This window comes from Bos taurus, chromosome 7 (assembly GCF_002263795.3).
Source record: "Bos taurus isolate L1 Dominette 01449 registration number 42190680 breed Hereford chromosome 7, ARS-UCD2.0, whole genome shotgun sequence".
NCBI lineage: Eukaryota > Metazoa > Chordata > Mammalia > Artiodactyla > Bovidae > Bos > Bos taurus.
The window spans coordinates 3,504,201-3,563,127 of record NC_037334.1 but is presented as its reverse complement, the minus strand read 5'-3'; the positions used below and the strand labels follow the sequence as shown (position 1 = coordinate 3,563,127).

The following is a 58,927-nucleotide window of genomic DNA, read 5'->3' as shown; positions in this document are numbered from 1 at the left end:
CATAAAATGTTAACAGGCTTCTTGGCCAGAAGATGATGTAATTCACCTAAACTTTTGCATATGATAAGTTTGCAGAAAGAAAGCCTGGCTTACTGCTGACTCTACCCCTTCCCCCCATTATCCCCTATGCACAACTTAAGGTATAAAAACTACTTTGGAAAATAAAGTGCGGGCCTTGTTCACCGAAACTTGGTCTCCCCATGTCGTTCTTTCTCTCACCTTCTGGCTGAATTCCCATCTGGAGCATGGAGGCTCGTCAAGCCTACTAATTTTGCCTGGGCTTCTAAGATCTGACCTGGGAGGCCTTAGTGTCTCCTCTCCTTCAGGAGAACGGGAGGACACCTGCGGCCTATGTAGGTGATGTAAATTCCTTGCCTTGGAATTTTATTAGCTTTCCACATAAACCAAGTTATTCAGCCTCTTTTCTCCACTGAATTTTCTCACTGAGCTATCCTTATTTGATCACTCTTTATATCTTTAATTCTATCGTATCCTGATCGCCAAAGCCGTCTCCCCTTCGAATTCCCTGGATCCACCGGGGCTGGACCCTGGTAGTTCTTGTCGGGTCTTATAAGAATAATGTAGCACTTTGTACAAAGATGCAGCCAAGGAGCCCAGCAATGGAGGCCAACATGGAGAAGATCTCCACAGCCACCATGACCTTGCCCTTGGTGCTGTGAAGGTCTCAGGCAGGTTCTTGGCCAGAAAAGCCAAGGAGAAGCTCCACAGGCTAAGGAGCCCAGGTATCCCAGGATATAGTACAAAGCAGTGACCAAGCCCTTGTACACAATGATGAGATCCTTGGGCTCAGAATGAATGTCCATCTCAAGGAAAGGGGGAAAGATTCCCAGACAGACTCCACAGATCAGGAAATACACAAGAATGACATAGTTAGAAGCTCCTGCTACAAGAACCATCTCATGGTTCTTCTCGGTTTCCTGACCTTGAATGCCAAAATCACAGTCGGGGTATTGACCAAAACAGTGGCAACAGCCATGGTGAACACAACTCCAAATGTGATCTGTTGGAGGGCACAGGTAGCTGTGTTGGGATGACCAATGAAGAGCAAGGAGCAGAGAGAGCAGAGCAAGCAGAGGAGGAGGAAGAGGAGCAGGACATAGCTGAGAACCCAATTATTGGCCTTGACTATGGGGGTGCCTTGGTGCTTTAAAAAGACCCACAAAACCAGAGCTGCGATGACAAAAACCTCAGAGCCATGCAGGTCAGTGACATTCCCAGGGAATCCTCAGAGGCCAGAAGGTGACAAGTTCGGGGAGGCAGCAGTTTCTCTCCCTGTTTGGGCCCTTGGTCTGGGCACTGATAACACTCTCTGCATCTGAGGAGAAAGTGGATTCAGCATTTCTTCATTTGTACAACATTTCAATATGTGGTAAACAGAAACATTTCCTGTCACTGTTCATATGCATATTGTGCATATTGGTCCCTTCTGATATAATATTCAGACACACCTGATTAGAAAGTGTTTGTGAGCATGTAAAATTTGGAACCTTTCTATGTTCTTGCTGGGAATGAAAAATGGTGCAGCTACTGTGGAAATAAGTCTGACAGTTTCTCTAAGAATTAGTATAGTATAATTTATTATATAAAAACTATACTATAGCATAGTTTATTCTCTAACAATAAACATAGTATTAGCATCAGTGAGCAATTCCCATCTAGGAGTACTCTCCCCAATTTCAAGGCAGAGGCTTGAAAAGATAATCTCTTACCTGCATTACTTACAGTAACCAAAAAATGAAACGAGCCCAAATGTCCACTGATAGATAAATGGATAATAAAAATGATGTACATATTCAACACAATGGTATTCTGCCTTAAAATGAAATGAATTGATCTGACACATGCTATAACGTACAAGAATCTTGAAAGCCTTATCCTTTTGAAAGAAAGCACACTCCAAAGGACAAAGATGGTTTTATTTATAAATGTACTTAGAATAGTCAAATTCGTAGACACAGAAAGTGGAATGATCTTTACAAGGGAGTAGAAAGTAAGAGTAGAAGGCAATGGCACCCCACTCCAGTACTTTTGCCTGGAAAATCCCATGGACGGAGGAGCCTGGTGGGCTGCAGTCCATGGGGTCGCTAAGAGTCGGACACGACTGAGCGACTTCACTTTCACTTTTCACTTTCATGCATTGGAGAAGGAAATGGCAACCCACTCCAGTGTTCTTGCCTGGGAATCCCAGGGATGGGGGAACCTGGTGGGCTGCCGTCTATGGGGTCGCACAGAGTCGGACATGACTGAAGTGACTTAGCAGCAGCAGCAGCAGAAAGTAAAAGGGGACTACCCTGGTAGTTCAGCTGGTAAAGAATCCTGGAATTCAGGAGACCCTGGTTTAATTCTTGGGTCAGGAAGATCCCTTGGAGAAGGGATAGGCTACCCACTCTAGTATTCTTGAACTTCTCCGGTGGCTTAGATGGTAAAGAATCCACCTGCGATGCAGAAGACCTGGGTTCTATCCCTGGGTTGGGAAGATCCCCTGGAGGAGGGCATGGCAACCCATTCCAGTATTCTTGCCTGGAGAATCCCCATGGACAGAGGAGCCTGGCGGTCTACAGTCCATGAGGTTGCAAAGAGTCGGACACAACTGAACAACTAAGCACAGCACAGAAAGTAATAGGAAGTAACTGTTTCATGGCAAGACAGATGAAGTTAAGGTGACACATTCTCTGCAGGGACAGTGGAGAAAGTTGTATGGCAATGGGAATTTATTACTGCCCTTGAATTGCACTCGAGAATAATTAAAATGTCAAATTTTATATGAGGTATATTTTACCATAAAAAAATGGATAGGTAAAAAACATGAATAAGTACATGTTTTGAGAAAATGATGCCCAAAGACATCACTCTTCTTTCCCAAAACCTTCAGTTTCCTTTTCATTGTGAAATATATAAGAGGTGGTGTTACCGTAAATGATTATAAATCTGTATTCCTGTGTTGTTCGAAATGTGCTTCTCTGGGCAAAAAGTACACGTAAAACAGCAAATAGGCCTTCCTTCCTGTGGAATTTTTCTGAACCCTGAACTATAACTCTGGCCACACATAGATTTCAGACTGAAAAATAGACATAGGCATTGGTCAAATTTGGCAGATGATTAGCTGTGGTCAGAGGACATCTCTATGTCTGCCAGAAGAAAGGACATTCACCTTCTGTTACATCACTGGGTCTCATTCCTACTCCTAGCCTTGTCATATTCCCTAGGAATCTAAGTATGAGGAACTAAGTTATGCTTCCAAATTCCTTTTTCTGAAATATTTACAGAGACGACCAAAAATTTAGCAAAGTATTCCATGGCTTTTATTTCATATATTCCTGGTGACATAACTTGTCCTTTTGTTTAACAACCTAACCCAAAAATCCTGTCAGTGCAAGCATGCATGTGGTCATGATACTGAAGTTTGATGTGTAGAAAAATATTTTACTATGCTCTCATTTTGGCTGCATAGAGGATGGAGTTTTTGGTAAAGAACCTAACAGTGTGAAAAACAGACACACTGCTAAAAGTAATTTCACAAAAAAATTAATGCAGGCCATGGAGAGACAGACTATGGGAGTGTGTTCTGAAATACAGATTGTGATTAACACATTACATCCTGATCCAAGTATGGTACAGTTTTGTACAAAAATGAGAAACATTTTTATGTGTTACATGCAAAAGCAGTAAACAAATAATCACCTTACAATTACACTGGACTTTTCACATGTGGGAAATCTGTTAAAATTCATGGTCAATGCTTTGAAGTATTAGAGTGAAGTTTTATGACCGAATAATATGCAAAGAATGAAGGGAATGTATAAATGGAAAGTACAAAGAGATAGTTGATATCCATAGTCTACTTGTGTTTATCTAAACAGAAGGACTTTACCAAATATAAATAAGGTCAGGGTATTTCATTCTACACAACCTACTCATCCTAGAAATTGACTCAGAAAGTATGTAAGAGTACTTACTGTGAATCACAACATTACATTCAAAGAGTGACTTTAATGCTCAGAGGCATGCACACTTCATTTCATACGAAGATTTGCTCTAATATTTTGACAAGGGATACATCTAATCTTAAAAAATGTGATACCTCATTGATCCTATAGACCATTCTATCATCTCTTTACTGATCACCAAACCTTGGTCATATAGGCTCTTGGAGCCAAATTCTCCCACTTTAACCAGGAGTTCTAGATCACATAGAAAACTCACAGCATTCAGGATAACATGCTGCATCACATGACTTCTTTTGTCATCTAAGAATATGTGCTCCCAAGCATTGTTTCTAAATTAGATTTTATCCAGGGATGGGTGAAGCTAGAAAAGAAGCAAGACTGAAAAATGAAAAGTGCATTCAAATTAGAACTGGAAGGCCCGTTGTTACATAGCAGGCTTTCTTTCCCACCTCCCCAGCCTCAATCAGTTTCTTGTTGGTAGTTTTGTGCGGGTGTTTACCATTTCTAGGACTCTAGAGACGTGGACATTTCATCTCGTTCTAAAAACAAAGACAGAAGGAATTGAATACAATCATGACACAATCAAAGGATGTCTCCATCATGGGTGTTGGTGAGTCCCAGACCAATAAATATTGAAAGCAACAAGGGGGGAAAAATAACATACAAGGGAAATCCCATAAGATTATCAGCTGAATCCTCAATAGAACTCTACAAGCCAGAAGAGAATGGCATGATATATTCTAGTGGTGGAAAGGAAGTATCTACAAATAAGAATAATCTACCCAGAAGTCTCTCAATCAGATTTAATGTTGAAATCAAAAGTTTTGTTGTTGTTCTAATGAGTCAGCTCTTTGCATCAAGTGGCCAAAGTATTGGCATTTCAGCTTCAACATCAGTCCTTCCAATGAAAATTAAGAGTTGATTTTCCTTTAGGACTGACTGGTTTGATCTCTCTGCAGTTCAAGGGACTCAAGAACCTCCCACTACACCATAGTTCAAAAGCATCAATTCTTTGGCACTCAGACTTCCTTATGGTCCAACTTTCACATTCATATATGACTACTGGAAAAACCTTTGACTAGATGGACTTTTGTTAGCAAAGTAATGTCTCTGCTTTTTAATATGCTGTCTAGGTTTGTCATAGCTTTTCTTCCAAGGAGCAAGAGTCATTTAATTTCATGGCTGCAGTCACCATCTGCAGTGATTTTGGAGCCCAAGAAGATAAAGTCTGTCACTGTTTCCACTGTTTTCCCATCTGTTTGCCATGAAGTGATGGATCGGATGCCATGATCTTAGATTTTTGAATGTTGAGTTTTAAGCCAGCTTATTCGCACTCCTATTTCATGTTCATCAAGAGGCTCTTCAGTTCTTTCCTTTCCACCATAAGGGCGGTATTCACTTATGTGAGGTTCTTGGTATTTTGCCTGGCAATCTTGATTCCAGCTTGTGCTTCATCGAGCCCAGCATTTCATATGATGTACCCTGCAGATAACTTAAATAAGTAGGGTGACAATATACAGCCTTGAAGTACTCTTTTCCCAATATGGAACAAGTCTCTTGTTCCATGTCTGGTTCTAACTGTTGCTTCTTGACCTGGATACACGCTTCTCAGAAGGCAGATAGGATGGTCTGGTATTCCCATTTCTTGAAGAATTTTCTAGTTTGTTGTGATCCACACAGTCAAAGGCATTAGCATAGTCAGTGAAGCAGAAGTGTATGTTTTTCTGGAATTCTTTTGTTTTTTTTCTATGATCAAACAGATGTAGGCAATTTGATCTCTGGTTTCTCTGCCTTTTCTAAATCCAGCTTGAACATCTGGAAATTCTCATTTCATGTACTATTGAAGCCTGGCTTGGAGAATTTTGAGCATTACTTTGCTAGTATGTGAAATGAATGCAATTGTGCAGTAGTTTGAACATTCTTTGGCATTGCCTTTCTTTGGGATTGGAATGAAAATTGACCTTTTCCAGTCCTGTGGCCACTGCTAGGTTTTCCAAATTTGTTGGCATATTGAGTGTTGCACTTTCACAGGATCATCTTTTAGGTTTTAAAGTAGCTCAACTGGAATTCTATCACTGCCACTAACTTTGTTCATAGTGATGCTTCTTAAGGCCCACTTGCCTTCAGATTCCAGGATGTCTGGCTCTCAGTGAGTGATCACACCATCATGTTTATCCGGGTCATCGAGACCTTTTTATTGTACAGTTCTTCTGTGTATTCTTACCACCCCTTCTTAATATCTCCTACTTTGGTAGGTCCTACCATTTGTGTCTTATATTGTGCTCATCTTTACAAGAAATGATCCTTTGGTATCTCTAATTTTCTTGAAGTTATCTCTAGTCTTTCCCATTCTATCATTTTCCTCTATTTCTTTGCATTCATCACTTAGGAAGATTTCTCTCTCCTTGCAATTCTTCAAAACTCTGCATTCAGATGGGTATATCTTTCCTTTTCTCATTTGCCTTTTGTTTCTCTTCTTTTCTCAGTTATTTGTACGGCCTCGTCAGACAACCATTTTGCCTTTTTGCATTTCTTTTTCTTTGGGATGGTTTTGACCACCGCCTCCTGTACAATGTCACAAACCTCCATCCATAGTTCTTCAGGTACTCTGTCTATCAGATCTAGGCCCTTGAATCTATTTGTTACTTCCATTGTATAATCGTAAGGAATTTGATTTAGGTCATATCTGAATGGCCTAGTGGTTTTCCTTCCTTTCTTCAATTTAAGTCTGAATTTGGCAATAAGGAGTTCACGATCTGTGCCACAGTCAGCTCCCAGTCTTGTTTTTGCTGACTGTATAGTGTTTCTCCATCTTCAGCTGCAAAGAATATAATCAGTCTGATTTCAGTTGACCATCTGGTGATGACCATGTGTAGAGTCGTCTCTTGCTTTGTTCAAAGAGGGTGTTTGCTATGACCAGTGAGTTTTCTTGGCAAAACTCTGTCAGCCTTTGCCCTGCTTCATTTTGTACTCCAAGGCCAAACTTGCCTGTTACTCCAGGTATTTCTTGACTTCCTACTTTTGCATTCTGGTTCCCTATGATGAAAATAACATTTTTGGTTCTTTTCAACTTCAGCTTCTTCAACCATTCAACTTCAGCTTCTTCGGCATTAGTGCTTGGGGCACAGAATTGGACTACTGCAATATTGAGTGGTTTGCCTAGGAAATGAACAGATACCATTTTGTCATTTTAGAGATTGCACCCAATTACTGCATTTTGGACTCTTTTGCTGACTATGAGGGCTATTCCATTTCTTGTAAGGGATTCTTACCCCCAGTAGTAGATATAATGGTCATATGAATTAAATTCACCCATTCAGGTCCATTTTAGTTCACTGATTCTGAAAATGTCAATGTGCACTCCTGCCATTCCTGTTGGACCACTTCCAATTTACCTTGATTCACGGACCAAATATTCCAAATTCCTATGCAATATTGTTTACAGCATCAGACTTTACTTCCACCACTAGATACATCCAAGCCTGAGCACTGTTTCCACTTTGGCTCAGCCTCTATTCTTTCTGGAGCTATTTCCTCACTCTTCTCCAGTAGCATATTGGGCACCTGGGGAGTTCATATTTCAGTGTCATGTCTTTTCATCTTTTCATGCTACTCATGAGGTTCAATGCTGAATTGGTTTGGCATTCCATTTTCCAGTGGACCACCTTTTGTCAGAATTCTCCACCATGACCCTTCTATCTTGGGTGGTCTTATACAGCATGGCTCAGTTTCATTGAGTTAGACAAGGCTGTGATCTATGTAATAAATTTGGTTAGTTTTCTATGATTGTGGTTTTCATTCCTTCTGCCCTCTGATGGACAAGGAAAAGAGGCTTGTGGAAGCTTCCTGATGGAAAGTACTGATCAAAAGCTTTAGACACAAGTAAGACTTACGAAAATTCAGCACCACTAAACTAATTTTGCAACAAATACTACAGGAACTTTCCTAGGCAGGAAGCACAAGAGAAAGAAGTTCAGTTCAATCACTCAGTCATGTCCGACTCTTTGCGACCCCATGGTTTGCAGCACACCAGGCCTCCCTGTCCATCATTAACTCCCAGAGTTTACGCAAACTCATGTCTATTGAGTTGGTGATGCCATCCAATATCTCATCCTCTGTCATCCCCTTCTCCTCCCACCTTCAATCTTTCCCAGCAGCAGGGTCTTTTCAAATGACTCAGTTCTTTGCATCAGGCGGCCAAAGTATTGGAGTTTCAGCTTCAGCATCAGTCCTTCCAATGAATATTCAGGACTGATTACCTTTAGGATGGACTGGTTGGATCTCCTTGCTATCCAAGGGACTCTCAAGAGTCTTCTCCAACACCATGGTTCAAAAGCACCAATTCTTCAGCTCTCAGCTTTCTTTATAGTCCAACTCTCACATCCATACATGACTACTGGAAAAACCATAGCTGTGATTAGATGGAGCTTTGTTGGCAAAGTAATGTCTTTGCTTTTTAACATGCTGTCTAGGTTGGTTATAACTTTTCTTCCAAGGAGCAAGCGTCTTCTAATTTCATGGCTGCAGTCATCATTTGCAGTGATTTGGGAGCCCCCAAAATAGTCTGCCACTGTTTCCATTGTTTCCCCATCTATTTGCCACGAAGTGATGGGACCAGATGCCATGATCTAAGTTTTCTGAATGTTGAGTTTTAAGCCAACTTTTTCACTCTCCTCTTTCACTTTCATCAAGAGGCTCTTTAGTTCTTCTTTCCTTTCCACCATAAGGGTAGTGTCATCTGAGTATCTGAGGTTATTGATATTTTTCCCAGCAATCTATAACAGCTTGTGCTTCATCCATCCCAGCATTTCCCATGATGTACTCTGCATATAAGTTAAATAAGCAGGGTGACAATATACAGGCTGGACGTACTCCTTTCCCAATTTTGAACTACTCTGTTGTTCCATGTCTTGTTCTAACTGTTGCTTCTTGACCTGCAAACAGATTTCTCAGGAGGCAGGTCAGGAGGTCTGGTATTCCCATCTCTTGAAGAATTTTTAGCAATTTGTTGTGATCCACACAGTCAAAGGCATTACCATAGTCAATAAAGCAAAAGTAGATGTTTTTCTGGAACTCTCTTGCTTTTTCGATCATCCAACAGATGTGGCAATTTGATCTCTGGTTCCTCTGCCTTTTCTGAATCCAGCTTGAACATCTGGAAGTTCATGGTTCACATACTGTTGAAGCCTGGCTTGGAGAATTTTGAGCATTACTTTGCTATCATGTGAGATGAGTGCAATTGTGCAGTAGTCTGAACATTCTTTGGCATTGCCTTTCTTTGGGATTGGAATAAAAACTGACCTTTTCCAGTCCTGTGGCCACTGCTGAGTTTTCCAAATTTGCTGGCATATTGAGTGCAGCACTTTCACAGTATCATCTTTTAGGATTTGAAAGAGCTCAACTGGAATTCCATCACCTCCACTAGCTTTGTTCATAGTGATGGTTCTTAAGGCCCCCTTGACTTCACATTTCAGGATGTCTGGTTCTAGGTGAGTGATCACACCATCATGGTTATCTGGGTCGTGAAGATCTTTTTTGTACAGTTCTTCTGTGTATTCTTGCCACCTCTTCTTAATATCTTCTGCTTCTGTTAGGTCCATACCATTTCTGTCCTTTATTGTTCCCATCTTTGCATTAAATGTCCCCTTGGTATTCTAATTTTCTTGAAGAGATCTCTAGTCTTTCCCATTTTATTGTTTTCCTCTATTTCTTTGCATTGATCATCGAGGAAGGCCTTCTTATCTCTCCTTGCTACTCTTTGGAACTCTGCATTCAAATGGGTATATCTTTCCTTACCTCATGTTAAAATATCTTCAGTTTTAAAACTTAAATGACTCTCAATTGAAATATTAAAAATTTTAAGCCTGTAAAGAAAGAAAAAGAATGTTAGGGACAAGAGAAGCTTCTGGGCACAATGTCCTATTAGCCACTTTTCTTTTTCTCTAAACTTTCTGCCCCAGTCTCAGAACCTTCACCAGCCTTAAATCCCCACCCCTCCCCCCTGCCCCAGGCTCACAGGGGCATCTCTGAGACCGACAGGGCCTGTGACCTCCTGTACCTGGGACAGGGTCGTTGTTCACAGAATCCGGGTGAGCAGCAGATGTTCAAGGCCCTTTCTAAGGACAGATTACATTCCTGAAATGAACGATGAGACCATCCAGGCCTTAAAATTCTTAGTCAAAGTCCTTGTGTTCTGTGAGTTTTCAGATTTCATTATTCATTACTGAACTTGAACAATACCCAGGCACACAGAAGCTTCCCAACAAGACCATGAGTACAGGGACTGGACATTACTTCTCCCAGTGATGCTGGGTCCCAACCTTCTCATTAATATTTTATCCTTTCCCACCGACAGACACAAAGGCAGGTGTGGGTCTTGCCGGTGTAGAGGGAGGGTCTCTGAAAACCAGTGAAATATACAGTGAGTCATGCCAAAGTGCACCCACATTTCTCTGTCCCTTCCTGGCCAGTACTTGCTACAAAATGGGGAATCCTTTTTCATCTTGAGTCAAGGACGAATCATGCACAGCAAAGACAACCCCAAGACTATCAAGCCCAGGACCATAAAGAAGAACTGGAAACAATGTCCTCAGGTTAGTTTGTAAGATTTGAATACTCGTGAGGCCAACAAGTGAACACTGGCGCATCATTATGAAGAAAACCTAAAGAAGAACTTGGGCCAGACTGGAAAGAACATGTCCCCTCTGGTATGTCTCTTCTCCATTCCATTTTCATGATATTTAAGTAACTGACATGGGCTGACCCAGACAATCACACTCTGCCCTAAGCCAAGTAGAGAATTATGAGACCAGGCTTTGCCCATGGTCCTGTTTTCACAAGACTGGAAAGGATTTCACACTCTGAACCTGCCATACATCTCTCTCCTAGTTGCTCCTTTACAACTATGGCTCAAAGCAATGATGCTGAGGGAATCAGAGAATCATCTGTGGATATTGCTTACAGTGTTCACAGCTCCTGAGGAAGACAGGTTCAGAGGAAGAGAGACAGGAAGTAGATCTGCGTCACCTAATCCAGCCCTGAAGGTATTTGTTCCAGTCAGCTCTTCCCTGTGGACATGGCCACCTCCCACTTCTCAGGACCAGCTCCAGGCTTGGTTCCTGAGGGTCAGAGCTCTGGATACCCACCTCAAAAGTGAACTATATTGAGACACTTGAGTACTGTAATAGGTTCTGTGAAACTTGGGTCTTGTCTGGCTATCTCAACACCCATTTCCTTGTCTTCTGTTGAAGACCTCAAGCCTAGTAACAGTGGTGGACTTTATCAGCTTCTCATCTTGAAGACAGGACTTAAAGTCACTCAAACCTGTGTTATGTAGCAACTTCCCACTAGCTATCTATTTTACATATGGTAATGCATATATTATACATGACCAACCTAGACAGCATATTAAAGAGCAGAGACATTACTTTGCCAAAAAAGGTCCATCTAGTCAAAGCTGTGGTTTTTCCAGTAGTCATGTATGAATGTGAGAATTGGACTATAAAGAAAGTTGAGCACCAAAGAATTGATGCTTTTGAACTGGTGTTAGATAAGATTCTTGAGAGTCCCTTGGACAGCAAGGAGATACAACTAGTCCATCCTAAAGGAAATCAGTCCTGAATATTCATTGGAAGGACTGATGCTGAAGCTGAAACTCCAATACTTTGGCCACCTGATGTGAAGAACTGACTCATTTGAAAAGACCCTGCTGCTGGGAAAGATTGAAGGCGGGAGGAGAAGGGGACAACAGAGGATGAGATGGTTGGAATGGCATCACTGACTCAATGGACATGAGTTTGAATAAACTCCAGGAGTTGGTGATGGACAGGGAGGCCTGGCACGCTGCAGTCCATGGGGTCACAGAGTCAGACATGACTGAGTGACTGAACTGAACTGAATGTATATATTTTAATGCTACTCTCTCAGTCTGTCCCATCTTCTCCTTCCCCCACTGTGTCCACAAATCTGTACTCTACATGTGCCTCTCTATTCATGTTCTACAAATAGGTTCATCTACAAGTAGGTCCATTTTTATAGATTCCATATATAAGCATTAATATCAGCCTGGTGCTCTGTGATGACCTAGAGTGGTGAGATGAGGGGGTGGGTGGGAGGATGGCTCAAGAGGGAGGGGACGTGTGTATACTTATAGCTGATTGACACTGTTACATGTGGCAGAAACCAAAACACAACATTATTCTCCAAATAAAAATTTTTTAGAAAGTCATTTAAACTGGATACCAATTCTGTTTGAAAGACAAGGGTTGCATCCACTGAACTGTGTAACATCAGAAGGTTAATACTGTGTGTGTGTGTGTGTGTGTAGAGTTCAGTAAAATAATCCAGCCAGTCATTAACAATATAAACATGGTAATAGAAGCAATGATCTACAGGGGTTTGACATATTCCAACAAAAGATATGAAACATACAAAGAAATAGGGAAGGAAGGCCTGTATGCTGGAAAATAAGCAGGGACCAGAAATTGCTTGTGAATAGGTGACAATTGAAACAGAAAAAGACTTCAAAATAGCTAAAAAGTACAGTTAAAATGAAAAATTTACTAGAGTGTCTCAATAAATTTGAACTAGTAGAAACAATAATTAGCAAACTTAAATGTGGATTGATAATAAAAATTATGTAACCTGAGAGAAGAGAGGATGAAATAAATTGAAAGGAGACTCAGAAAACATGGGACATGGTTAAATAAATACACAATGGGAGTATCAGAAGGATAGGAGAGAAGGGAACATAAAATTATTTTGAGGAAATAATAACTGAAAAGAAGCCAAATTCATCTTTAAAAATACAATAATCTACATATTCAGGAAACTCAACAAATTCCAACTAAAACAAATGCAAAGAGAGCCACAATTAGATCCATCACATTAAAAAACTGAAAGCCAAAACAAAACAAAACATACTCTTGAAAAACCACTTGTGGTTGTAAGGGAAACTTAATAAGAATAGCAGCTAACTTCTCTTTTTTTAATTAATTTTTTCTTTAATTTTTTAATGTTAAAATTTTTTTTATTTTTAAAAAGTGAATTAAGAAAAATGTTTTTTGACTGTACTGCTTGGCATGTGGGAACTTAGTTCCAAAACCAGGGATTGAACCTACAGCCCCTGCAGTGGAAGTGCAGTCTTAACCACAGGACTGCCAAGGAAGCCCTAATGGTTATCTTCTTATCAGGAACAATGGAGTCTAGAAAACAGTGGGATATTCAGGGAACTAAAGAAACAATTGCACTCATCTCACATGATAGCAAAGTAATGCTCAAAATTCTCCAAGCCAGGCTTCAACAGTATGTGAACCGTGAACTTCTAGATGTTCAAGCTGGATTCAGAAAAGGCAGAGGAACCAGAGATCAAATTGCCAACATCCGTTGGATCATTGAAAAAGCAAGAGAGTTCCAGAAAAACATCTACTTTTGCTTTATTGACTACACCAAAGCCTTTGTCTGTGTGGATCACAACAAATCGCTAAAAATTCTTCAAGAGATTGGAATACCAGATCACCTGACCTGCCTTCTGAGGAATCTGTATGCAGGTCAAGAAGCAACAGTTAGAACAAGACATGGAACAACAGACTGGTTCAAAATTGGGAAAGGAGTACGTCCAGCCTGTATATTGTCACCCTGCTTATTTAACTTATATGCAGAATACATCATGTGAATTGCTGGGATGGATGAAGCACAAGCTGGAATCAAGATTGCTGGGAGAAATATTAAGAACCTCAGATACTCAGATGACACCAACCTATGGAAGAAAGCAAAGACACACTAAAGAGCCTCTTGAGGAAAGTGAAAGAAAAGAGTGAAAAAGTTGGCTTAAAACTCAACTTTCTGGGAAAAAGACCTAAACAGACATTTCTCCAAAGAAGGCATATAGGTGGATAACAAACATGAAAAGATGCTCAACACTGCTCATTATTAGAGAAAGGCAAATCAAAACTACAATGAGATATCACCTCACATCAGTCAGAATAACCATCATCAAAAAGTTTACAAACAATGAATGTTGGAAAGGGTGTGGAGAAAAGGGAATGCTCCTGCACTGCTGGTGGGAATGTAAATTGATACAGCCACTATGGAAGACGGTATGGAGAGTCCTTAAAAACTAGGAATAAAACCACCATAGGACCCAGCAATGCCACTCCTAGGCATATACCCTGAGGAAACCAAAATCGAAAAACACACACGTATCCCATTGCTCATTGCAGCACTGTTTACAATAGCTAGAACATGGGAGCAACCTAGATGTCCATCAACAAATGAATGGATAAAGACCTCGTGGTACATATACACAATGGAGTATTACTCAGCCATAAGAAGGAATGCATTTGAGTCAGCTCGAATGAGGTGGATGAACCTAGAACCTATTATACAGAGTGAAGTAAATCAGAAAGAGAAAGATAAATATCGTATTCTAACACATAAATATGGAATCTAGAAAAATGGTACTGAAGAACTTATTTACAGGGAAGCAATGGAGAAACAGACATAGAGAACAGACTTATGGACGTGGGAGAGGGGAAGAGAAGGTGAGATGTATGGAAAGAGTAACAGGGAAACTTACATTGCCATATGTAAAATAGATAGCCAATGGGAATCTGCTGTATGGCTCAGGAAACTCAAACAGGGGCTCTGTATCAACCTAGAGGGGTGGGATGGGAAGGGAGATGGGAGGGAAGTTCAAAAGGGAGGGGATTGATGTATACCTATGACTGATTCATGTTGAGGTTTTACAGAAAACAATAAAATTATGTGAGGCAATTATCCTTCAATTAGGAAATAAATAAACTTTTAAAAAGAGAAAGTAAGAAAGCTAAGATCATGGCATCCGGTCCCATCACTTAATGGCAAAGAGACAGGGGAACAAGGGAAACAGTGAGAGACTTTATTTTGGAGGGCTCCAGAATCACTGCAGATGGTGACTGCAGCCATGAAATTAAAAGATGCTGACTCCTCCTTGGAAGAAAAGTTATGACCAACCTAGATAGCATATTCAAAAGCAGAGACATTACTTTGCTGACAAAGGTCCGTCTAGTCAAAGCTATGGTTTTTCCAGTAGTCATGTGTGGATGTGAGAGTTGGACCACAAAGAAGGCTGAGTGCTAAAGACTGATGCTTTCAAACTGGGTGTTGGAGAAGACTCTTTATAGAGTCTCTTGGATTGCAAGGAGATTCAACCAGCCAATCCTAAAGGAAATCAGTCCTGAATATTCATTGGAAGGACTGATGCTGAAGCTGAAACTCCAATACTCTGGCTACCTGATGAGAAGAACTGACTCATTGGAAAAGACCCACCCTATGCTGGGAAAGGTTGAAGGAAGAGAAGGGAATGACAGAGGATGAGATGGTTGGATGGCATCACCAACTCAATGGACATGAGTTTCAGGAAGCTTCGGGTGTTGGTGATGGACCGGGAAGCCTGGCATGCTGCAGTCCATGGGGTTGCAAAGAGTTGGACATGACTGAGCAACTGAACTGACTGATGGATGTTCAAAACCATCAATTCTTTGGTGCTCAGCCTTTGTTATGGCCAACTCTCATATCCATATGTAACTACTGGAAAACCATAGCTTTGCCTATACAGACCTTTGTCAGAAAAGTAATGTCTCTGCTTTTTGGTATGCTATCTACGTTGGTCATAGCTTTTGTTCCAAGGAGCAAGCGTCTTTTAATTTCATGACGGCAGTCACCATCTGCAGTGATTTTGGAGCCCAAGAAAATAAAATTTGTCATTGTTTCCATTGTTTCCCCATCTCTTTGTCATGAAGTAATAATCTTCGTTTGAAGCCATAATCTTCGTTTTTTGAATGTTGAGTTTTAAGCCATCTTTTTCACTCTTTTCTTTCACTTTCCTCAAGAGGTTCTTTAGTTTGTCTTTACTTTCTGCCATAAGGGTGGTGTCATCTGTGTATCTGAGGTTATCGATATTTTCCCCAGCAATCTTGATTCCAGTTTGTGCTTCAGCCAGCCCAGCATTTCGCATGATATACTCTGCATTTAAGTTAAATAAACAAGGTGACAATATACAGCCTTGGTGTACTCCTTTCCCAATTTGGAACCAGTCTGTTGTTCCATGTCTTGTTCTAACTGTTGCTTCTTGACCTGCATACATGTTTCTCAGGAGGCAGGTCAGATGGTCTGGCATTCCCGTCTCTATAAGAATTTCCCACAATTTATTGTGAGCCACGCAGTCAAAGGCTTTAGTGTAGTCAATGAAGCAGAAGTTTTTCTGGATTATCTTGCTTTTTCTATCATCCAACGGATGTTGGCAATCTGATCTCTAGTTCCTCTACCACTCTATTTGTATTTATCATTTTATGTTTATATTCTCATGTATCTGTTTCATGTATCATTTTCTTAATATTCTTTTTATTTTGGCCATGTCAAATGGCATGTGGAATCCCAGTTCCCCAACCAGGTTCAAAACTCAAGCCCCAATGCATTGGAAGTACAGGATCTTAACCATTGGACTGCCAGGGAGTCCTCATTTTCCTAATATTCATTACTTGTTTATCTGTGTTCTCTTTTACCTCACTGAGCATCTTTAAGAAGGTCATTTTGAATTATTGTTCATATAATTCACAAATCTGTTTCTTAGGGATTGTTAATGGAGATTTAGTTTATTCCTTTGACTGTGCCATGTTTCCCTGTTCCTTTCTAGACTGTGACTTTTGTGAGATTGGTTATGGGAAAAAACAGTCCCCTCCTCAGTCTTTATGGGCTGAGAGCATATCTTCCAGTCTTTTTGGACTGGACAGGGGAACACTGTTATCAGTCAGTTTGGCCAGATATTCTGAGGGTGCCTCAGATCTTTTTTAGGGACTCTTCTCTGAACTACTGTGTATAATTTCCAAATTAGAGGAGCTTGCTGCTTCTTCTCTGGAGACTGTAATGTCTTGCTTCACCTGGTGTCTGTCTGTGGTATTACAGTCTCTTTGGTCCTCCCCTTGGTTTTCAGCAATCCCAACTTGGTGTCCAAACTGCCATTCCAGTCAATGCTCTGAGCCAAGTGAGGCAGAAATCAGTCCCCTAGGCAAGACCCTGAAAAGTCAGACCGCTGGATGTATAGTCTATTCTGTTTTCCTCTTTTTCACTCCTGGGGGAGAAGCTAAGAGTTGGGAATTTTTTTCCTGAATGTGTCTTGCTGTGCCTGGGGCAAAGGACGTAGCTAAAGTGAGTGAAATAGCACCAATTTTATTCTCCAATACAATGTATTTCTTACTGGCTTTGTACTCACCTGGAGTGCTGCAACCTCTTAAATGCATTCTGCAGTTCTCAGAAAAGCAATTTGATCCATATCTTATTTACTCAAAGTCTTTGTAAGAGAATGAAGGCCTGGAGCTTCCTAGTTCATCATCTTACTGATGTGATTACCCTCGGTTCACAGATATTTTATTTCAGTCCTTGTACCTGTGTGGTTTCTGATAAAATATCTGCTTTCATTTTTTTTTCCCCTTTATAAGGGGTCATTCTTCTCTATAATCTTTTTTAGAATTTTCCCTTTCACTTCAGTTTCCAGAAGTTTAACTGTGAAGTATTGTGGTATGGATTTTTTTGGTTTAATGCTTTTAGGGGTTTATTCACCTTCCTGAGTTTGAAAGTTTACATCTCTTGGTAAGCTTGGGAATTTTCAGCTCTTACTGCTTCAGACTTTGCTGGCCTGTACTCTTTATTTTCCCACTTTTAAACTGTGATAATATGAATGCTAGATCTTTTGCTACAGGTACAGGTACCTGAGCAGCTCTGTTCTTTCTTTTGGTCTTTTTTCTCTCTGCTATTAAGTTCTGCTGTTCTGTCTTCAAGTTTATAGATATTCTGTCTACTCTGTTCTGCTCTTGAGCACATGCAGTGTAGTTTTAAAATTTAGGTTACTGCATGTTTTCAGTTCTAAAATTTCCATTTGTTTCTTATCTTTGCTGAGACTTAAATTTCTTTGCTAAGACTCTGTTTTTTGTTTCAAACATTTAAAAAATTGCTTATTGAAGAATTTTTAGGATGGCTGTTATACAAATATTTGTTAAATTATTTTAACATCCTTGCCATCTAATTGCTGCCTTTTTCATTTAAGTGATCTTCCTGGTTCTTGGTATGATGAAAGTTTCTTTTGTTGAATCCTTGAAATTTGGGGTATTGTTACAAAACTCTTAATCTTATTTTAGTCTTTAGCTTCAGCTGACTTGCTGTGATACTGCCATGGCAAAGGTAGAAGAGCCACCTCAAAATGGCCATGTGACATAGATCAGCTTTCCCATTTGATCTCCCTAGAAACCTAAGGAGTTAAGGTTCTCCTTTTTATTGCTTGGTAGGGGTGGGACTTCTGGCTCCTCACTAAGCCTTCACTGGTACCACCTTGGCTGAGACGGATGAGTGCCTGGTTTGCTCCCTATTTGTCCTCCAGTGGCACTATGGGGTGGGACTGTGGCCTCACCACTGTTGGGTGGTGGTACAAGTTCTAACCCGGCACTGGTGTGTGTTGGGGGGGTGTCCCAGTTCCCCATGTAGTGTCCAATAATAGATTGCTGTGAAGATGGGTCATTTACTACTACCCAGAATAGATGCGTGTCTTAGCTCCTGGCCTTCTGTGACACCACCAGCAGAGCTTTATGGCCCCTCTTGACAGTCGTTTAAGGGTAGAAGTCTAGACTCTTCACTCAGCCATTGCTGGTGTGTGTAGTGATGCTTTTTTTTTTTTTTTTTGGTGCTTTGTGCTGGAGTAGAATGGTTATTATCTGAGTCATCTGTAAGGCAATGGCACCCCACTCCAGTACTCTTGCTTGGAAAATCCCATGGACGGAGGAGCCTGGTAGGCTGCAGTCCATGGGGTCGCTAAAAGTCGGACACGACTGAGTGACTTCACTTTCAACTTTCACGCACTGGAGAAGGAAATGGCAACCCACTCTGGTGTTCTTGCCTGGAGAATCCTAGGGATGGTGGAGCCTGGTGGGCTGCCATCTATGGGGTCGTACAGAGTCAGACATGACTGAAGCGACTTAGCAGCAGCAGCAGCAAGAGTCATCTGTCTTGCTAGGGTACCCCTTTCCTGGTCCTTTGGCTAATGAAACTGAACCCTTTGTTGGGGGTTTGTAAACTTTTTTTGTGTGTCTATGTCTCTTGCTGTCTCTGGGTTCTTCAGCTCTGCATTTGGGATATAAGAGGTGAAACAATTGCCGTATCATTCTTCTGGTCCTCCTGAGATTCCTAGCAGGCCTATCCTCTTTTCTCCATTTTAAAGAATCTTCTTGTATATATAATACATATATAATGTACAGGGGGGTTAGGTGTACTTAGTGGGAAAATAACACAAAGTATATACCTGCCTACTCCATCTTCCTGGAACAATTTTATCTTTAGATTGAAAAGTTGAGTTCATAATATATAAATTGATTATTTTATCCAACAATACATGCTAATACTGTTATTAATTAATGATGTTTCTGCCACCAAAATACATAGATGAATACTTAAAACTATGAGTTAATCTACACCATTCATCGTTGTTGTTCAGTCACTGAGTTGTGTTTGACTCACTGCCACCCCATGGACGGCAGGCTTCCCTATCCTTCACTATCTCCTGAAGTTTGCTCAAATTCATATTCATTGAGTTGGTGATGCTATCAAATCATCTCATTCTTTGTCACTCCTTTCTCCTACTGCCCTCATTCTTTTCCAGCATCAGGATCTTTTCCAATGAGTCGGCTCTTCACACCAGGTGGCCATAGTATTGGAGCTTCAACTTCAGCATTAGTCCTTCTAATGAATATTCAGGGTTGATTTCCTTTAGGATTGACTGGTTTGATTTCCTTGCTGTCCAATGGACTCTCGAGTCTTCTCCAGCATCACAACTCGAAGCAAGTGTCTTTTAATTTCATACCTGCAGTCACAGTCTGCAGTGAATTTGGAGCCCAAGAATATAAAATCTGTTACTGCTTCCACTTTTCTCCCTCCTATTTGCAGTGATGGGACCAGATACCATGATCTTAGTTTTTTAAATATTGAATCTTAAGCCAGCTTTTTTACTCTCCTCTTTTACCTTCATTAAGAGGCTCTTTAGCTCTTCTTTGCTTTCTGCCATTAGAGTGGTATCATCTGTACATCTAAGGTTGTTGACATTTTTCTCAGCAATCTCGATTCCAGCTTGTGATTCATCCAGCCTGGCATTTTCTATGATGTACTTTGTCTATAAGTTATATAAGTAGGGTGACAATATACATCCTTGATGTAGTCAGTGAAACAGATGCTCTTCTGGAATTCCCTTGCTTTCTCTATGATCCAACAGATGTTGGCAATTTGATCGTTAGTTCTTCTACCTTTTCTAAATACTGTTTGTACATCTGAAAGTTCTTGGTTCAGGTACTGCTGAAGCCTAGCTTGAAGGATTTTGAGTATTACTTTACTAATATATAAAATAAGTGCAATTGTGTAGTAATTTGAACATTCTTTGGCATTGCCTTTCTTTGGGATTGGAATGAAAACTGACTTTTCCAATCTTGTGGCACTGTGAAGTTTTCCAAATTTGATGACCTATTGAGTACAGCATTTTAACAGCATCATCTTTTAGGATTTGAAATAGCTCAGCTGGAATTCTATCACCTCCACTAGCTTTGTTTGTAGTGATGCTTCCTAAGGTCCACTTGACTTCACATTCCAGGATATCTGGCTCTAGGAGAGTGGTCACACCATCATGGTTATCCAGGTCATCAAACCTTTTTGTATAGTTCTGTGAATTCTTGCCATTTCTTCTTAATCTCTTCTGTTTCTGTTAGGTCCTTCTCATTTCTGTCCTTTATCGAGCCCATCTTTGCATGAAATGTTCTCTTGGTATCTCTAATTTTCTTGAAGGGATCTCTAGTTTTTCACATTCTGTTGTTTCCTTCTATTTTTGCATTGCTCACTTACGAAGACTTTTTTTTTTTTTTTTAATCTCTGCTGGCTATTCTCTGGAATTCTACATTCAGTCAGGTATATCTTTACCTTTTGTTTCTCTTCTTTTCTCAGTTATTTGTAAGGCCTTCTGAGACAACCACTTTATCTTCTTGCATTTCTTTTTCTTTGGGATGGTTTTGGTCACCACCTCCTATACAATGTTACGAATCTCCATCTGTAGATCTTAAAGTGCTTGGTCTACCAGATCTAATCCCTTGAATCTATTCATCAGTTCCACAGTACAATCATAAGGGATTTTATTTGGGTCATACCTGAACGGCCTAGTGTTTTTCTCTACTTTCTTCAATTTAAGCCTGAATTTTGCCATAGGGAGTTCATGACGTGAGACACAGTCTACTCCAGGTCTTGTTTTTGCTGATTGTATAGAGCTTCTCCATCTTCAGGTGCAAAGAATACAATCAAGTCAATTTCGGTATTGACCATCTGGTTTTGTCTATGTGTAGGGTTGTCTCTTGTGGTGTTGGAGAGGGTATTTGCTATGATCAGTATGCTCTCTTGGCAATACTATGTTAGCCTTTTTCCTGCTTCATTTTGTACTCCAAAGCCAAACTTGCCTGTTACTCCATGTATCTCTTAACTTCCTATGTTTGCATTTCAATCTCCTATGATGAAAAGGACATCTATTTTGGTGTTCATTCTAGAAGATCTTGTAAGTCTTCACAGAACCGCTCAACTTCATCTTCCCCAGCATTTGTCATTGGAGCATAGACTTGAATTACTGTGATGTCAAATGGTTTGCCTTAGAAACAAACAGATTATTCTGTCATTGTTGAGTCTGCACCCAAATACTGCATTTTGGGCTCTTTTACTGACTATGAGGGCTCCTCCATTTCTTCTAAGGGATTCTTGCCTACAGTAGTGGATATAATTGTCGTCTGAATTAAATCTGCCCATTCCCATCCATTTTAGTCCACTGATTTCTAAAATGTCGATGTTCACTCTTACCATCTCCTGCTTGACCATGTTCAATTTACCTTGATTCATGGACCTAACATTCCAGGTGTCTATGCAATATTGTTCTTTACAGCATCGGACTTTACTTTCACCACCAGACTCATCCAGAACTGGGTGTGGATTCTGCTTCAACCCAACCTCTCCATTCCTCCTGGAGCTATTTCTCCATTCTTCCCTAGTAGTATATTGAACAGCTATCAACCTGGGGGGCTCTCTTCTGGTGTCATATCTTTTTGCCTTTTCACACTTAAATCTACAGCATTAGGAACTATAAAGCAGTATATGAAAAAGGTGGCATTTCTAGGGTTTAAAAAGCCCGAGACTGTGTAACGTGAACCAGAATAGGGGTAGGAAAACATATAGGTCTCTTCACTCTTTGTCCAATGCTCTCATGGAATGTTATCTCTCTCAAAAATAAATTATAATAAAACCTTACAAGCAGCTGTTGGAAGCTGTTTTTATAATCTGAAGCATACTGACCTACAATACAGAAATTACATGTTATTTTGAAAGCATAGTGAAAGTTGCTCAGTCATGTCTGACTCTTTGAGCTTCCATGGACTGTTCTCCAGGCCAGAATACTGGAGTGGGTAGCCTTTCCCTTCTCCAGGGGATCTTCCCAACCCAAGGATCAAACCCAAGTCTTCCACATTGCAGGTGGATTCTTTACCAGCTGAGCCACAAGGGAAGCCTAACTGCACCTTAATTTTAAAAAGTAAATAAGTAAATTGTCAGTTTTAACAATTTTATCATCTGTGGTATTTAGCAGAATACCAGGACAATTGTCAGGCACCAAGAGTAGAGCTAGCCTCTGTTCTTTTTTCTTTTAACTTCTCATTAAACATTTTTTACAGACTCTCCTAAACTCATATTTCCAAAAGTTCATCTTTCAGCCAGTTTCTCAAGTCAGAAACTATCAAGTCATCTTTGAACCTTCTGCCACATCAGATATTCTTCCTAAAACAGGCTTCAAACTGGCCATTTGCTACACAGAAATATACACTGATTTAATATCTAAGGATCATATCCAAACTCCTATACTCTCAGGTAGTATTTAACTTTTCTGATAACCTAAGTCTAGCTTTCATTTCCAATATTACTTTTTCTTTTATTGTATCAGAAATCCTCTACATCAGCAAAGCTTGTTTCTCTACTGGTCTCATCAGATGCTGCATTCACTCTCCTTCTGAGACTCTTGCTCTTGTCCATGCCATCCCCTTCTTCTCTCTAGATGTTATAATTTCATCCATGCTTCAGATCTGGATGACAAAAAAAAATTTCTGCTTTGAGTTCTTAGAACACAATCTTGGCTTCTACTTCATTTGGCTTCTACTTATTAAAGAAGAAACCTGATCTTATAAACACATCAGTTCAGTTCAGTTGCTCAGTCATGTCCGACTCTTTGCGGCCCCATGAATCGCAGTACGCCAGGCCTCCCTGTCCATCACCAACTCCCGGAGTTCACCCAGACTCACGTCCATCAAGTCAGTGATGCCATCCAGCCATCTCATCCTCTGTTGTCCCCTTCTCCTCCTGCCCCTAATCCCTCCCAGCATCAGAGTCTTTTCCAATGAATCAACTCTTCGCATGAGGTGGCCAAAGTACTGGAGTTTCAGCTTTAGTATCAGTCCTTCCAAAGAAATCCCAGGGCTGATCTCCTTCAGAATGGACTGGTTGGATCTCTTTGCAGTCCAAGGGACTCTCAAGAGTCTTCTCGAACACCAAAGTTCAAAAGCATCAATTCTTTGGTGGTCAGCCTTCTTCAAAGTCCAACTCTCACATCCATACATGACCACGGGAAAAACCATAGCCTTGACTAGATGGACCTTTTTTGGCAAAGTATTGTCTCTGCTTTTGAATATGCTATCTAGGTTGGTCATAACTTTCCTTCCAAGGAGTAAGCGTCTTTTAATTTCATGGCTGCAGTCACCATCTGCAGTGATTTTGGAGCCCAAAAAAATAAAGTCTGACACTGTTTCCACTGTTTCTCCATCTATTTGCCATGAAGTGATGGACCGGATGCCATGATCTTCGTTTTCTGAATGTTGAGCTTTAAGCCAACTTTTTCACTCTCCTCTTTCACTTTCATCAAGAGGCTTTTGAGTTCCTCTTCACTTTCTGCCATAAGGGTGGTGTCATCTGCATATCTGAGATTATTGATATTTCTCCCGGCAATCTTGATTCCAGCTTGTGCTTCTTCCAGTCCAGTGTTTCTCATGATGTACTCTGCATACAAGTTAAATAAGCAGGGTGACAATATACAGCCTTGATGTAATACTTTTCCTATTTGGAACCAGTCTGTTGTTCCATGTCCAGTTCTAACTGTTGCTTCCTGACCTGCATACAGATTTCTCAAGAGGCAGGTCGGGTGGTCTGGTATTCCCATCTCTCCCAGAATTTTCCACAGTTTATTGTAAATAATGATATGCCACGACCAAGTAGAATTTATTTTAGTAAAGCCAACATTCAAGGGATTAGATCTAGTAAACAGAGTGCCTGAAGAACTATGGGTGGAGGGCCATAACATTGTACAGGAGGCAGTGAAGAAAACCATTCCAAAGAAACAAAAAGCAAGAAGGTAAAGTGGTTATCTCAGGAGGCTTTACAAATAGCTGAAGAAAGAAGAGCAGCAAAAAGCAAGGGAGGAAGGGAAAGATACAGCCAACTAAATGCAGAGTTCCAAAGAATAGCAAGGAGAGCCAAGAAGCCCTGCTTCAATGAACAGTGCATAAAAATAGAGGAAAACAACAGAGGGGAAAGACTAGAGATCTCTTCAAGAAAACTGGAACTATCAAGGGAATATTTCACCCAAAGATGGGCACAATAAAGGACAGAAATGGTAGAGATCTAACAGAACTTTTTGATCTAATAGATCGAGATGAAAAGAATACATGGAAGAACTGTACAAAAAAGATCTTAATGAACTGGATAACTATGAGAGCCAGAGCCAGTATGTCACCCAAAGCCAGACATTCTGGGGTGTGAGGTCAGGAGTGCCTTAGGAACTGTGGTGCTGGAGAAGATTCCTGAGACTCCCTTGACCAGCAAGGAAACCAAACCAGTCAGTCTTATGGAAATCAACCCTGAATACTCATTTGAAAAACTGACGCTGAAGTTTCAGTATTTTGGTCACCTGATGTGAATAGCCAACACATTGGAAAAATCCCTGATGCTGGGAAAGATTGAGGGCAGAAGAAGAGGGCGTCAGAGGATGAGATGACTGGATGGCATCACTGATGTGACAGACATGAACTTGGGCAAATTTCAGGAAATGGTGAGGGACAGGGAGGCCTGGTGTGCTGCAGTCCATGGGGTCACAGAGTCGGACACAACTGGGCAACTAAATAACAGTAACAGGGCAACACTGGTCAGCATAAAAATTCAGTCAATATAACTATCTATTAAAGTGTGAAGAGAAAAAAATATTATTTCACTAAATACAGAAGATGAAAATGAAAAACTACTACTCCTATTTATGATTAAAAGAAACAGCACGTTGGGAATACAGGGGTATGTTTCTATTCTGATAACAAATATATACAAGAAATTAAAAGTAACATCATTAAATGGGCTTTCTTGGTGGCTCAAACGGTAAAGAGCCCACCACCAAGAGTAATGCAGGAGACTCAGGCTCAAGTCACTGGGTTGGGAAGATTCCCTAGGTTGGGGAGACTCCCTGGAGAACAGAATGGCTACTCACTCCAGTATTCTTGCCTGGCGGATTCCAAGGTTAGAGGAGTTTGGCAGGCTAAAGTCCATAGGGTTGCAAAGAGTTGGACACGACTGAGCGACTAACACTTTCACTACTTTTCAACATTGCACTGGTCTGTGCTATACAGTACTACCATATAAGAAGAAATTTTGATTTTAAATTAAATGTACTACAACTCAAAGAGAAAAATAAAATGGTCATTATTTACAAAAATTCAGACATAAATTGAAGAAAGTAGGGAAAACCAGTAGACCATTCAGGTATGACCTAAATCAAATCCCTTATGATTATACAGTGGAAGTGACAAACAGATTTAAGTGATCAGATCTGATAGAGTGCCTGAAGAACTATGGACAGAGGTTCATAACATTGTACTGGAGGCAGTGATGAAAACAATCCCAAAGAAAAAGAAATTCAAAAGGCAAAATGATTGTCCGAGAAGGCCTTACAAATAGCCGAGAAAAGAGAAGTGAAAGGCAAGGGAGAAAAGGAAAGATATACCCATCTGAATACCGAGTTTCAAAGAATAGAAAGGAAAGATATGAAAGCCTTCTTAAGTGAACAATGCAAAGAAATAGACGAAAACAATAGAATGGAAAAAAACTAGAGATCTTGTCAAGAAAATTAGAGATACCAAGGGAATATTTCATGCAAAGATGGGTACAACAAAGGACAGAAATGGTATGGACCTAACAGAAGCAGAAGATATTAAGAAGAGGTGGCAAGAATACACAGAAGAACTGTACAAAAAGAGTCTTAATGACCCAGAAAACCACAGTGGTGTGATTACTCACCTAGAGCCAGACATCCTTGAGTGTGAAGTCAAGTGAACCTTAGGAAGCATCACTACAAACAAAGCTAGTGGAGGTGATGGAATTCCAGCTGAGCTATTTCAAATCCTAAAATATGATGCCATTAAAAGTGCTGCACTCAGTATGTCATAAAACTTGAAAAACTCAGCCATGGCCACAGGACTGGAAAAGGTCAGTTTTTATTCCAATTGCAAAGAAAGGCAATGACAAAGAATGTTCAAACTACACAATCATGCACCATGTTCAAAGCAAAACTGCACTCATTTCACATGCTAGCAAGGTAATTCTCAAAATCCATCAAGGTAGGCTTCAGCAGTACATGAACCAAGAACTTTCAGATGTACAAGCTGGATTTAGAAAAGGCAGAGGAAGCAGAGATCAAATTGCCAACATCTGTTGGATCATAGAGAAAGCAAGGGAATCCCCCCAAATCTACTTCTGCTTCATTGATGAGACTAAAGCCTTTGACTGTGTGGATCACAAGAAACTATGGAAAATTCTTAAAGAGAATCTGGAATATCAGATCACCTTACCTGCCTCCTGAGAAATCTGTATACAGGTCAAAAGCAGTAGTTAGAACCAGACATGGAACAATGAACTGGTTCAAACTTGGGAAAGGAGTATGTCAAGGCTGTATATTGTCACCTTGCTTATTCAATCTACATGAAGAGTACATCATACTACATGCTGAGCTGGATGAAGCACAAGCTGGAATTAAGATTGCCAGAAGAAATATAAATAATCTCAGATACACAGGTGACACCCCCATAACGGCAGAAAGTGAAGAGAAACGAAAGAGCTTCCTGATGAAGGTGAAAGAGGAGAGTGAAAAAGCTGGCTTAAAACTCAACATTCAGAAAATGAAGATCCTGGTATCTGGTACCATCACTTCACGGCAAATAGATGGGGAAAAAATGGAAAGTGACAGATTTTATTGTCTTGGGCTCCAAAATCACTACAGATGGTGAGTGCGGCTATGAAATTAAAAGATGCTTGCTTCTTAGATGAAAAGCAGTGACTAACCTGGACAGCATATTAAAAAGCAGAGACATCCCTTTGCTGACAAAGGTCATCTAGTCAAAGCTATGGTTTTCCAGTAGCCATGTACAGATGTGAGTGGTGAACCATAATGAAGGCTGAGCGCTGAAGAATTGATGCTTTTGAACTGTGGTGTTAGAGAAGACTCTTGAGAGTCCCTTGGACATCAAGGATATCAAACCAGTCAATCCTAAAGGAAATCAACATTGAATATTCATTGGAAAGACTGATGGTAAAGCTACAGCTCCGATCCTTTGCAACTTGATGCGAAGAGCTGACTCATTGCAAAAGACCCTGATGCTATGAAAAGATTGAGGGCAGCAGGAAAAGGGGGTGACAGAAGATGAGATGGCTGGATAGAATCATCAACTCAATGGACAGGAGTTTAAGCAAACTCCAGGAAATAGTGCAGGACAGGGAAGCCTGGCATGCTGCAGTCCACATGGTCGTAAAGAGTCAGATACGACTGAGCGACTGAACAATTATGTTTGCAGAAAATTCCAAAGAACCTATAAACAAGCTACTAGAGAAAGTCAGTTTAGCAAGATTACTGGATATAAGGTCAATATATAAAAATCAATTGCATATTCATGTTCTAGTAATAAACAATTGGGAAATGAAGATTAAAAACTACTACTTACAGTAGTACAGTGAAGGCATCATGTCTCCTATGTTCTTTGCCATTACATGAACTTTTCCTCTGTGTTAATGTCATTCCATCTACTTCCACACACTCGTTGAACTCCTACAATTCTTTCCAGTTTCTGCTCAGGGTTAATCAGTCTTTCAAAGCATTTTTTCTTACCCTTTTAAGTACTTTTCAACTTTATAAGCAAATTCTCTTCTTAAAAAAATAAAATAAAAATTAACACAGATATCAAACATACAGAAGAAATAAAAGTGGAGCTTTCTCACTGAAACGAGTACAGAGTAAACTCAGAGTCATAACTTCCTAAAAAAAGCTCCTAAGCATAGACTGAAACTCAAGATTATTAAGTACCCAAAGATCTGAAAATTGCTACTATAGCCAACATCTTAAAAAGTGGAATCTTTCTCTGGCTTTATAGAAAATAAGATCAGCATATACAAATTCTTTCACTTCCAAGTCAAACAGAAACTTATTTGCATTCCTTTCTGCAGGCTTTTCTCTCCAGCCTAAGTTGAATTCTTCCACCTAAGCTCTTATTCTCTCATAATATCTCAGGAAAATCTGTTCCAGTGACCTCTTTAATTCACTAACATGTGCATACATTGCCTCAGTTATTAACACAGAAATATTGTCATTTTCTCCCACTGAAATACAAACTTTTTTCCCCTTTTTAACTTCCTGAAGTTCACATCTTCCATCTAACCTAGAATAATGTGGCTTCTGTTCACTCTGATTAACAGAAACTGTTCTTGCCAAGGTCCTCAACATGCTAGCTACTAATTCAAATTTACTCTTTTGTGTGATTTGTGGCACCCAGCACTACTGAGATCCAGTTCTCCTTTGGGCTCACTGACTTCACTCCTCCAGCTTTGTTACCTCTGGGGCTATTCCTTTTCATGTTATATTACTTTTCCTCCACCAGCTCCTTATTTGGTATTTTTGTGGGTTTTATCTATGACCCCTGCTCCCCATTCTAATCTATACACTATGCTGGACAAATTCACACATGATGGTTTTGAGTACGAATTATGTATTTTACTCTGAATTCTAGTCTTCTGGGTCTAGACTTCTAGGCTTGTCTGTTCAGCTGTCTTCAACCTTTTAAACTCAGTCTCTACACCTTATTGCTAGACCCACTTCCCTTATATAAAATCTTTCATTGGTATAAATTTCCGAATCAATTTCAAATGCTTTAGGATGGTAAGTAAGACTTTTGGTTCTGCCGTCTTCTCAAGCTTCAACCTGTCATTCTCACCACTTAACAGATATTCTATAAATGTGTCATGCTGTCACCCACCTTTATGTTTGCTTATGTGGCTCCCTCTCCTTGAAGTACTCATCTCACTCTCTGGAGAATTCTTATTATTCTTCCAAAACTAGGCTCAGACCTCACTGTCCCTAGTCCTTTCAGACTCCCTTGGTTAGGTCCATTCCTTCTTTATGCATCCAGAACAAAACCGTCTTTGTGTTCTATAACATAGTATCATTGTAACTTCTATTTCTCTGTGCAAACTACATTGTAATCTGCTTACTCATTTGTTATTCTCTTCAACTCCATCTTTTTGCCTGTCAAATCATGACTTCCCGAAGGCCTGTTCTTTTTCTTTTGTATGATTTCCAGTGCCTAGAATAATAGCTGACTCACACTTGGGGTTAAGCATTTACTGAGTAAACTGTTTTTTAAAGGTTTAGAAAAATTTCCCGTCTTTTATTTTCCTTTGGAGTCTGAGATTTTTAAAAACTAGAAAATCTTAAGTGGGGAAAACATGCTTTTATTTCATGAAATTGATTCATTTGTAAGACTGCCACAAGTTCTTAGGACTTCTGCAGCAAACTAAAAAAAAAATTAATAGCTTTAAAGTGATTAATCAAACTATATTTTTTCCTACTTAAATTAGCATGCTGTACAGAACAGAGCAAATACAGTTATATGATAAATATGACTTCAATGCAACAAAGAAAAATAATGCTGAAACAAAATTAGAAATTGTGTAAAAATTTTGAGACACTCTTAGGTGTAATTTCGAAGTAACAAGAAAAATAAAGGAGGAAGAGAAAGTTATGACCAACCTAGACAGCATATTGAAAAGCAGAGACATGACTTTGTCAACAAAGGTCCGTCTAGTCAAGGCTATGGTTTTTCCAGTAGTCATGTATGGATGTTAGAGTTGGACTATAAAGAAAGCTGAGCACCGAAGAACTGATGCTTTTGAACTGCGGTGTTGGAGAAGACTCTTGAGAGTCCCTTGGACTGCAAGGAGATCCAACCAGTCCATCCTAAAGGAAATCAGTCCTGAATATTTATTGCAAGGACTGATGCTGAAGCTAAAACTCCAATACTTTGGCCACCTGATTTGAAGAGCTGACTCATTTGAAAAGACCCTGGTGCTGGGAAAGATTGAGGGCAGGAGGAGAAGAAGGGGATGAGAGAGGATGAGATGGTTGGATGGCATCACTGACTCAATGGACATGGGTTTGGGTGAACTCTGGGAGTTGTTGATGGACAGGGAGGCCTGGCGTGCCTCCCTGTTCATGGGGTCGCAAAGAGTCGGACACGACTGAGCGACTGAACTGAACTGAACAGAGGGTGGGTTTTTTGGCCTCCTTTTTGATGAAAACCATGCACCAAGTTTGACAGAAATTTAGGAAAAGTTGCAGAGGCTGAGGTAGGTTGCAGTTTATTTTTATCTATTATTTGGTCCTTTGCTCTAAAAATGCATATATTTTAAGGTTTTTTTGCTATTAAACTGTTGTAACAGACATGGTATTAAGCTTATGCAATTGGTGTCTTTCTAATGATAAATCCAGCACCTTTACACCCAGATTTTTTCTGTTTACATGTTGCATATAGTGTATAACACTGTATAAAGAGACAGAAAAACCTCACATTTATCTTAGAAATGGCAAAAATCAGTATTTTCAATTGTGATTTATTTGTCTCAGGGTATTTTAAAAATTGACTAACAGGTATTAAAGTATTTCACATATTTATTACACAGTCAAAGCTTTTCCTTAAAATTAAATAACTGAGGACTAAATTAAAATTGAAGTTTTATCGTATTCATTACATAAGTCATTCTCAAGTGTGTATACAGTTGTCCCATACTATCTGTAGTGGACTGATTCCAGGACCCCCCACAGATACCAAAATCTGAGGATGATCAAGTCCCTTATGTAAAATGGCACAGAATTTGCATGTAACCTATGCACATCCTCTTATAAACTTTAAATCATCTCTAAATTACTTGAAATACCTAATACAGTGCAAGTGCTTATGAAAATAGTTGCCAGTGTGTGGCAAATTCAAATTTTGTTTTTTGGATATTTCTGAAAAGTTTTTTTTTTAGTATTTTAAATTTGCAGTTATTTGAACCAGTGGATGTGGAAAACCACAGATATGTGGGACCAATTTTATTCTAATGACCTTTGGTTTAAGGATTTCACACATGCAAATCTACTTTGAAGGGGTCCTCTTCAATGTGAATTTTATAATGGTTCGTAAGGGACGACCTCTGGCTGAAGAGTTTCCCACATGCATTACATTCATAGGGTTTTTCTCCAGTATGAATTCTTTGATGTGCAATAAGTGATGAGCTCTGCCTAAAAGTTTTCCCACATGTAATACACACAAAGGGTTTTTCTCCTGTATGAATCCTTTGATGTTGAAGAAGAGCTGCACTTTGCCCAAAAGATATCCCACATTCCAGACATCGATATGGTTTCTCTCCTGTGTGAATTCTGTGATGATTACTAAGGGATGAGTTACACCTGAATGTTTTCCCACACTCATTACATTTATAGGGTCTTTCTCCAGTGTGCATTCTCTGATGTTGAATGAGAGCCGAACTTTGTCTGAAGGCTTTCCCACACACTTTGCATTTACATGGTTTCTCTCCAGTATGAATTCGCTGATGAATAATGAGTGTCGAGTGGGAACTTAAGGCTTTGCCACACTCATTACAATTATACAGTTTCTCTCCAGTATGAATTATTCGATGTCTATTAAGTCGTGAAATAGAAGTGAAACCTTTTTCACATTCATTACATCTGTAAGGCTTTTCTCCAGTGTGAATTCTTTCATGTTGGATAAGAGACGCACTCTGACTGAAGGCTCTCCCACATTCACCACATTTAAAAGGCTTCTCTCCTGTGTGAATTCTCTGGTGGTAACGAAGGGATGAGCTAGACTTAAAGGTGTTGCCACACTCGTTACACAAATAGGACTTCTTTCTTGGATGAATTCTCTGACATCCAGGAAGGTTGCACGTGGATGCCTTCCTTCCTGGGTTATACTTGTGGGGATTGTCTTGAGCATGAATTTTTTGATGTATAAAAAGGGCAGACCTTCTGCCAAAGGATTTACCACATTCTTTACATTTGTAGGATTTTTCCACAGTATGTATTTTTACGTGTTTATAAAGGGATGCACTATGGCTGAAGGCTTTCCCACACTCTTTACATATATAGGGTTTCTCTCCAGTATGAGTTCTTTGATGTTGAATAAGAGCTGAACTTTGGTTGAAGGCTTTCAAACATTCATCACATTGAAATAATCTCTCTCCAGTATGGTTTTTCTGATGTTTACGAAGGGATGACTTGTGAATGAAGGCTTTTTCACATATGTTACATTTATGGCGTTTTTCTGCTGTCTTTATTTTCGATTGGTTAAGTACATTTGAATCCTGCCTTAAGCTATTTCTTTGTATTTCATATTTTGAAGGTGTTTTTTCTCTAGCAATCCTCTGTTGTTTAACAAACACTGATTTCAGGCTGAAATTTTGGCCGAAGTCATTATTTTTATGGCTTCTTTCTACAGTGAGGATTTTTGTATGGGTAACTGAAATTATTTGTAAACTTTCACTTTTGTCCTTCTGTTTCTTTATTCTGTCTTCATATATGCAGGGGTTTTCTGATATGAAATTCCACGGTTCATCCTTTTTGAGTGTTTTCCTTATTAGCCCCGAAAATGATGAGTCTTGAGTTTGAGTTGCCTTTGTGGTTTTAGGACTGCTCTTACATTCTGAAAAAAAAATAAAAAAAGGAAGTGCCAATGATTCACATGATTAGCTGAGACCGAATGTATAGAAGGAATAAATATTAATGATATCTAAATAAGGCCTCACTTTCTGGATAAAATAAAGCACTAGGAAGAGGAAAAATAGAAGTAACACTGTATATATAAAACAATAATGAATGAGAGATGATGTACTAGGGTGAATAAAATAAGGGATCTTCATTTAAAGAAGGTGAGCATATATACATGACCAGGAGAATGGAGAGAAGGGATCAGAAGAGAAATATGAACTGGGAAATGCAGTCTAGCACCCAAAGCATATGACAGGCTCATAGATTATCTCCATGACATCATTCTCATTTCTGTAATTATTTCTAATCTTGAATATCTTCCCTACTTTTCCTACATGTCAAACTTCTCTGTAGCCTTCAGATTCAGTTCCAATGTTAGCTCGTCTGTTACCCTTTCCTGACTCTGAGCCCAAACAATCTATTCCCCTTATTATACCACTTACCATAGTATCCCATAATATGTATTTAAGGGGAAAAAAAAAAGAGTATATCTAGAGAAAATGAGAAAGCCTGAAAAAAATTCATCACCATTAATAATAAACACATGCAGGAAAACAGGAATTGGGAGATACTTCCTCAACAAGGTAAAGTACATATACTTTAGTCCTAAAATCAGTATCTTATTTAATAAAGAAACTCTAGAGACATTTCCACCATGATTAAGAACAAGGCAAGGATACCAACTACCTTCACTTCTATTCAACATTGTACTAGATGTATTAACCAATACAAGTACACCAGCAAAGCCTTTTGGCTTTGTGTATAAAGAGGCATAAGGATGACTAAAGAGAAAATTAAACTACTTCTATTTGCTGATGCTATTAATGCTACATCTAAAATTAAACTTCAGAGAATCAACGATAAAACTTGATCAGTGACATAGCAGGATATAAAATTAACATACTAAAATCAATAATCTTCATTTATACAAAAATTTAGGGAAATAAATTCACAAGAAATATGAAAAACTTGTATCAGGAAAAATGTAAAAGTCTTGAATGACATTAAAGTATACCTGAACCAATAGCAAAACCTCTACTATTCATGGATAAAAAGATTAAATATTATAAAAATATAAAGATATTAAATTGCGTATGTGTGTGTGTGTGTGTGTATAGATACATCGATATTTTAAATCCTGCAGGATTTCTCAACTTTAGCTGATATTTTATGCTGGATAATTCTTTGTTTTTCAGTGATGGCCTGTGCAATAGTACCTACTCTTTTCACCACTCCTACCCTCTCTCAAGTTGTGACAATCAAAAATATTTCAAGACACTGAAGCACTGAAATGATAAAATCACCCCTGGTAGAGAACCAATGGTATGGATGAAATAAAAATGACAGTAAGTTAATAAATGCTGAAACTGGGTGATAGATACATAGGAATTCCTTATACTATTTTCTCTACTTACATATATGTTTAAACTTTTCTATAATAAAAGTAAAAATTACATTTTCTTTTACTTTCTGTTAATTTCTTGCAAGAGGATAGAGTAGGTTAATCCTTCCCCTCTTTTTACCATGTATAATCAGGGAGAAATTAGAAAATACTTATATTTGAATGAAAATGAAAGCACAACTTACTAAAATTTATGGGGTGTAGTGAAAACAGGAAGAAAATTTAAAGAAGTACTTAAAAACATAATTTACTACTTAAGGAACCAGAAAAAACAAACTCAACCCAAAGCTAGCAGAAGGGAGGAAATAACAAAGGCAAAAGCCTAGTCACATAAAATAGAAAAACAATAGAGAAAAATCAACAAATCCAAAATCAGTTATCTGAAAAGACCTAGAAAATTGATAAACCTTTAGTGAGACTAAAGAATAAAAGGGAAAAGACACACATTAGTAAAATCAGAAATGTGAGTGGTGACATTACCACAGATTAAAATAAAAAGGATTATAAGGAAAAACTATGGATAATTGTATGACAAAAAACTGGATAGCTTAGAAAATATGGACAAATTCATAGAAACACAAAATCTACCCAAACTGAATTATGAAGTAGAAAATCTGAACAGATATATATATCTAGAAAAGAAACTGAAAAGAAAAGAAATCAAAACCTCCCAATAATAATTATAAAAAACAGCTCTGTACCAGATGGCTTTACTGCCTACCAAACATTAAAGATCTAACACCACTCCTTTTGAAATGCTTCCAAAAAACCAGAGGCGGCAGCGATACTTTCTAACTTATTCTATGAAGCCATCATTGCCCTGATAATAAAACCAGACAAAAACCCTACAAGAAAAGAAAGCTAAAGACCAATATTCGTTACATATATTGATTTTAAAATCCTCAATAAAGTACTTGCAAAGAGAATTCAGCACATCAAAATGACTATACATCATGACCAAATGAAATTTATCCCTGGCATACAAGCATGATTTAACATATGAAAACCAACTGAAGCAACACATTCAGAATGAAGACACAAAACCACACAGTCATCTCAAGTGATGTAGAAAAATGTACCTAACAAAATTCAAAAGTCAACACTTTTTCATGATTAAAAAAAAGAAGAAGAAGAACAAAACTGGGACTAGAGGGAAACTACCCAACACAATAAACACTATCCTTAAAGAACCCACAATTAACACCATATTCAATGGCAAAAGACCATAATCTTTTCCTCTGAGATCAGGAACAAGATAAGGATGTCCACTTTTACCACTTCAACCCAGTATTGGAATTTCTAGCCAGAACAATCAGGCAAGAAAAATAAAGAGTATCTAAACTGGAAAGGAAGAGGTAAAATCATCTTAGTCACAGATGACATGCTCTTTTTAAAAATTTATTTTATTGAAGTACAGTTGACATATAATGGTGTGTTAATTTCTGCTGTACCACAGTAATTCAGTTATCAGATGGTAAAGAATCTGCCTGTAATGCAGGAGACCTAGGTTCAATCCCTGGGTTGGGAAAATCCCATGGAGGAGGGCATGGCAACCCACTCCAGTATTCTTGCCTGGAGAATTCCCATGGACAGAGGAGCCTGGCGGGTTACAGTCCATGGGGTCGCAAAGAGTCAGATACAACTGAACAATTAAGCACACAGCACATACATATATTGGGTTGACCAAAAAGTTCGTTCAAATGTTTCTGTAACACCTTATGGAAAAATCCAAATGACCTTTTTGGCCAACCCAATACATACATTCTTTTTCATATTCTTTTCCATTACTTATGGTTTACCGCAGGATATTGAATATAGTTCCTTGCGTTATACAGTAGGACTTTGTTGTTTGTCCACTCTATATAATAGTTTGCAATAGATGACATGATCTTATATACAGAAAATCTAAAGACTCAACAAAAAAACTGATAGAATACACAAACTCAGCAAAGTGGCAGGATAAAAAAATCTACACAAAATTAGTTTTGTTTTTATATTCTAACAATGAACAAGTCAAAACAGAAATAGAGAAAAGGATTTCATTTACTATAGCATCAAAAAGAATAAAATACTTAGGAATTAACTCTAAGGAAGTAAAAGATTTATACACTGGAAACTACACTGTATAAAGACGACAAAGGTACATGGAAAAACATCAAGTATTTATAGATTATAAGATTTAATATTGATAAGATGTTAATACTACCCAAAGTGATCTAGAGATTAAATGCAAGTCCTATCAAAATTCCAATGCCATTTTTGGGCAGAAATAGAAAAACCCATATTAAAATTTATATGAAATCTCAAGGGACCCTGAGAAGTCAAATAATTTTGAAAAAGAAGAACAAAGTTGGAATACTTCCCAATTTCAAAACTTATACAAAGTTACAGTATGGAAGCATCGTGGTACTGGCATAAAGGTACATATAGATCAATGGAATAGAACAGGAAGTCTGAAAACAAACCTTCGCATATAAGGGCAAAGGATTTTTGACAAGGGTGCCAAGACCATTCAATGGGGAAAAGACAGTCTTTTCAACAAATAGTGCTGGGAAAACTGGATATGCGTGTGCAAAAAAAAAAAAAAAAAAAAAATGGAGTTGGACCCTTTATGTGTGTAACACCATACACAAAATTTAACTCAAAATGAATATATGACTTAAATGTAAGACCTAAAACTATAAAATTCTTAGAAGAAAACACAGGGCAAAAGCCTCATGACTTTGGATTTACCATTGATTTCTAGAATAGAATACCAAAAACACAGGAAACAAAGGAAAAAATAGACAAATAATTGTACTTGATCAAGATTAAAAGCTTCTGGGTGAATTCCTGGCAGTCCAGTAGTTAGGACTTAGCACTCTCACTCCTGGGGTCTGGGTTCAATCCCTCGTTGGGGAACTAAGACTCCACAAGCTGAGCAGTGTGGCTAAAATAAACAAATAAAAGCTTCTGTACATCAAAGAAGACATCAGTAGAATACAAAGACTAGGAAAAATATTTTCTAATTATATATCTGATAAAGGGTTAATATTCAAAATATATTAAGTATTCCTATAACTCAACAATAAGAAAAAAAAAACAGTTTAATTCAAAAATGGGCAAAGGACTTGAACAGACATTTCTCTACAGAAGGTATACCAGTGGACTCTAATAAGCACATGAAAAGATGCTCAACATGTTAGGAAATAAAAATCCAAACTTTCACATTTATTATTATGGCTAACAAACATATATGCGTGTGTGTGTGTGTTTTAATTATATATACAGAGAGATGGAAAGTAACAAATGTTGGCAAGATGTGGAGAAATTGGAACCCTTCTGAATTGCATTGATGATCATGCACCGGCTAGGAGAAAGAAAGCTTTGACTCAGTCTCTTTAAAAATCTCTGATAATGCTTGAAACGTCAAAAATTCCAGTGTTCACTTGCCACCCCCATCATTCCAGTTTGGCTTTGAATGTAGCCACTTTACATGCCAACCTAAACACACAGTCATTCCCCCCTAAACTGACATATGGAGTCTGTTGAGCAGGTTGAATATGTCACACAATTAAGGAAATTTTGTGACCCATTCTGTGCCATTGAAATATGCTGCTAGTGGTGACCATTTTTCTAAAAGCAATCTCTGGAATGTCTCTCATAACTCAAAAACTCTGGCCAGTGATCTACCTTTAGAAAGCATCTGACTTCTGTGTATGAGAAGACGTGTGTTCCGTATCCATCTCACAGAGCTGTGCAAATGGTCATGAGTTAAGGGCATGTACTTTAATGTGGTTGATAATTTTAATCACATTCTGCAAAACGCTGTTAAGGTGACATTTTCCAGCTAGCCAGAATTTCTCTATGGAAAACACAGTGTGTAGACTCACATTCAGAAGTGACCTCTTTGACCCAAGTACATTACTTTGCCAACAAATGTCCATCTAGTCAAAGCTATGGATTTTCCAGTAGTCATGTATGGATGTGAGAATTGAACTATAAAGGAAACTGAGTGCTGAATAATTGATGCTTTTGAACAGTGGTGTTGGAGAAGACTCTTGAGAGTCCCTTGGACTGCAAGGAGATCAAACCAGTCAATCCTAAAGGAGATCAGTCTTGAATATTCATTGGAAGGACTGATGCTGAACCTGAAACTCCAATGCTTTGGCCACCTGATGTGAAGAACTGACTCATTGGAAAAGACCCTGATGCTGGGAAAAATTGAAGGAAGGAGGAGAAGGGGACGACAAAGGATGAGATGGTTGGATGGCATCACTGATTCGATGAACATGAGTTTAAGCAAGCTCCGGGAGTTGGTGATGGACAGGGAGGCCTGGCGTGCTGCAGTCCATGCGGTCGCAAAGAGGCAGACATGACTGACCGACTGAACTGAACTGAATGAAACCAGAAAGCCATCTAGTGGTTTTCTGACCATCTAATAATGGTCTAAAGACATTACTATGGCCTCTGTGCAGTCAAACCTTTCTGCTAAGGATAATCTGTATTTGCACCCCACACTCCCTGCCCCCAACCAGCCCCAGCAATAGCATCAACACCTCAGTTCCACACCAGATCAAGCATTAGATTCTCATAAAGAGTGAGCAACCCAGATCCCTCGCATGTACAGTTCACAGTAGCATTCACACTATTATAAGAATCTAATGCCACTGCTGATCTGACAAGAGTTAAGAGCTCAGTCATGGCAGCCACTCTGTCCATGCATATACAGACACAAAATGACCAATTCTGTTTTCCTGATATGAAATCATTCTTGAATAGTTCTGCAGCTGTGATGCTGGTTGCCAACAGAAGTGCACATATCCCCCTGCATATCCTCCTGAAAAACAGATTGCACAAAAACAGGCACTCAGTTGTCCTATTTTCAACATCAGTAGACTCATCAACCTGGACTGCGCACCACAGTGACTCATTAATCCTTTCTAACAATTGTGCCTCAATATCCTCTACTGTTTCATCCGTTTGTCTAGTTACAGTGCTAGCTGAAAGAGGAACACATGCCACCTTTTGAACTGCAGCCTCTCCTAAAGTTCATGACAAATGAACTTTAGCAGCAGACAGGATCAACTCTTCACCAGTAGTAAAGGACTTCTTACCTTTAGCAATGCAGTTAGCCCTAAGAATGATGCTCAGTGCAGACACATTTGAAGTGGTGGCCTTCAGTAATTGCTTCTGTTCTTCGTATTCACTTTCTTTTTTTCCCCCTTTGAAAAACTCCAGAGACTTGCATTTTATTGCAGGGTGCTTGGTCTTCCTGTGGTCAAGCAGTTTCGAAGGTTTCGAAACTTTGTTGGATAGCCAGTCATCACATATTATACAAAGTGGGCTTAGAGAATGTGAATCACCTGTTTCAAAAAACCTGTAATTTAAGTTGGACTCCTGGTATTCTATTTAACTTCTATTATTTATTTTTATTTTTGGCTGCTGGGTCTTCATTGCTGTGTGCAGGCTTTCTCTGGTTGTGGAGACTGCAGGCTTCTCATTGCAGTGGCTTCTCTTGGTGCAGAGCATTGGCTCTATAATGCAAGGGCTTCAGCAGTTGCAGCTCTTGGGTTCTGGAGCACAGGCTCAGCAGTTGTGGTGCAAATGTTTAGTTGCCCTGCAGCATGTGGGATCATCCTGGACCAGGGATCAAACCAGTGTCCCCTGCGTTGTAAGGTGAATTCTTAACCGCTGGACCACCAAGGAAGCCCCATTTTCTTTTAAATACAGCTTTATTTTTGTTGGCAGTCTTAAAGCCTTCTGCTGTCTCATTATTGTGTCTTTCCCCCTTTTCAAAGAAGCTCTCCAGTGATGTTTGTTTTTTACTTATTTTGGCAAGGGTTACTTTGTAGGTTTATCAAAACTGTGACTGAGACAAGTGTGCAACGAGGGAAAGAGATGTGGATAGAAGTGATAAATAAAATAATGGACAGGCCATGCGTGGACTAAAATAAGTGTAAGATCCTGATTTAAAGCCCACCACTAGATGCAGCTGTACAATTCATCAACTCACTTACCACTATAAAGCCTGCCACCAGATACATCTTAGTTGTCACTTGCCACTCACTGATAGGGTTTTGATATCAGTCTTCAAGCAATTGATTTATTATGGTCTCTGTGCAGTCAAACCTCTCTGCTAAGGATAATCTGTATTTGCACCCGCACCCCCAGCAAAAGCATCAACACCTCAGTTCCACATCAGATCAAGCATTAGATTCTCATAAAGAGTGAGCAGTCTAGATCCCTTGCACGTACAGTTCACAGTAGCATTCACACTATTATGAGAATCTAATGCCACAGCTGATCTGACGGGAGTTAAGAGCTCAGGTGGGAAATGCTATCGATGGGGAGGTGCTATAGATACAGATGAAACTTCCCTTGCTCTCCTGCTGCTCACTCCTGTCATGCAGCTTACCACTCACCTCCTGCTACCCGGACTCCTGCTCTGTAAGACACTAGGGATCCAGTAATGAAAAGAAGGGGTGGCAATGGGCCCCCTCCACTACTAGGAGTGACCGGATCCTCCTCCTCAGACTCTTGCTGTAGACTCACCACCTCACATATTGCATCCCTAGCATTGGTATGGCCTTTTCCCTCAGACTGAGAAAGATATAAAAATGCGTTTAAACATTAGAAATTTGAAGGAAACACTGAAAGATGGTGTATTTCAATGGTCATTAAAAAGAGCTAAAATGAAGAAGAGCAGCAGGTTATGTTTGATCTACAGCATGTCTGAAGTTCAGAAAAATCTTTCAAGTGCAATGTTCACATTACATTCTAAATGTATGGTTCTTTTAGTATTATTTTAACCAATACAATAAAACCTATTAACCATCAGAAAAAGAAAAAAAAGAAATGTTTTGTTTCCTCCAGGAGCCTAGTTTAACATGAGAAACAAATTAATTCAATGTGCAATCAATGCAAAATGTGATCACTTCTACAATGAAAATAAAAGATAGAAACAGAAGCAAATGTGTGCTTTAAAGAGTATCTAAACTATCCTTAGACAGTGGAGGATATAGGCAGGAAAGATGTTCAGGCAATAGTTACAGTTTCCTAGGATTTTAGGGGATTAGTAGTTTGCTAGTGGAAATTTAAAAACTGAATCTTCCCTTTTGTCAAAATGGAAAGATATGTGCTTTCCCACCCTTTTTCTTAGCATATTCTTTGAGAAAACTTTTATTTGTAAATCATTCCTCTATAGCTTTGATATGTATTTAAACTTGTAAAGCCTCTGCTAGCATTAGAAACCAGCACTAAAAATTCTTAAAAGCTTGGGAGCCATCTCTTTGAAATATAAACATCAAGAAATATCGTGATACTATCTTCCTGTTCTAGTGAAAGTTTAGCCTAGTGCCTAGTTCCAAACTGGCACCATCTGCTCATCATAGGATACTAGAAGTTTTCTTATCACTAGGACATATAGCCCAACTGCCTGGTGCATTTAGGATAAATACAAAAAAATGTATAGCTGTGCTGTCGTCAGTGCCCTTGAAAGTGGAAGTGTGAGTCGCTCAGTCATGTGGACTCTTTGTGACCCATGGACTGTAGTCTGCCAGGCTCCTTTGTCCATGGAATTTTCCAGGCAAAATTACTGGAGTGAGTTGCCATTCCCTTCTCCCGGGATGTTCCTAACCCAGGGATCAAACCCGGGTCTCCCACACTACCGGCAGATTCTTTACCATCTGAGCCACCAGGATGAAGACAAATGACAATTAACCTCAAGAACACGTATTCTCAAGAACGTGTAATTCTCAACTACGCTAAAAAAGGGTGGGTTTTTTTCTGTTTTGTGATCTCATCAGCAGGTTACCTATGCAGTCTAGTTTAATTCTTATTCAACAGTGACAATGTTTTCTGTCTTTTGGAGAGGTTTTTCTGGGTTGGCAGGAGATTTAACAAAACTTTCCCCATATTATATGAAGGGATAAGCATGAGGGTTGAAGGCAGAATCAGTATCTTTTTTTTTTTTTTTTAAACCCAAAATAGGCTTTTGGCCTTATTTTCTAAAGCATTCCCCTGATTTATCCAATAATCAGTCAGATTCAAAGTTATATCTTAACGAAAATGTGACTTTAATTGGCACTTTCACAAGGCTTCTTGTGAACCAGAGACTGAGAGAATTAAAATTGGTATGCTGGGAAGTACTGCACATTTGTGAACACCCTCTGTCTTACTGAAAAAAGAAATGCTGGTATATACAATGTTTTTGGCAATGTTAATTTAAATAACTTTTTATTATGGAAAAATTTCAATATATATGAAAGTAGAGAGAATTGTACAATGCTTCAAAACCCACCAACACTTCATATATAAGCTTCACTCCTCCTCCATCAGATGGGCTAAAGCAAATCCCAAACTCATCATCTCATCTGAAAATATTTCCAAACACATTTCTCAAAGGGCATTAAAAAAAAGCAAGAAAAAGCAAAACATCTCACAGCCAATGAAATTAACACTATTTACTAGTAGCATCTTATATACAGGCAGCATTTGAATTTCCCTATGTGAAAGCCTTTGACTGTGTGGATCACAACAAACTGTGGAAAATTCTGAAAGAGATGGGAATACCAGACCACCTGACCTGCCTCTTGAGAAATTTGTATGCAGGTCAGGAAGCAACAGTTAGGACTGGACATGGAACAACAGACTGGTTTCAAATAGGAAAAGGAGTACGTCAAGGCTGTATATTATCACCCCGTTTATTTAACTTCTATGCAGAGTACATCTTGAGAAATGCGGGGCTGGATGAAGCACAAGCTGGAATCAAGATTGCCGGGAGAAATATCAATAACCTCAGATATGTAGATGACACCACCCTTATAGCAGAAAGCGAAGAACTAAAGAGCCTCTTGATGAAAGTGAAAGAGGAGAGTGAAAAAGTTGCCTTAAAGCTCAACATTCAGAAAACTAAGATCATGGCATCCAGTCCCATCACTTCATGGCAAACAGATGGGGAAATAGTGGAAACAATGGCTGACTTTATTTTTTTGGCTCCAAAATCACTGCAGACGGTGACTGCAGCCATGAAATTAAAATATGCTTACTCCTTGGAAGGAAAGTTATGACCAACCTAGACAGCATACAAAAAGCAGAGACATTACTTTGCCAACAAAGGTCCATCTAGTCAAGGCTATGGTTTTCCAGTAGTCATGTATGGACATGAGGGTTAGACTATAAGGAAAGCTGAGCGCAGAACTGATGCTTTTGAACTGTGGTGCTGGAGAACTCTTGAGAATCCCTTGGACCAACCAGTCTATCCTAAAGGAGGTCAGTCCTGAGTGTTCACTGGAAGGACTGATGTTGAAGCTGAAACTCCAATACTTTGGCCACCTGATGCGAAGAGCTGACTCATTTGAAAAGACCTTAATGCTGGGAAAGATTGAGGGCAGGAGGAGAAGGGGACGACAGAGGATGAGATGGTTGGATGGCATCACCAACTCAATGGATATGAGTTTGGGTAAACTCCGGGAATTGGTGATGGACAGGGAGGCCTGGTGTGCTGCAGTCCATGGGGTTGCAAAGAGTCGGACATGACTGAGCAACTGAAATGAACTGTGTCATAAATTTTTTCAATTAGGAAACAAGGTTCACCTACCTTGGTTGGTGAACTCTTAAATCTTTTCTAATTATTAGGTTATAAATGTAATTTGTAATCTGGTGAAGTGAAGGTTATTTGCCATCCCAGAAAAATATCTTAACCTGATAAAGAGTATCCACAACAACCTAGAGCTAACGTTACACTTGGGCTTCCCCAGTAGCTCAGTGGTAAAGAATCTGCCTGTCAATGCAGGAGATGGAAGAGATGTGGGTTCGATCTCTGGGTCAGGAAGATCTCCTGGAGAAGGAAATGGCAACCTACTCCAGTATTCTTGCCTAGACAATTCCATGGACAGATGAACTGGATGGGCTACAGTTTATAGGTTCACAAAGAGTCAGATATGACTGAGCGACTAAGCACACACGTCATTATACTTAATAGTGAAAGGCTGAATGCTTTATACCTAAGATCTGGAATAAGGCAACCATGTCTGTTCTCACCACTCATAATCAGGATAGTACTGAAAGTCTACTTAGTACAACATGGAAAAAAAATGAAATAAAAGGTATACAAATTGAAAAGGAAGAAATAAAACTGTCTCTATTTGTAGATAACAGTACAAAGAAAATTCCTCAGAATCTACAAAACATTTTCTAAAACTATAAGACATTTAGGAAGGTCACAGGATAAAGACAGACATACAAAAATCAGTATCATATCTACATAATATGGACATATGGGCGCTGAACTTGTATTTATAGTACCATTTATAATTACTCAAAAACACTTAAGTACAAATGTAACAAAATATGTACAAGACTTGTCTTATGAAAACTATGAAACATTGATGAAAGAAATTAAATAAGAGCTAAATGGGGAATTCCATGGTGGGTCCGTGGTTAGGACTCAGCATTTTCACTGCTGAGGGCCCAAGGGCCAGGGTCAATCTCTGGTCGGGGAACTAAGACCTCACAAATCATGTGGCACGGCCAAAAACAAAAACAAAACAGAACTAAATATATGGTTGCTGCTGCTAAGTTGCTTCAGTCGTGTCCGACTCTGTGCGACGCCATAGACAGCAGCCCACCAGGCTCCCCCATCCCTGGGATTCCCAGGCAAGAACACTGGAGTGGGTTGCCATTTCCTTCTCCAATGCATGAAAATGAAAAGTGAAAGTGAAGTCACTCAGTCATGTCCAACTCTCAGCGATCCCATCTCAGCGATCCCATGGACTGCAGCCTTCCAGGCTCCTCCGTCCATGGGATTTTCCAGGCAAGAGTACTGGAGTGGGGTACCATTGCTTTCTCCGATCAGAGTCTACAACCCACGGACAGAGGAGCCTGGTAGGCTGCAGTCCATGGGGTCGCTAGAGTCGGACACGACTGAGCGACTTCACTTTCACTTTTCACTTTCATGCATTGGAGAAGGAAATGGCAACCCACTCCAGTGTTCTTGCCTGGAGAATCCCAGGGATGGCGGAGCCTGGTGGGCTGCCATCTATTGGGTTGGCCAAAAGTTTCAATACTTCTTATGTGAATCTACAATTATCTTAAAATGAAAGCTTTAAAAAAAAAAAAAAAAAGGCAAAATTCCCTCTAAAGTAAAAACTCCAATCAGTATCAGTCCCCGAAGAGTACCACTATCTCAGTGAATGGTATCAGTGTCCATCCCTAAACAAGTCACAAGCCAAGCAGGCAACCCTGACAACTCAATATCCCTTATCCATTGAATCCACCTTTAATTCCTGCTGCCTTTATCTCCTAAATCTCTCTGAAACTGGTTTCCTTCTTTCTGTCTCCATCACCACTAGGCTAAGCAAGTCACTCATGCATTCATTAACTGGAAACTGACGTGGACCAGGCACTGTTTTAGGTATTGGGGAAATAGGTACAAATGGAACAGACAACCAGCACAAGGGAGTTTATAATTCAGAGACAGAGCAGATTATAAATAAGTACTGACTATTTTGCACTGATAAGGACTCTGAGAGAAAATAACACATGATGAGGGGATTAAAATAGATGGAAGAATGCTGCAAAGGGTGTGGAGGTAAGGGATCCTTCTATACTGTAGGTGGAAACATAAATTGGTGCTGCCACTATGGAAAACAGCATGGAAGTTCCTCAGAACTACTAAAAACAGAGTTGCCATATGATCCAGCAATCCCACTCCTGGGCATATGTCTGGAAAAAACTGTAATTCAAAAAGATACACACACCCGAAAGTTCACAGCAGCACCACTTACAATAGCCAAGACATAGAAACAACCTAAATGTCCATCAAAAGATGGAAGGATAAGGAAGATGTGGTATATATACACAATGGAATACTACTCAGCCATTAAAAAGAATGAAATAATGCCATTTGCAGCAACAGGAATGGACCTAGAGATTATCATACTAAGTCAAGTAAGTCAGAAAGATAAAGTCAAATACCACATTATATCACTTACATATGGAATCTAAAATATGATGCAAATAAACTTGTCTGAGGCAAAGGAACCAGAGATCAAATTGCCAACATCTGTTGGATCATAGAAAAAGCAAGAGAATTCCAGAGAAACATCTGTTTCATTGACTATGCTAAAGCCTTTGACTGTGTGGATCCCAACAAACTGTGGAAAATTCTTCAAGACATGGGAACACCAGACCACCTGACCTGCCTCCTGAGAAACCTGTTTGCAGGTCAAGAAACAACAGTTAGAACCAGACAAGGAACAACGGACTGGTTTCAAACTGAGAAAGGAGTATATCAAGGCTGTATATTGTCACCATGCTTATTTAACTTATATGCAGAGCACATAATGCATAATGCCGGGCTGGATGAAGCACAAGCTGGAATCAAGGTTGCCAGGAGAAATATCAATAATCTCAGATATGCATATGACACCATCCTTATGGCAGAAAGTGAAGAGGAACTAAAGAGCCTCTTGATGAAGGTTATAGAGGAGAGTGAAAAAGTTGGTTTAAAAGTCAACATCAAAAAACTTGAGATCATGGCATCCGGTCCCATCACTTCATGGCAAATAGACGGGGAAACAATAGAAATAGTGACAGACTTTATTTTCTGGCTCCAAAATCTCTCTGGACAGCTCTGGACAGTTGTACTTTCATTCAATTTAATCCAACTAAAGCTTAACTCAGAAAGGCAGACTCCTCATGGATCAGAGGCTGTCAAGGCGAAAGGAAGGGCAACAATTCCTCCTTCTCTCCCTCTGATCTTCCATGCCAGGCTTAGCCCATGCCTGGCAGTGGGGCTGATGCCTCTCCTAACTCTCTACTGCTTCCCTACTGCCTGAGTCCTCTGCTTATTTTGCGGTCATCTTCAGCTGTTCCCGCAAGATTAGTATATTTCTCCCAAATGACAGTTACAAAGAGAGCCAAGTCTGGTTCCGATCTCAAAAGATCTCACCTTGGATGGGGAAGCAAGCACTCTCCTAAAGGTGTGGGCACCTTAGGAATTGAGACAGCCTGTCTCATAGCTCGTCTCACTCACTCACTCACTTCAGTCGCTCAGTCGTGTCCAACTATTTGCAACTCCACGAAGTGCAGCAGCACACCAGGCCTCCCTGTCCATCACCAACTCCTGGAGTCCACCCAAACCCATGTCCATTGAGTTGGTGATGCCATTCAACCATTTCATCCTCTGTCGTCCCCTTCTTCTCCTCCTGCCCTCAATCTTTCCCAGCATCAGGGTCTTTTCAAAGAGTCAGCTCTTCGCATCAGGTGGCCAAAGTATTGGAGTTTCAGCTTTGGCATCAGTCCTTCCGATGAACACCCAGGACTGATCTCCTTTAGGATGGACTGGTTGGATCTCCTTGCAGTCCAAGGGACTCTCAAGAGTCTTCTCCAACACCACAGTTCAAAAGCACCAATTCTTCGGCACTCAGCTTTCTTTATAGTCCAACTCTCACATCTATACATGACCCTGGAAAAACCATAGCCTTGACTAGACAGACCTTTGTTGACAAAGTAATGTCTCTGCTTTTTAATATGCTGTCTAGGACGGTCATAACTTTGTTTCCAAGGAGTAAGCGTCTTTTAATTTCATGGCTGCAATCACCATCTGCAGTGATTTTGGAGCCCAGAAAAATAATAAAGTCAGCCACTGTTTCCCCATCTACTTGCCATGAAGTGTCTGGTGGGCCCCAATTCCACATCTTGATGGGTCCACTTATTCATCGGGACCGGACAACAACCTAAGACAAGTCCTACCACGTCTATGCCAGCTGGCTCCAGACTGGTTGCAGGCTGATCCTTGCAGAATATAAGCCTGAGCCTGTGGCCACGCTACTTCAACTCCTCAGAGGCTGTGACCAGCTCTCAGGCACAGACCAGGTCCCATGATAGGGCTCCCACCTCAGCAGGATCTGGACCCTTCCCCTTTATCCCTGTTCCCACCTTTACACACCAGCTTCCTTTCTCTGGACTTACACAGACTTACATTCACCCTGTGAATGCTTCTCATATCCAGGTATCCTTCCTTGGGAAGCACTGCCCACACTGCCCCTCCTGATCCACATTCTCACAGAGTTCCTGTGGCTCTTCCCCCAAGATCCCCACCAGAATCTGTCATTCCACACTCCTATGTGCACTTAGTCTTCCCCTCAACTGAGCTCTGCCAGGGTAAGACCTGTGTCCTTCTGTCCAAGGTTGCACCACTGTTTATCACGGGACAGGAAAGCAGCGGATGAGGGTTTGAACTTGGTTCTCCCAGAGCCCCAGCCTCCCCAATTCAACAGCTGCCAGTCCCCAATTTTCATGACAGCCACCTCTGCCATTTCTCTCCTCTGGTGACTACTTCTCTGGTTCAGTCACAGAATCTTCCTTCTTAACCCACCTCATGAACGTTGAGGTTTCCTGGAATGCTGACCTCTCCTCCATTCCCTCATCTACTCAGCTCAAGGCTTTAGATGCTTCTCTCACACTGATGGCTCCCTGACCTCCCTGCTGAGTTCCAACTCCCTAATCCTTCTATAATTGTCCACTGCTGACCTCTACCCATATTTCATTCACACCTCAAATGAAATCCTTCCCACACTGAACTCATCATATACCCTTAATAAAGGGGGCCCTCTTCTTTCCTCCTGAACCCACTGCACACGCCTTCTTCCAGGTAATGTCTTGCCTACATTATTCAATAATCTCTAGAAGGTTCCCACCTCTGTTTTTTTCTCACTTCAACTCTAAGCCCAACAATGTTTCCAAAGTGACTATTCTTATTAAATTCAAATTACATAATTAAGGACTTCATGGATATATTTTGTGAAAATTCTAATAAAATTAAATGTAAATAAAGTCCCCTTTCATCATGCCCATTCTTGATCCCAATCCACATATAACTAGTGTCCCCTGACCGTTTTTTAAGCACTTAAGCACATATTATGCATGTAGACAAACGTGCATAACACCAGGGCCTTCCCTGGTGGGTCTGCTGGTATAAAGAATCCTCCTGCAAAGTGGGAGACCTGGGTTCAATCCCTGGGTTGGGAAGATCCCTTGGAGAAGGGAACGGCTACTCACTGCAGTATTCTGGCCTAGAGAATTCCATGGATTGTATATCCATGGGGTCACAAAGAGTTGGACATGACTGAGCTACTTTCTGGAGAAGGCAATGGCACCCCACTCCAGTACTTCTGCCTGGAAAATCCCACGGACGGAGGAGCCTGGTAGGCTGCAGTCCATGGGGTCGCTCAGAGTCAGACAGGACTGAGCGGCTTCACTTTCACTTTTCACTTTCATGCATTGGAGAAGGAAATGGCAACCCACTCCAGTGTTCTTGCCTGGAGAATCCTGGGGACGGCGGAGCCTGGTGGGCTGCCGTCTATGGGGTCGCACAGAGTCGGACACGACTGAAGCGACTCAGCAGCAGCAGCAGCAGAGCTACTTTCACATGCATGCGTGTAGACAAACACCACGTGATTTTCTTTACCCGTAAATGGTGACATGTTATGATCATGCTCTGTAACTTGCTTTAGCTTCTCACGTGCCTTGGAGCTCAGCCCACACCAGTGCTCCTTCTTTCTAACTGTGGTGCTGTGTGCGAACACAGGAACCCACCTCAGGATGTTTAAAGTGTCTCAGACTCAAGACCAGTCTTTCCAAAATATCAAGGACCATATAATTCTTCAACTTAAAATTCTTGAATTGGGGCTTCTTTGGTGGCTCAGTGGTAAAGAATAAGCCTGCCAACACAGGAGACACAGGTTCAATCCCTGATCCAGGACGATCCCACAGGCCAAGGAGCAACTTGGCCCATGAGCCTCAATTGCTGAGCCTGTGCTCCAGAGCCTGGGAGCCACAACAAGAGAAGCCAGCGCGGTGAGCAGCCTGAGCACGGCAACCAGCAGCAGCCCACGCAGCAACAAAGACCCAGCCCAGGCAAACACAGCCAACAAATAAATAAAACTATCAGAAAAGTCTTAAATGATTTCCAGTCAGCCATAGACAGTTCTCATCTTTAAGAACTGTACCAAAGCACCCATAGTGTGGCCCCCACCCGGCTTTCCAATCTATTTCCTTTCTCATCTCTTTCTTTTCCTGTAACGCTGGCCTTCAGTCAGAATGAATCAGCTACAGTTCCTTAAATACACTAAGTCTGCTGAATGAATACATGAAAATGTAGCCCTTCTCTCAAACAGGAAAGAATAAGAAAAAAGATCCTGAGAGATTCACCTGTGAAGTAACTGTAAGAGAAAAAGAGGACGCTTGTGACTGGGGGCCTTAGCATTCCTTCTCCATCATTTCTTGAGGACTGAGAACCTGGAGAAAGTTCACTGACCAACATCTCCAAGTCACACATCCACTCATTTACCAGACTGCTGCTTGCAGAGATTCCCCACCCACTCACCTAGAGAGGAATCTCCAGGGCTTTCTTTCTCTACCTTCCAGGGATCTTCTCCTTGCTGCAACAGGGAGATCACTTCAGGTTTGGAAAATGGGAGTCCTGCTCACAGCAAAAAAAAAAAAGGACAAAAAAATAAAAACAACAACAAACTCACTCTTGATACAAAGAGGTAACTGGTTCTGAGTGGAAACTGAGAGGATGAGGCAAAGAGCTTCTGTGGGGTGCTCAAGCTATGCCCCTGTGATGTAAAGGAGCGGGTTAGGGAAAAAAGCAAGGGACTTGTAGAACCTAATGATGGAATAATTAGTTACATGTTAGGGAAACACAATGAGCATGCAGCCCTGAAATAGGGTACCATTAGCTTTCTGTAGAAAAAGAAGTATGTGAGATGTCCAGACTGATATCTATAAACAGGTACCTATGGAAAGGATTCTGTAACAGGTAGCTTGTTTAAAATGAGAAGACACTATCTAGCTCCCTTTAAAATATGGATTATATGGTGTTTATCTGGCTGGAAAAGAAAACGGGGGAAGGCAAGTGGTGGGTCAAAGAAGGGGGCTGAAGGACGCTCTCTGCTTAGAAATGAGCAAACACGTCATAGTGGGAACGGCTTGAACTATGAGGGAATTTCTAATGTGCAGCTCTGTAGACTGTCCCATCCATGAGGCACGAGGCATCCATGCGTATGAGGCCAAATTTTTCAGATTTATTTTTGGAGATCCAATTTGTACACTGCTAAGGCAAAATTCAGCTGAAATTTTGATGATCCATGGCTTTTATCCAGGGATTTGGGTGCTGAGTTATTCCAATTTCCGATCAGAGGAAATTTCCTTACCCAATGAGACAAGGTTACTATAGTTCTCCAGCATCACATCTTGGTACAGGTTTCTCTGAGAAGGAGCCAGTTTTCTCCACTCATCCCGTGTAAAGAGCACAGCCACATCTTCGAACGTCACTGACACCTGTAGAGACAAGCCATCCTAGCTCACCCAGGACCACCCATCACACAGGGTGAAGGCAGCAGCAATGGGAAGTAGTCAGGTTACCATGAAACGCTTCTATATTATTCTAGGTTCTGAAAGGTTCAAGTCACTAGTTTAATGAACACTTGATTTGTGACAAATATATACTGAGTAGCATGAAGTCTGAACCATGCCCTGTGTTAACCACAGAGATGTGTGGAGGTATTAAGGCCATTAGTAGGAATGTTTGTTAGAATAATCTTTCTTAAGGCAATTCAATAAAACATATTAAGAGCGTTAAAATGTTTATACTCTTTAAGTCTCCAAACTACTGTATTTGTTTGACAATGAACCACGCAAAAAAATGCACACACAAGGACATTTATCATGGTGTTAGTAAGAGCAAAGAAATGGAAACAACCTAAATAATCATTGACAGAGGCTGGGTTACATGATTTAAGGCATTATCTGTGTGCTCTCTGAAGCCTGAGGACAATAGTGGCAATTAAAGTAGCTATCATTTACTGAATGCTTTCTTCAGGCCAAGTACTTTTCTTAGAGCTTTATATTAACCTTTAGTGTAAATCTTTTATCTTCATGACAACCCTGAGAAGAAGGTACTATTATTATCCTCATTTTACACAGGAGAACTCACAGAGAGGGGAAGACATCTGTCTAAAGTCATAAAGCTGGTCAGTGGTAGTGCTGGGATTCCAATTTCAGGTACATGTCTAAGGCTCCATTCTTAACCACTCTGTAAAAGGCCTCTCAAAATCTACCAAATAATTAGTAAATAATTGAAATACTGCACACAATGTACTTAAAACCATACCAAGCCTATATTAAAGGTTCAGATGTTACCTATTATCACATCAATATAAAGTACTAGGCAATCATTAAAACTGATGATATAAGTCAATAATGTTGACTTAAAAAGACATTCATGATAATGTTAATTACAAAAAGCAGAATATGTATCAGTATGTGTAGCTTGTTCCCATTTTTGAAAAAAATTAAATATGTACATAGAAAATAATGCTGAGAGACACATAACAAATGGCTCACAGCAATTATCTCCAGATGGTGGGTTTTTTTCTGCATATATGGAAAAAATATATACACAAACACACACACATACACACCTATATGCACATATGTACATATACAAGCATATATACATATGCACATATATATGTGCATATTTTATTCTCTGTAAAGTTTTTTGCCACAATTATGCAATATTTGTATGGTAAGATGAGGCAATAAATTAATATTGGTGAGGAATACAGCAATTCTTTGCTGTCAAAGAATTTACAATCTAACTAACAGACAAGAAAAGTGCATAAATTTGAACAACAAAAGAAAATGTGTAGCTGAATATGACCACACATCATTTCCATTTACCCTTATTTTAGAGACAAGGAACACAAGATCCAGGGCAGTTAGGATTCCAAGTCACATACTTTATTAATGGCAGAGACAGGATGATAACTAGTCTCCTTTTAACACAGCACTTGGTATATTCTCTCTCTGACCCTAAAACATCCCGTTACTGAGTTTTACATACAAGTCCACGCAGCATGTGAGGTTAGGGAGAAATGTCATATAGGGACGGAGAAGATTCTGGGCAAGAGAGCAGCTTGACTTTGCTGGAATGGAATGTGAAAGCCAAGCAGCTCTAATATACAAAGGCAGGTCCTAGCCATTGCCTCAGAAGATCAATCACCACATTTCGTGGCTTCAGATGACATACAACATCACACATCACAGAGCTCTGGTAACACAGGGTCTGGGCCTACTCTGCATTCTGAGAAATGCACCAGAGGAACGGCTGGACAATAACCAGCATGAACTGAGAGGCCAGACATACCTGGGTTTGATTTCAGGTCACTGGACTTCTTTGAGCATCAGTTCCCTCATATGTAAAATGGGGTAATAACTGCTGCGCTGTTATGAGAGTGAGAACAAAGGTAAAGCCCTCGGGATATTCCCTAGCAACATTAAGTATCAATATTATTGTTAGATGAAAATGAGTAAAAACTGACAGTATTTTCTGGGTCTGAAAAACACTGTATAGTCATTTCTATCTGCCAACAGTAATAGTATCGTGGACTAGAATGATACTGTTCAGCTACCACAACCACCACCTACTGAACGTCTCTGATGTGCCCAGCCCCGATTAAAACACTTTCATGCTGTAATTTCACGTGGTCCTCTCATCTACCCTATGAGGCAGGCAGGCATGGCTGTTATTCTCATTCTACAGCTGAGGAAACTGAGGCACAGAGAGATGCAGATGCCTAAGGCCTATAAATGACAGCAGAGGATATGGGTTCAAACCTGGCTGTCTGGCTTGAGAGTCCCACTTCTAACTGTACACCCTGTATACCTTGACTCTCCACTACTGATATCCCACAAGATCCTCCCTGCCACTTCCTGAGGAGTCTTCTCTCTGCTCTTGAAGTCAAGAGGCCTCTCCATTTATGTTCCCTCTGACATGGTTAACCTGGATGGGGGCCCCACCTTCATTTCCACAGAATAAAGATGAAAATAGTAGGTCAAGATCAGCTTTCAAGAGAGTGATAGAAGCAAGATACATGATCCAGAAAGTTAAAACTAAAAACTATGGACTGGGGAAAAAACCTGGGAAATATAGCATGAGGATTCTCAGGGGTGGAAAGAAAAAGAAAAGCCTTCTGGCCAAGAGTAGGGAGAGGGACAGGAATGAGCAAAGGGGCCAGGCCAGAAAGGAACGCTGCCAAGTGTTCATGTTTGTTCTGACCTCAAGTGATATGAGACGTGTGGCATCTTACCTGTCTAATTAGTAATCACATGGTGAGCTGAGATTAATGAATAAAAGAGTGCATACCAGGAAAACAAAAGAGAAACACTAGATATGGATTGCAAGGTTGGAAGTGAACATTCCCTATGGAATCCACCATCCACCTCTGTGGGCCAGCTCTTCAAAGAGAAAAGGATATGGGCTCCAAATCCTGGTGAAGATTGTATTAGGGGGAGAACTCCAGTTTGAAGATTAAAAAAAAAAAATCTATTTGTCTATAAGACTTGAGAGGGCAATGAACTCACCTGAGACCTTGCTTCCCTCTGTTCGGCAGCCATATCCTTTTGATGAGCAGTTTCCCTTGAGGATGGGTGAAGTCTCCAGAAGTCAGATCTGAGAGAAGAAAAAGGGAGCCAGGAGGAAGCCCCTTCTCTTTCCACCCCTTAGAATCAGCAGCTCTGAAACCTTTACAGAGAAGGAGAATGATACCATGTGCCCTCAGAGAAGGACCTAGGAATAGACAGCACCAGAGAGAAGGGCTGGGTCATCCTGTTCCAGGCCCAGCTCTCTCCCTGACTCAGAGGAAAAGGTCCTAGGACTCTATCAGCAGTAGTAGCAGCTCCTTGAGCCTCACCAAGTGTCAGGCACTGAATGCATCATTGAGCACAGTTGGCACTGTCAATCCCCCATTTTATAGATCAGGACACTGAGGGCAGAGTGGGAGCAACTTACCCCAGTCCACACAGCCAAGGGAGGGTGGTACCAGGATTCCAACCACAGCTGGCCACAGAGCACATGCTTTAACCTCCCTGCATGCACGTGACAACTTTTCTCCACGCAAGTCTTCCCACCCAACTCCTCCCCCTCCTGCCAAAGAAACAATTTCCAGATTTTTCTAGAAAACCTGCTTCCGGAAGGGAACACATCAGCTCTCCTAAAGCGGGGAGCAGGCTTTAGGGAGGAGGCACAGACGACCGAAGATCGGGATTCCAGTCCTGATTCTGCCACTGGGGAAAACCAGTGACTCACTTCTCACGCAAAACGAGCCTTTCACTAAGGAGGGCAGTGGCGATGCTAGAGGGAGGAAATTATCTTCACATTCACTGCCGGCCCGGAGCAAATTAAAACGCCCGCAGGAGCCAGGCAGGTAGCTCGCTGGGAACAGGTCGGGAGAAAGCAGCAGGGTGGCAGAACCCGGCGAATGGGGAGGAAGTGCCCGACTTGCGGCGTTCAGGGCACATCTGTGGGAGGCGGTGGTGCCAAGAAGACAGAGCCGGTGGCGCTCCGCCCACGGCCTGCCGGCACCCACGAAGAACCCGCTCTCGCCTCTTGGGCCTCTGTCCCGCGCCCCGACGCAGCATCCTCCCGAGGCCCGGTCCTCCCTCCTGCATCCCGCCGACACTCCACCGCTCACCTCGCCCGGGCCTCCGGGGGTTCCACGGGCAGCAAGTGTTACGCTCCGGAACTGACACGGCCAGACAACTGCTTCAGGTAGGGACTTGTCCGAGGTGCTGCCTGGGTCGGCCTCACGCCGGGAGGCCTTTCACGCCAGCGGCAAAACCCACGCAGGTCCGGGACCCTCAGGGGCTAGCGCTATCCCCTCTGGGAAATGTAGTCCACACCAGGACCCAAGGATTCTGGGAAGTGTAGTTCTTCGTAACTGTCTGCCAGGAGAGGCCGGGCTGAGTCTGTCCCATTACCAGACGCATTCTGAGCTAATGCTGGTGCTTCCTGGGCCGCTGGGTCGTGGGTTCCTGATTCTAACGGGAGGAAACAGTTTTGCCAGGATAGTATGTGTAGCTCTGCATCTTTGTAAATGATAGTAAGGCAAGTAGACAACTGACAAGAGCAAACCTATTTTCTCTTCAGTCTTTCAACAAGTATATTGAGCACCTGTTGGAGATAAGCCCTACCTCAGTGAGCAAAACAGAGATCATTGCTTTGGAGAACTTTTTTCTGGGTCAGGGGACGGGGAAGGAGGTGTTGCAGGAAGGGAAACCCCTTCCAGGGCCCAAAAAAGGGCTCTTGTCTAACACTCGGAAACGATATGTCCAAGGAGACACACATGCTCACAAAGCAAGAGACTTTATTGGAAAAAGTATCCTGACCCCACACCCCAGCCCCCCAGAGAGCAGTAGGGTAAGGGAACCCAGGAGGACTGCTCTGCCACGTGGCTCACAGTCTCAAGCATTATGGTAATGGGGGATTACTTTCCAGGTTGTCTTTGGCCAATTATTCTGACTCAGAGTCCTTCCTGGTGCTGTACACGTTCCTCAGCCAAGATGGATACCAGGGAGAAGGATTCTGGAAGATGATCGGACATGTGGTGTTTCCTTTTGACCTTTCCCGAATTCTGGTTGGTGGTGGCTGATTAGTTGCTATTCTTTACTAGGACCTCCTCCTGTCGTGAAATAACTCATGCAAATGGTTACTGTGGTGCCTGGCCAAGCTGGGCGATTTCAGTCAGTATGCTTTCCCTAACAGAGAGATTGAGTAGATAAGAAGTCATGAACAAAATTATATAGCATTTTAGAAAATAAGCATTATGGGGAAAAGCAAAAGAAAAGAAAGGAAGAATCTGCAACAGGTATGGAGGCAGGTTGCAGCAAGGAATAGGGTCACAAATACCACCCTTTGTTAATATAGCAGGAAACAATCTTGGTAAGGTAGAATAAGTATCCTTCTGTAAGTTCTTTCTTTATTTTTTATTGAAGGATAATTGCTTTACAAAACTTTGTTTTCTGTCATACCTCAACATGAATCAGCCATCGGTATACATATATCCCCTCCCTTTTGAACCTTCCTCCCATCTCCCTCCCTATCCCACCCATTTAGGTTGATACAGAGCCCCTATTTGAGTTTCCTGAGCCACACAGCAAATTCTCGTTGGCAATCTATTTTACATATGGTAATGTAAGTTTCCATGTACTCTTTTCATACATCTCACCCTCTCCTCCCCTCTCACCATGTCCATAAATATATTCTCTGTGTTTGTTTCTCCATTGCTGCCCTGTAAGTAAATTCTTCAGAACCATTTTCCTAGATTCCATATATGTGTGTTAAAATATGATATTTATCTTTCTCTTTATGACTCACTTTACTGTGTATAATAGGTTCTAGGGTCATCAACCTCATCAGAACTGACTCAAATGCGTTCCTTTTTATGGCTGAGTAATATTCCATTGAGGCTTCCTAGATAGCTCTGTTGGTAAAGAATCCGCCTGCAATGCAGGAGACCCTGGTTCAATTCCTAGGTTAGGAAGATCCCCTGGAGAAAGGAAAGGCTACCCACTCCAGTATTCTGGCCTCGAGAATTCCATGGACAGTCCATGGGGTCGCAAAGAGTCGGACACGACTGAGCCACTTACAATATTCCATTGTGTATATATACCACTACTTCTTTATCCATTCATCTGTTGATGGGCATCTAGGTTGCTTCCATGTTTGAGCTATTGTAAATAGTGCTGCAGTGAACAATGAGATACATGTGTCTTTTTCAACCCTGGTTTCCTCAAGGTATATGCCTAGCAGTGGGATTGCTGTGTCATATGGTGGTTTTATTCCTAGTTTTAAAAGGAATCTCCATACCATCTTCCATAGTGGCTTCTGTAAGTTCCTGTTCAACTGTCTTGGCTATGCTCAACTCAAATGAATAATAGTCATCATGACAACTTATAAATAAAAATGCTGAGACTTTGATGGGATTCTTTGAATCCTTAAATCTACTTGGGAAAAAATATTATCTAACATTATTGATTTTAATAGTCCATTACCATCATATAGCTCTCCTTTTATTTTGGTCTTATTTAGGTCTCCCTATATTTAGGTCTCCATGTTTTTTCTCCATGACAGTATTGCATATTTTTGAGTTTTATTTGAGGATGTTACATAATTTTTGACCCATTCATGGATGACAGCCTTGTCGTGGTGAAGGGGTTTGCATAACTCAATGAAGCTATGAGCCATGCTGGGCAGGGCCACTCAAGACCAATGGATCATAGTGGAGAGTTCTGACAAAACATGGTCCACTGGAGGAGGCCATGGCAACCCACTCCAGTACTCTTGCCAAGAGAACCCCATGAACAGTATAGAAGGAAAAAATATTTAACACCAGAAAATGGGCCCCACAAGTCAGAAGGTGTCCAGTATACTACTGGGAAAGAGCAGAGGGCAGTTACTAACAGCTCCAGGAAGAATGAAGCAGCAGAGCCAAAGAGGAAACAACATGCAGTCATGGA

At 40.5% G+C, this 58,927-nt stretch overlaps 1 protein-coding gene and 1 pseudogene across 7 annotated transcripts; both read right to left on the bottom strand.

The window, feature by feature from the left end:
- Positions 555-4,302, bottom strand: VN2R401P (vomeronasal 2 receptor 401 pseudogene; annotated as a pseudogene).
- On the bottom strand, positions 22,322-57,032 carry ZNF93 (zinc finger protein 93). Of its 7 annotated transcripts, none has more exons than XM_024994734.2 (6): positions 56,104-57,032; positions 54,995-55,154; positions 51,781-51,907; positions 50,949-51,044; positions 50,159-50,283; positions 31,004-33,109 (listed from the first exon to the last, which is right to left on the bottom strand). In XM_024994734.2, exons 2-6 carry the CDS (start codon positions 55,025-55,027, stop codon positions 33,044-33,046), a joined length of 447 nt encoding a protein of 148 aa, XP_024850502.1. In that variant the 5' UTR covers positions 55,028-55,154; positions 56,104-57,032; the 3' UTR covers positions 31,004-33,043. The 7 variants fall into 7 exon arrangements, with proteins under 7 accessions (XP_010804815.1, XP_024850502.1, XP_024850503.1 ...); XM_024994735.2 differs by having other exon boundaries at positions 54,995-55,082; XM_059888495.1 differs by lacking the exon at positions 50,159-50,283 and adding an exon at positions 53,778-53,854 and having other exon boundaries at positions 54,995-57,032.
- Between the last annotated feature and the right edge of the window lie 1,895 nt (positions 57,033-58,927).

Excerpts from the sequence above, each read along its gene's own strand:
- ZNF93 (XM_059888494.1), bottom strand. The coding sequence starts at position 55,027 with ATGGCTGCCGAACAGAGGGAAGCAAGGTCTCAG. Across the intron at positions 51,045-51,780 it reads TAGTAACCTTGTCTCATTGG|GACTCCCATTTTCCAAACCT; the intron begins GTAAGGAAATTT and ends TGCTGTGAGCAG. Across the intron at positions 33,110-50,948 it reads CCCTGGAGATTCCTCTCTAG|AATGTAAGAGCAGTCCTAAA; the intron begins GTGAGTGGGTGG and ends TTTTTTTTTCAG.